General features: G+C 36.8%; 1 pseudogene; it reads right to left on the bottom strand.

Moving 5' to 3' along the window:
* Window positions 1–278, bottom strand: part of LOC149945284 (uncharacterized) — a 453-nt pseudogene extending 175 nt beyond the window's left edge.
* Window positions 279–72,089: the final 71,811 nt, after the last annotated feature.

The following is a 72,089-nucleotide window of genomic DNA, read 5'->3' as shown; positions in this document are numbered from 1 at the left end:
TTCTCAGTAGCTTTTAATTTGAGACGAACGTCGATCGTGTTTTTAAGGTAACGCAATACGCGCTTTACGGCCGTCCAGTCCTTTGCTCTTGGCACTGCTAATCTTCTGCATAGAAAACCGATGCTTGCAGCTATATCGGGTCTAGATACGGTAGCTATGTGAAGTAGTGGTCCGTTGGCTTTACGGTACTGATTGTTGTTAGGTAGAACATCTTCCTCCCCAAGTGATTTCAAGTAGCCGAGTTCCATTGGAGTTTTAGCTGATTTTGCTTCCTTCATGCCAAAGTCTTCCAGTATGAATTTTATCTTGGTCCCTTGATGAATATCGAAACCACCGTCTGATGATCGTTCGATTTAGATCCCGAGAAAATATGAAACATCACCAAGGTCTTTCAATTCGAAATGGTGGTTAAGTCTTTTGTAGATATTTTTAATGGTGGTCTCGTTTATTACCAGCATGTCATCCACGTAAAGCAGGAAGTTTCGTCCTTCTCTAGTTTACTGTAGAGTCCAGGATCTGCCTTACTTCGAGTAAATCCTTCAGCTTGTAGTATCTGGTTGGCTTTGATGTTCCATGCCCTGATTGTTGTTAGGTAGAACATCTTCCTCCCCAAGTGATTTCAAGTAGCCGAGTTCCATTGGAGTTTTAGCTGGTTTTGCTTCCTTCATGCCAAAGTCTTCCAGTATGAAATTTATCTTGGTCCCTTGATGAATGTCGAAACCACCGTCTGATGATCGTTCGATTTAGATCCCGAGAAAATATGAAACAACACCAAGGTCTTTCAATTCGAAATAGTGGTTAAGTCTTCTGTAGATATTATTTATGGTGGTCTCGTTTGTTTATTACCAGCATGTCATCCACGTAAAGCAAGAAGTTTCGTCCTTCTCTAGTTTACTGTAGAGTCCAGGAACTGCTTAACTTCGAGTGAATCCTTCAGCTTGTAGTATCTGGTTGGCTTTGATGTTCCATGCCCTTGCCGATTGCTTCAGTTCATAAAGGCGGCGCTTTAGTTTGCAGACTTTATCTTCCAGCCAGGTTCCAACAAATCCTGGAGGTTGCTTCATATTAAGGTCTTCAAGTATGTCCCTATGAAGAAAATCTGTTTTATCATCGTAGTGCTTGACTTTGAAGTTCTTGGCCGCTGCGATTGTAAAAAGAAGTCGTACGGTTTCGTACTTCGTGACAGGGGTGTAAGTTTCGTCAAAATCGTCTCCAAACATCTGGGAATAGCCTTTCGCAAGCAATCGTGCTTTATATTTGCTGATTTCCCCATGTAGGTCGGGCTTCATTTTAAAAATCCAACGACACTCAATAGCGTTTCGATTCGGTGGGAGATTAGTCAATTCCCAAGTTCCTCTGTCGTTTTAAGACGTAATTTCTTCATTTGCGGCGTCTATACATTTCTTCTTCTCTCTAGTATGTAAATCTTCTAGTTGCGCCCATGAACTGGAATCTAGAGGATATTCGACTGTGGCCTTGTACGTCAATCTTCGTGGTGGGACGCCTTTGATTTCTTTTTCAGACCGCCTGGGAACTGATTTTTCTACCTATACTTCTTCGATTGACGTCGTTTCGGACTTTTCAACTGCCGTCTCTGGAGTGATTAGGTTGGTCCTTATTTTGTTTATTTATTAACTGTTGCAGTCTTACCCTCTAAATTTGTTCCAATGTATAAAAGTATTATTCAAAAGAAAATTAGGATAAATTGAGCAAAATTCAGAGGTAGCTCAATAACCTTGGAAATTCCCTTTATCTTAGCATTAGGAAAAGTGGGACGTTTTTAATTTTTATCCATATTTTTCGAGTTAGTTACGGATTATGCCTACTCTATCTAAAAATCAACCACTCTGTGTTGCTTAATATGCCTTTAATTATCTGCCTAACTTTCTATAACCGAAAGTGTCAAGTTATTACAATACGTTAACAAAGCAGTTTGGAAATTCCCTTTATTTTGCAATCGAACAAACGTTAATTTTTAATACTCTCAGAGTTAGTTACGGGTTATGGCTACTTTATCTAACAATTGTAAAACTGAAATATTCCAAAAATGGGTAATATATAACCAATTGCTCTGGTTTCAAACTACTTGATTTACGCGTGGCACTAGATCTAATAGACTTGCCATCTTCAGTAATACTACACAAAGCAGTTGGAATCCAGATAATCTAATGAATTGTTCAACAAAAGAGTGGTTTATTTTGAGATAGGGTAGCCGTAATCCGTAACCAACTCGAACAATTTGGATAGAAATGAGAAATCACCGTTTTTTTAATGCTTAAGTATAGAGAATTTTAAAGCTCATTGAGCTACAGTACCTCTAAATTTTGTTCAATTTACCACAAATTTCTTATGAGTTATGTTTTCAAACATTGGAACAAATTTGAAGGGTAAGACTGAAAAATTTAAGAAATAAACGAAATAAGGACCACCCTACTGTCTGTGAACACCAATTGATCCTCCCCTTCTGGCTTTGATGATTCGCTGTCTTTGTAGATGTCATCGCCATTACCTTCACCCAACGTTACAGACTAACTGAAGTGAACCAGGCAAGTTTGGGGATTCAAAATCCTTTAGCCTTTCGTTGATAGTCCATATCCTTGGGAATGTAGGAATAGACCTTGCTTCCGAATACTTGGATGTGTCCAATACGAGGCTTTGACCAACTCCACAGTTGATAAGGCGTTTGGTCTATGGCTTCACTTGGCAGGCGGTTTTGGAGGTAATTAGTTGTCGTGACTGCTTCACCCCAGTAGCGGTTCTCCATCGTTGCGTCCAGCAGCATGCACTTCGCCATCTCTGCCAGAGATCAGTATTTGCGTTTTGCGACCCCACTTTGTTGAGGATGATATTTTACTTTTAGCTGATCCTCAATGCCAAGTGCCTTTAGATAGTCTTCTATAACATGAGTGATGTATTCTCCGCCATTATCGGATCAAAACTTTTTCGGGCGTCTCTCGAACATGTTGCTCGTGACTGCTATGAACTCGTGGAAAACTTTATTGACTGCGTCCTTTGTTTTCACCAGGTAGGTATGGGTGAACCTTGAATGATCATCGATCAACGTTACCCTATATCGATTTCCACTCGGCGTAGGTGTTGAAATGGGACCGCATACATCAGTGTGGATTAAATTCAAAGGACCTTTGCTCTTCGATGTTGAAGCCTGGTATGGTTTCGCTGCCATCTCTCCTTTGAAACAACACTCGCAAATTAGTTTCCACTTGCAGCTGGATAGCTTGATACCATCGGCGAGGTCTTTTGAGGAAAGAGTCTTGACGACGTCTACGTCCCTATGTACAAATCGTCTGTGCCACAAATGCAGGCAGTCTTCGGAATGGGCGTTGTAGTAGTCTGTTTTGTTTGTTATCGGTTGATAAACCCATTCATCTTAGCCATAGCCACAATCTGACGATCTTCCATGATCTTGCAATCATCGTTCTCGTTAAACGTTGTACTGATAGCAAGCTGCCTCCCAATTTTGATACGTAGAGAACGTTCTGGATGGGTATACGATGTACATCGCCTTCCACTCCAAAACATTCGAGGACAAATTTGATAATGCCTTCCGCCATCACGATTGAATCGTCTGCTAGGTAAATCTAATCTGATACTGGTCTTAAAGATGTGAAATGCTTCCGATCGTTGGTCATATGACTAGTCGCACCTGAATCCACATACCATGAGTCGGCTGATGTACCGCTTGAGGCCTTGAAGGTTGCATATTCTCTGAACGGCTTTTCTTTCACGGCGCCTCTGCTTCGCTGAGTCCTCTGTGTTTGGGACGTAGCGTGATTCTTTCCCAGATTCTCCTTGTAGAGTCTGCAGTCCTTCATTATATGTTGTTGAGGTTAACGGTAATAGTTAGTGTTCGGAGCTTTTGGCTCGATCGCGTGGCAGGCAGGGCTTGCCAACACCCTCCGGCGCATTGTGACCTGGCCACCTGAATTAAGGGCTTCAAAAGTTGCTTGATGACTTGGGCCTAATGTGGTCCCTTTAGTATTAGCCTAGCTTATGTCCAGGCTTGTGACAGTGAAAACAAACTGCTCTGTTCGGACGACGTCAGTGATTGCTTCGTTTCTGACCATTAGCTCGTTCCGAATTTGATAAAGCCGTGTCGGAAGTCTTAACTATCGCCGTATTTCTGCTATTCTCTTGACGGAGGTTGAACTCGTCGATTAATTTCACTTTTACGAATTCCATTGTCAGATCCACCTCTGGCCTCATTTCGAGGGCTGTAACCAAGTTATTGAATGACTTTTGTAAACTGCAGAAAATCATAGCAGAAACGTAATAATCCTTCATAGTTTCACCTTTTCCTCTCAGTTTCTCCACTCTCTCCGGCCTAGACGTAATGTGATCTTGAACCCAATCTGGTGGTTTCCTCTTAATAAGAAAAGCTTACTTGTAACATTGGGCTGCTCGAGTAGCTTAAGAAAGTTGTCCACATTGATCTGGCAGTGCTTTGATTCACGATATGTACCAACTGATCGTCTTGTAAAGATAACGAAATAGATTGAGCCTGCTTGTTTTTATCGTCCCAGTCCGCAGGAATGTTAGCAGTCGGTTTATCGTTATCCACAACTTCCCATAGGTGGTCCTTGGTAAGAAACATCTTCATTTTGAACTTCCATATATGATAGTTAGAGTTGTCGAGCCGGGCGATCAGGAACTTGAAGTCGCTTGAAGCCATCGTTGTTCGTTTGAAACGAGTTTACGATTAACTGATCCACTCTAAGCTAATCCCGAACTCCACTATTTAAAGATGCTGTTATACGTAACTGGACCCATAACCTGATAGAATCTTAAAACTTAGAGCATATTTGTGGATTAAATAAAAAATGCTTTAATCAAAGCAGTTGGAAGGTTAATTTAAGGGGTAGTAGTTGGGATCTATGAAAGCACAGCTATTGGAAATGTTTTAGAATTTAAGAGTTATTTTTTGGAATTATTTTAAAAAGCAAAATATATTTCTAAAATAATTTCCATCGATTTTCCTCACCTTTTATATATTTTAAAACCCTTTCCTTAAATTTTAGCCTTGAAACTGTAACAGTGAACTGAGAAAATTTTAAATTGTAAAGGAGTAAGCGTGTTTAGTTTATAATTATGTATGTTCTAATAGAAATATTTAAAATGAATCCAACAAAAACAACATATTTTCGATCTTGTAGATTCCGTTTTGTATAATGCTTGAGAACCACGATGAACGTCTTAAGCCGATTGGAGTTTTCTCAAACTTTCTAAAGTCTTTATTTCTCAAATTGAATGTCAGGTAAATATCTGGAATTTTATTTGAAAGAAATCCTTTGTTTACGTCATTTCCAGCAATTTCGAAATTTGTTCGAACTTTCAACTTACTTTAAAAACCTTTATTGGTGTTGTTAATAATTTTAATTGAACAATAAAGAATATTTTGGGAGTGTTGGGGTGGGAAGGAGGTAACACCCAATTAACCTATTTTACTACTTGAGGCTTTCAAGATATTTGACACAATATATATAAAACTAAATGCACTCGTCTTATACTCCATGTAAAGTAGATTTAAGAGGATCGGTAAAAAGCCTGGTTTTTAGCCCCCGTAAACCAATCACACTAAGGGGGTCGGCCAAGGTTATTTGGAAAAAAAAACAAGTATTGCTAAGAGTGGACTATACCGTTCGAAAAAGAAAAAAGATAAACACAAAGTACATTTCTACGCCAAAAGGGATTTTTTTCACGTTTTTAGAGATTAAATATGATATACTAAATATCAGTTGATAGATTTTATTGAATTAAAAAACCAAAATTATAAATAACTAAAATATAAAGCTCAAAAATTACGTAACAATATCAACCGCATTAGATTGCCATTTTGAAATTTTAGGATCACGTGGTACAAACGACCTTTCAATACTCCCTCGGAGTCTCTCGAGCTGATTGATACGCGGGGAGAAATAAAATGCACCTGTGGAAGGGTATCGAAAACCTGTCCTCATAATTTACTGTCCATGCATATTCTCATTTGCTCAAAAAAACTCCCGATTAAAATTTATCCTAGGGGCTGAAGTACGGTGTTTAGTAAAACTTAAATTCAGGAACGTTGTAAAGTGTAAAATGCATACACACCAGGTCAAGCAGATTTAGACTGATTTAAAATTAAAATTGATTTGAAAATCAAATTGATTTGAAAATAAAATATCAGAACTATTAAATATACATTTTATTTATTTAAGATTTCATTTAATTCAAGATAAGCTAACTAATGACAAAAAAATCCGTTCAATATACTGGAAAATAGCTTTTTATTATATAAAAATCAATTTATTCAATAAATTGGATTCGAATTAAAAATATTAAGAAAGTGCCAACACACTATTTTTCTATTCCTAAACGGTAACAAGTATTTTTAACAAAGGCGTGAATGTTCAAATTTTAAAATTGCGAGACATAGAAGATGGGAAACACATTTTTATCGCGTATTTTATTTCGATGACGTAGTCTGATCTAATTTGAAGATGAAAGCATAAACATTTGAAATAAATAAATATTAAGAAACTATCGCAATACTCCTTTGGTTTTAAATTTTAGCCTTTCGGTGGATATAATTCGAGAAACCAACCAAATGATCGATTTTTTAAAAATGACTGGACCCGGTGAAGGAAGCGGCACTATAGGATTCCTAGTCAGAAACGTTAAGTCCAAAAGTTTAAACCTTGTGAATAAACAATAATAAGAAGAATGCTAGTATCACTTTTGCTATCTAACGAAATATAAACGTTAATTTAAGTTATCCTAATATTAATATTAATGTTATACTATTTAATTAACTGTGTCCTTTTGTTAATCTTTACAAATACGATATGGTTAACTGTTTTTATTTCCTAACTAGTGATTTTTTTTTAAATGTCATCAAAATTTTACTTATTAATTTTTTATCTTTGGATAACCGTTTCCTGGCTTAGATTAATCTGAATTAAATTTGGTTTTAAGATAACCTACTATATTTCATTATAACCGCTATATTAACTGTATGAAACCAGATAATGAAAAGCAGATATTTTATTAACCTTGCATCAATTTTTTCTAAAGTTTTATTCCTTAAGGTCAAAATGCTTTTTTTGCAGGAATCGGATATCGCAATGGTTGCAAATTTCCCAGATTACAACTCTTTCAAGTACGTTGAGTATTCGTCGCCTTACATCAGACTGTTAACCAAAATCGCCTCAGTGAAACCTATCGACATAAAGTCCAATGCATTAGGTACTGTCAAAATTTTTCCAACCGAGGTACTTTTGCATTTCAAGCGTAAAAATGGCTTTGCTTATATTAGGATGATTAGATTGAGAAATAATTAAAAATCTAAAACAATCGATCCATAAGTGACCCACATCTTTGTTGTATGAATGCATGATTAGATTTTGAAGAGGCATGCAACCTTATTTTATTTATTAATTCAACAACGACTGCGAAACCAAAGTCTTATGTGCAGAAAGACAAATAATCAATATAACAAAATAATATAATAGTATTATTATTATATTAATGTAACACTCTTCATAAACAAAACCAGGAAGTCCATCTTACTAGGTTTAAGTGGTATCTGCAATCCCCCTATAAGGCCGAACGATAACATATTTTATCCAGGCATTCTATTATAATGGCAGTGGTGGTGAGCAGTGGCATAAAATAGTGTAGAGTTTTCGTGTTTAACATTTATTAGGTCCAAGAGTTGCTATAATTATAGCTCTTTTTCTGTTGAAGAAATTTCATTTTTGAGATTACCATAGGTTTGATTATGGTTTGCTAGCATACACTAAAGATACATTTTGACTTAAGCATGTTGATGAAGAAATTTAAAATTAAAATAATTGTTTTTTGGTGATATTTAGTTTCAGTAGAAAAATTTTTAAGTGGTTTTTCTGGACTTGAATTTTCAATTTATGTAAAAGGTGAATTAAGAAGTATAATAAAATCAATAAAAGTCATATTTTTAGATGTATAACTAATTTTTTTAAAGTGAAATCGAACGTTAGTTATCACATGGTAAGACAACTCATAACAAACAAAATGGGTTTCTAGTGTATTGCTAGCGCTCTTTCAGACAATCATGGTCAGAATTGAAATATGCAATGGCAATACAAAGTAGGCCTAAAGTATGACAAATTAATAACAACGTCCGCGATATGACTTCGATGCCAATTCGCGCAGATAAAACTGATCCACCTAGAGAGAGAGTAAACATTTTGGAAATGGAAATCAAAAAAGGGAAAAATCAAGGCACCTAGCGATAGATATCGTTTTTTTTTAAATTAATTTAATTTTTTCTCGATTTGTAAATCTACCAATACTTTTTTATATTTATTTCGAATCTATACTCGCGACAAAAAAAAAGAAAAAAAAACAATATTTAAAAATACTATCGTGAAGAGCGCCAGAGGAACTTTTTACCGTTCGCATCGAAAGTGACCTCGCTACTACTACTCACCGATTTTGGACCATACCGCTGACGGGTTTCACACGTAGTGCTTCGTAATCTGGCTCTAAAATTACTATTTTCATCTTTCAATAGGTTTGTTATTTGTATCTTTTATAAAATTTCTAATGTTAAACTAAGGCTACGGTGAATCACGTCAGTGCCACGCGTTACTACAATGGCGAAAACGCGAGCCAACTCAAATAATAACTCAAATGAAGAGCCTGCCGAACCTACCATCGCAGATATGTTCGCGGAACTAAAATCCATATCCAAAAAAATTGATACTGTTACCATGAGCCTTAGCGACACCAACAGTTCTGTAGTGGCTATCGAAGCTAGACAACTAAGTATGGAGAAATCAATTACAGATATTCAGGACGTATTAAAAGACTTAGGCCCTCTAGAAGATAGAGTTAAAAACGTCGAACAAGATATTGCCATGGTAGATTCCCCGGCTAAATAACGCAGTGAAGAAAACCGAATGAAAATTGATAATTTAGAAGTTATGTTAGCCATCAGGGGAATTGTAGATAGCGACACGGAAAACAGAGCCGGTCTGGTTAAAAAAATACAAGACTTATTTTCTCAAAAATTACAACTCAACATTCCCATAACTCAAACCCAGGTATACCGTAAAGGTCCCTATCTCCCGGGAAAAACTAGAGCAATAATTTTCAAGGCCGAAACATACGATTTAAAAATGTCCATTCTTACCAAACACACCATGTTAAAAGGCTCTAGCGTTTTCATTGAACATGATTACACCATAAATCAACAAATGGCCAGATATAAACTTAGACAATTTGCGAAAACTAAACTTCCTAACAAATATAAATGGGTCTCGGTAACGTTACATTTAGATATGACTTTGCAAAGGACACTATTTTGCAACTTTAATTACCTGGGATTTTTTTTCTTTTCTTTTTTAATATTCTTTGTTATGTAACGTATAAATAGATAAAAGAATGCTTAATCTCATTGTCAATAATATCCAGAGTGCTAGAGCTAATTTTACCCATCTTGTTAGCCTTTGTGCCTCCTCTAATAATACACCAGACATTTTCGCATTATCTGAAACGTGGTTCAAGGATTCTTTTGGAGAATCTATCCCGAACTTAATCTTTGTTGGTCAGGGCCGCTGCGATAAAGTAGGCGGCGGTGTTGGGTTCTATTTGAGAAAAGACTTACCCTTTGAGATAGTTCCAAACGCATGTGTATTAAACGATATCTGTGAAATCTTTACGATCAAAGTTGATAATATATATATAGCATCAGTATATCGAACTGGTAATAAGGTAAATGAGTTTTTTCCGATCTTCGAGAATATAATTGTAAAAATGGGCCAGCCTAGGAGTCGTAAACTAGTTTCGGTGATTTTAATATTAACCTTGACAATATAAACCCCAAATCGCAACGCCTAATTGTTCTAACGCAAAGCTATGGTTTGATACAACTAATTAATGAACCTACAAGAGTTAAGAATAATACTTCATCTCGTATAGACCATTGTTATACAAACTGTAATGTCACGGCCGAAGTTCTAAAGGATGTATCTGATCATTTCCCGTTAAAAATATGTCTAGAAACTCCAGCTATTTACAAACCTAAACTTCGAATGAGAAATATCTCTCAATATAATATTAATAAGCTTAGCGATATATTAAAAAGGAAAGATGGGGATTATATTATAAATATATCGGATCTAAATAATGCATTTAATGTGTTCCATGATTACTTTCTTGAAGTATATAATAAAACGCTACCCTACTATGAAGTGATAAAGGGTGATTCACATAAATGGATTAACGATGGTATTTTAAGAGCGATAAGACTTAAAAGAAAATTAAAAAATATTTATAATCGTGTTCCTACCGAAGAAAACATAAAAAAATACAAGGAGCAAAGAAACCGCTGTAATAACCTAACTAGGGACGCAAGAACTACTTTCTATAAAAACTCGATTGATCAGTGCCGCGGAGATAAAAAAAAATCATGGAAATTGATAAATGAATTGTTAGGGAAAACTAAAAATATAAAAAATGTAAAAATAGATAATACTCCAAAAAAATTTAATGACTTTTTTAATCCAACAATATCTACTCAAAAAGTGAATAACAACGGTCACATTCGAGGGATAAAAAAACTTAAACAACTCCATGGTACTTAACTCTATTGAGGAGCGAACCGTTCTTCAAGTAATAAAAAACCTAAAAGGAGAATCCGAGGCTGGCTTTGACGATATCTCTCCAAAAATATTAAAAAATGTCGCGCAGTATATTGTAAAACCTTTAACTAGCCTAATTAATTTATCCTTTCAAAGTGGAATCTATCCCGACCGATTAAAAAAATCAATTATAACTCCCATTTATAAAAAAGGGGGAAAAAATCTACCCACTAACTATAGGCCTATTTCTGTCCTGTCAATATTTGCAAAAAATTTTGATAAATGTTTTCACATTCAATTCGTTAACTTCGTAGAAAAATATAAATTAATTTCTAATAAGCAATTCGGCTTCAGAGAAAACCCTAACGTAGAACTTGCTAACCTAAGAGTATATCGAACAATAACTGACAACCTTGATAAAAGCCATAACGCATTAGCTATATTTCTCGATCTTAAAAAAGCGTTTGACTCCGTTAAGGGGCTGTTCAAAAATAACGTAACGTGGTAGGGGGGAGAGGGGGTTTTGGCAAGCGTTACGAAATGTTACGTGGGTGGGGGAGGGTTCACTGAAATGTAACGTAACACATCTTATTTTTAATATCGTAAAATAAAATTTTCTCCATTTTCAGAAACAGTCACAATTATTAAAAACATTTGTATTTTCATTGGTTTACTCACGTTTAAAAGAATTTCATACCCATGGGTATAAAGTGTTGCGTAAAAATACAGTTGTAATTTCAAATGTAAATTACAAACAATAAAATTTAGTACCTGATCTTATTGTACTTTATTACCAGCATATTAGTTGTTACGTACTATAATAATTTAAGGGGGGGTTCGATATTTGTTACGTAATTTAAGATGAGGGGTCTTTCCATTTGTTACTCTTTGTTACGAGGGGGAGGGGGGAGTCCAAAAAGTGGTTTTTCTGCGTTACGTAATTTGTGAACAGCCCCTAACCAAGAACGTCTCCTCCGCAAACTCTACCTAATGGGTATCAGAGGCTAAAGCTACGACTGGCTTAAGTCTTACCTATCGAATCCGCGTAGTAAAACCAAGATAAATGGAGAGTTATCTCCTCAGAATGTCGTCTATCGTGGTGTTCCCCAAGGCAGTATTCTTTCACCGATCTTATTTAACCTATTCATCAATGATATTGTAAACATTGACGATAATGACTCCCTAACCCTCTACGCTGACGATACTGTAAGCGTTCGTGGTGGTCCTGACCTAAATCAACTAATTACTCTATCTAACAAGATGCTTAATAAAATAAACGCTTGGCTGAAAGATAATCTTCTAGAATTAAACAAAGATAAAACAGTCTTTATGATATTTTCCAATTTTAATAAATCACGACTACGACTTTCTCATATCAGACTTGACGACACCGATCTATCTGAAGTAGACCATTATAAATATTTGGGTGTATGGTATGACCCTCACCTAAAATTCCATAAGCATGTAGATAAAATGGCAAGTAAAATAGCATATGGCATATATTTAATTAATCAAAAGCGAAAGATCTTCAAATATGAAACGCGTTTACAACTTTACTATTCGTTAATTTATTCACAATTAACATTTTGTATAGCAATTTGGGGCAATACCTCTGAACTTAACATGAATCGCTTGCTCTTACTCCAAAAACGCGCAGTTCGAATTATCGACAATAAGCCCTATTTAGCGCATACCGCGCAAATATTTTCTTCCCTAAACATTCTCACAATATATCAAATAGACGACTACTTCGGTCTGATATTGGTATTCAAATGTCTCAATTCTAGTTCCCGTCATAATCTAAGAATGGCTCAAATGTTGAAGTTGGAATTTGTCCGAACATCTCTTAAACTTAATTCAATTTTTTATAAAACAATTATTTTATTTAACAAAATTAGTCCTCCCCCAAATATTGGCTTAGTTATTTTTAAAAAGTAAGCGAGGAATTTTATCTGTAACTTTTTTTACAATTAATATCAATATGTTTATCTTTAATCTGTATCTATAGCCTTTTTTTTCTCATTGTTGTTGTCTGTTGTTTGTTTATTGCAATTCAATATCGTAAAGTTTACTGTTAACTTATCGCAGAAGGCCTAAAAGTCGCTTTTCGACTTGGCCTATCATTGATCCGATAGACCAACTCGAACAATATTTTCTTGGAAAGGTTGTTACCATAATAGATCAATACACCATGATAATGGGACTGCAAGTGTTCGATATGTCTGATAATTCCGGCACCATTCACATGTCGACCGAAAACGTGATTGAGAAACCCTACCATTTCATGATCAGAAGAGGAGTGCACCATCAGGTTAAATCGATATGGCATTCTTTGTGAGTTCAATTCATTCATTATGACTTCAATAACAGAAATAACTCAAAACAAATTTGGTTAAAATTTGCTTCCTTGGTTTTAAATCAAAATCAAATAATAACTAACAACTCCCTAAGATATTCTTAGTTAGACCATTGAATTGATTTGATACAGCTTGTTTAAAAATATTTACCTAAATTTCTCCTTATCAAAACACTATGGACTAATTTCAGGAAAGGTCTATTTTTCATTTATTTTGTTATGGATAAAATGTTGATCAACCTCACTTTTTATTATTCGTTTCACTTATACATTTTACGTGATATATTACTTTATAAGAGGAAATATTTTAATAGAAATATTAATATCGATTATAGTAATTTATAGTTATTTCAAATCAAAAAAATTCCTTGAAACTATTTTTGTGTCTTGTATTAAAAATATCTTTTTCCGTTGAATAGTAGAGATAGAAAAAATATCTTCATTGAATAATATTTTAAACAGATCTATCAGGCTTCAAATAAGGGGCACCATGGTTACCTTTCCACTGATATTTTTATTGCCGCAATTCATATATTGCACAAAGAAGAAGCCATTTATGTATTTAGACAATTTTTATCTCAAACATGGATAAGTGCTAACTTAATGCTGACTTCTCACACGTTTCTGAGAGAAGACATATTCAGTTAAATTAATTTAAATGTAAATAAATGTCGCTAGATGACTTGGGCCTAAGGTGGGGCCGTGGTTATTAGCCTAAAGCTGATAATTATTCGTATTTTGTATTTAGATTTTCAACAACTAGCATAAATATTTCACCAAATTTCACAATTTAATCTAAAGCGAGTATTATTCGATTTGATGGTGTGAAAATGTTCAGTGTAATAATATGGAATGGCAAAAACAGAAGGTTAGCGTTTCAAACGATAAACAATAGCAGTTTGAAGGAACTCAATACTCGAAAAACAATATTTACATATAGTCACGCGTATCTGCATTAATATGCGTAACACATTGTTCTGACATGCATAACCTCTAATTATTTTCCCGTGTTTATTTTAAATTTCATGATTATTGAGCTCTTTTTTCTTAAAGATCGGATCGATATTTCGCAGCTGGTTTGGGGTTTGCGGATTTAGAAAGAAGCATAGTCGAAAGTCCAAAATGCAGATCGAAGATTGCCTACACGGCCCCAGCCAAGCTCACTTCAACTTTAAACATGACGCCTTTTAACCTGCCGTTTTTAATATTGATCTCTGGGATTCTCACTTCAACGGCAAAATTAACTTTAGAAATTTTAATTTAAATAAGCGATTTACTGTAAATCCAATAACGCGAATCTTTACAAATGTTCAATCATTGGTTAGAATTACCTGATATCGCAGTTGTTTAGTTTTTTTATATTATTTCAACGCGTAAAAGAAGATTTCCGCTTTTTAAAAATTTCAGAAAATTAGATGTTACCTGCAAAAATGTTAAAAGTGTAATATAATTTGTAAACACAAAATATAAATTGAAACAAGCATTGGTAATATAGCTTAGTCGTGGCGTCAAATGTTTTTTACGCGGTTCAATAAAATAAATTGAAATATATGATACTTATCAACACAACTTTATCCTTTGGTATAGTTATTTTTATAAACTAACGTGGCCTTCTTGTCGAAATGTTGCTCTTGCGTCACAGTCTCTTACTTTCACAAGCCTACTAATACGCGCTACAGTCGCGAGGAATATAGCTTTTTTTAGCGCGTGTGAAAGTCGCTCGTGCGCAAAATATACTAATAAATTTTAACAAGTTGGGCAAGACCACTTTTTATTTTATAAAATCAACTATTCCACTTTTGTGTTGAATTAAAATTTTCAACTACTTATTTAAATTAAAAATGCATTTAAAAAATTTCCCAAATCTTTTACACAAGGCTTCTCAAAGACCTACATCATCGTAAACATCGTCATTTTTTCTTTGGACCACTGTATGTCAAAACATTTTGGCAAATTTAAAATTGTAACTTTAAACAGTCTCTAAATACTCTTATTTTTTAAATAAAAAGACTTTTAGCAAAGCCAATTAAAGTCTAAAATAAGGGGGGATTCGTTATTATCTACCAGGACTTACATATTTAATTTACTTTAGTTTTAAAGGTATATTTTGCAATAAATAAATCGTACATGTATGTGCATTTAACTATATAGCACATATGCTATAAAGGCATTGCTATAGAGTTTTTGCATTATCACAAACTGATGAAAATATTTATTTAAAATTATTGTGTAGGGAAAATGCAGGGTGTGTTTTGCGGTTATATATAAGGTCAATTCGCTCTACGACTTAAGAGAACGCTTATCGCGTTAATAAAAAAGATACTAAATTCAAATCCAGTTACTATATAGCGATGATGATTTTATATTAGGAAGTTGTCGCTTTTAGTGCTAAATATTCCAAACTTTAACCAAAATAAGACAATCCGCGCTCAAATCTAGTAGGTGTTAACCAAAAAAAAATCCCATTTGTAATATGTGGGTGTTTTTTAAGCTAGGTTTTTATTAAATAAAAATATTTATCTTTTGTACAATTAAGAAATGCTCATAAAACGTTTTCTGACATTGCCCGAAAAAACTTTTGCTCCTTTGTAAAACTTTTTATTTTTCATGACCTCAAATATTTCGGGTATGTATAAGGTTTTAAACTGAATGGTATCAAAATACTATTAATACAATCTAAAGCCTTTATTGTATGGTAGTTGAGCTTTTGTATAATTGTGTTCAATTCCAAAATCATGAATTTCCGATTTTGTAAAAAAGAGGTCCAAAACTAGGCAAGGTATTGAAAAATAAAGCAAATTATAAATATTAAACCACCATTAATAATTACCAGGCAGTGGACTAGCAACGTTGACAGTTTGGAAATACTTTACACGTACAAAGTGGTTATATCTTTGTGAATTATAAGATGCAAGAACCATTGAGAAGCAAAAACAGCTCGTGTAATGACGTCATTACCATTGGAAAAATTCTGATATCTTACGATCGAAGAAACTTGATAAATTCGTTTCACAACGTTTGATAAAATAATACTTGTGCGCTTTTTCTTAAAAGCGAATTGATAAAAATTATTTTTTTTTCCGGCTTGGTCTGGATTTGCTAATTTACAGGTTTATGGTCACCCAAGAACGCCTAAAAAATTAAACTTTCAAAGTACGGCCAACTGTGATTTGAAATCGGCCGTGAAAGTTGAGCTTCTACTACAGCACCCGTGGGTACTGATACACAAACTCTTTCATATTTATTTGTGAAGTAATTTTCCTCCTCCCTCATTTCATCCCATATTTTTATTAATTTGCGCTTATCGGAATGTTTGTATTTGTAACTGATTTTTATTCATTGCCATATATTTATATTTTGTTTAGTTTAGTGGTTTACACAAAATGATTTGCCGGTTTAGTTAAGTAGTTGTTATATTTTAAATCATCATCCCACTAAAAAGCCTACAATAACACTTCGTAAGTATCGATTTTTACTAATCCTTAGCTGTTATATTTCAAACATTAACATCAATATTATTTAAGTTGATGGGACAATCCTTACAAACCCCTCAACAATTGACTATGAGAAGTTTATTAACAATAAAAAAATTTTACCTGTAACAACTGAAAGTGTTTACTATTTAATGAAAACTAAAGTTTGTGTCTTGAACTTTCAATAAGAAGGGGGGGGGGGGTTTAGAAAGGAAGGGGTAAGCTCATTAGCCTGTCACCTGGACGACCGGCGTCCCGGTAGGTGGATGAGTTCGCGGAAGACAATTCGTAAACAGAGCCATAAATTTAGGATTGTAAGAAATGTTTTAAAAAAAATCATCTGACCTTCTAAAAAAGAATACTTAATAATTTTAGCGTTACAAATTTTCTTAATCGCTTCGTCGCGTAGTTGTAAATCCGCAAATTCCGCTAAGGTATACAGGGGTTCGTTACCAAATACAGCACTGGCAGTCTGGTGATCGGTATCAGTTTCAAGCTCATTGATAGGGTGGTTTGTCGTTCGTGACAGAGCATCAACGTTACCGTGTTTTAGGATCCATCTGGCGAATTTTCCTCTGGGTTCTTTCATGTTTCGAAGCCAGACGAGCGGATTGTGGTCACTGATGATTATAAAGTGTCTACCGAAGAGATAAGGGCGAAATTTTTCCACACCTTCGATTACGGCCAGCATTTCACGTTAGACTGTTGAAGTTTCTTTCACTTTTATGGAGAGTTCGACTGTCATAAGATATGACTGTTTCATTCCCATTTTGAATTTGCGACAAAATAAATCCAATGCTTGAACCGGAAGCATCCGTTTCAACTCTGAATTGCTCTTAAAAATTAGGGTATCCCAAAATAGGTGGCGATGTTAAACGAGTCTTCAAAGTTTGAAACGTTCGTCACAGGAGTCTGTCCATTGGAACTGAGTTTTGGGTTTCAATAGCGCGTAAAGTGGTGAGGCGAAACTAGCAAAGTTCTTAACCAATCTTCTATAGTATGACGCTAGCCCTAAAAACGACTGCACTTCACTAGTATAGCGCGGTACCGACCAGTCCAAAACTTTATGTATGTTCTTCTTGTTCGGTTTTATTCCTTCACCAGACACTACACGTGACCAAGATATTCCAGTTCTTCTTGGCAGAAGTTTCATTTTTGGGGATTTATTTTAATTCCAGCGTCCCGAAGATGAAAGAAACCCTTTTCGAGTCTCTCCAAATGCTCTGAAAAAGTCGAAGAAAACACAATAATGTCGTCCAAATAAATAAGACAAACTTCCCACTGAAGTCCTCGCAACACACAGTCCATGAGTCTTTGAAAAGTACTCGGGGCGTTGGTCAAGCCAAAAGCCATTTTGTTGAACTCATATAGTCCTTGTCGCGTAATAAAGCCGGTTTTCTCCCTATCTTCGGGAGGAACTTCAATTTGCCAGTAACCAGAGGCCAGATCTAAAGTAGTGAATAATTTAGCTCCAGACAAATAATCCACTGTATCGTTTATTCGCGGAAGAGGATACGCGTCCTTATTCGTTACGTCATTCAATGATCGATAATCAACGCAAAATCTCGAGGTGTTATCCTTTTTCTTGACTTATACAAACGGTGCAGCCCAGAGGCTAGAACTAGGAGAAATGACTTTATGTTCTAACATTTGTTTTATCTGGATATCCAATATTTCCTTTTGCGCCTTTGGAATACGGTATGATCGCTTTTTAATTGGGGGTGCATCACGCCACCGCGGAATAAAGTCGTTGTTGAATTTCCAGTGTTAAGCAATCTGACGTACGGAGCGCCTCCTTGCTAGAGTATTTGTTTGATGAAATCCTTCTAATGGTTCGATAGGGCCGATTGATGTTTTTTGGAATTATTTCACCCTGGAGTTTTCCACGAACGACCTGTTCGTGCGGAGCTGGTCTTTCAACATTTTCGTCCAGCGTAACGCGACACACAACTGGATCAGTCGAGTGTTGCGATCGAATCAAAGGCAATGTAGTGTCACCATTTTTTATAACTTTCTTATTGAACTTGAGAACAGCTCCTAAATTCTCTAGTAAATCACAACCTATAACGCAGTCGTTGACTAATCCATCCGCTATATATACTTCCCAACGTTTTTTAGATCCTCCAAATTCAAATTCCACTTCCGTGACTTTTCGTACTTGTATAGCTTCGCCGGTTATAGAGTATAATTTCGGTTGACTGGCCATTGTCCCCTTCCACTTTCCTTATCTATGTCGAGCCGCGGCACCGACTTTATTGGGCTTATAGTGTTCCCCCCTTCGTTAGCGTTAAATGGTGAAGACCCAGTGCTTCATATTTTCCCGTTGAGGTTTGCCTATATTGTTGTCAATATATTCCTTTTGCCATATTTTATATTTTGTGAGGGTTCGTGGAAATCCCACTACCCATTCGGCAGGGCGAAAATATAATTGGTATCGCCCTGTCAACTTATTTTCTTTTGGTGTTCTTAGTTCTGCTGAACTTCGTTAATTTATGATGGCCGCCACTCTGGCGCCATCTCGCGTCATAAATATTTTTGGAACGATGTGCGGGTCACCCCTTTGATGGTGCGCGACACCGTGGTCGCTCCCACGGTGTGTGATTGGGAAAAGTTCCAAGCGCGGGATTCTTGTGAACGGTGAGGATTGGTCCGAACGAAGAACGTTCAACAAGGACCACGTGACCTCCGACCTTAAAACCGGGACTTCAAAATTTTGTTGGAGAGAGAGTCAAAAAATGTAAACGTGTACTAAGGACCGCGATCGGAAAATTTATCGTGAGATTGGGGCTTCGCCGCGCTACACAAAGTTTCGACGCGCAATGTGCGACCATTAATCGGACCATCTCAGCAACCAACGCTAATGCGAAACTATCGTCACTAACAGCGAGTCTTCGGATCGCCGGACAATGCCGTAAAATCGTTCTGTTTATTTTTATTTTATAAATATTTATTATTTTACTCTTATCATGTGTTTATTGACCCGTACGATTTAAGTTACCCGTTAATGGGAACTTTTGTTTATCCGTCTATGACGAAGGTAGTCGACTACCCTAATAATTATTGTCTATAGTATTCTTGTAAATTGGCAATGCTTTTATTATCTGTTTTAGTGTTATTATTAAATGTTTTATTTCCATGGCAAACCTCAACCAGTTGTAATTTCTATTTTAAGCTTACCCCTAGACACCATAACTGACCTTAATTTATCAATAATAAATCCCCTAGACAACCTTAATAATTATATCGCTCACCCCAATAGAGAAAGTGACGCGGTTCCCCGGGCCAGAGTCTTTGTTCGACGAATGTAGTGTTAAGTTATTCCATATTTCGAATTATTATTATTGATTAGGTATAGGTAGGGATACCCTAGCGCTACAATTTGGGGGTCCGTCCGGGATCTAGTTTATTATATAAAAAAACTTAATTTAAAATAAACCTTTAGAAATGTTTTTTTTTTATTCCTTCTGTTAACGCCTCATAAATAACCTTCCGATACGAACTCATCGTGATAGGTCAAATAACCATTTAAGTCCTTAGAAGGAATGCCTAGAAAGAAACACATTTTTTTTTCATAGGTAATCCACCTACTGGTGTATTATTGCACTTTGTAAAGTCTCAGCACCTACTGGTGAATTTCTGCACTATTGTTGCAAGGTTTTTGTTAAGGCCTACTACACCTTTTGTTTGTTGTTGCTTGTTCTCACTATTGTGAGAGTAGATTTTGCCCTTCCAGGTGCGCTGTAATTAACTTATTGCATTACATTTTATTAGTAGTATTTTGTTTGTTAAAAACAGTGTTTCCTTATGTTTATTATTGTTGCAATTTCTCTTTAACTCATGGGAATTTCGGGGGGTGGCTATTGTCTACATACAACCCTAATTTTAGTGCTAGTTGATACTAAGTTACTTTAATTGGTCCCTTTATGAGTTACTCGCCTAACCCTGACTTGATTGCTGCTCAGAATAGGCAACGCCAAGATTAACCTAACTCAAAACCCCCTAAAAGGGCACCCGGGTCTGAATAGTCAGACGCCAGCCGATCCGTCCGCTTCGACTGGACCATCCGCCGTTAATCCGACCAATTCCGTTGTTCAGCCCGTAGTTAATCCGACCAATCCCGTTGGTCAACCCGTAGTTAATCCGACTGCTTCTGTTAGTCCACAACCAAATAATGTAGTGATTCCATCGGATGTCTTATCCGGTATTATGAACCAATTAGCGCAGCTAGCTAGTCAGCAAAAACAGTTGCAGGATGCTTTTTTTAAATTACAGGGGGCCTCGAATGTAACCAATTCCCAAAGTGCCCAAAATAATCAGAATTCCCTAAGCTCTCCAGTTCTACCATATTCCGGGACCAACAGTCCGTCTTCAACCGGATTGCCCAACGCAGGCTCTACTCCCACGCTCAGTGGTGCATCAAACGTGATTCCACCACCTGCCCCTATAAATACGGGTACGGGTATTACCCCTTTAGCCGCGACGTCATTTAGCAGCCCAGTTCCTTCTGCGCAGCCCGCTTTGGGAGCTTATGCAATGCCCATCGCCCCTTTTTATGGTGCGCCATTTTTGCAGGCCACTGCTAACCCCCCAAAACCTTATTCAGGGTTACCCACTGATCCTGGTCCAAAAGAATTCTTTCGTCGGGCTAAACAATACCGTATGTTGAGTAATCTACCAGACGATGCTTTCCTGAAATTTACCGTACCGTCGTTGTTAGATGGTACCGCGTTAGACTGGTTTACGGAGAAGCAGCCGTTTTTATCGTGGGCCGAATTCGAGGCAGAATTTAGGGCTCGCTTTGGGAGAAAATCTAGCGACGATCTTATGCGTGATAAGATCATGGACCGCGTACAAAAACCCCAAGAGAGTGTTAAGGAGTACGCAGACAATATCTACAAAATGTTTAACCAATTGAATACCCCATTAAACGAGGGTGAGCAGGTGAAGCTCCTTAAACGTAATTTAAGGGAAGAAATTAAAATTCCACTTTTAACAACGCGTTACAGTAACGTCCGTGACATGTTGGACGACGCGTTTGCTCTTGAAAATATGCTTAATAAGCAAAAGCGAAGTGCTTCCGCCTCCATTCCTAGTAATAATGTGATTTCTTCGGGAAACCGAAATAACAATATCTCATTTCCTCGACCGTCTAACGGCGCTAACAAAAATACATTTCAGACCCGCCATAACAATGGCAGTTTTCGTGGAAGTCCCATCGTACCTCCTTCGCAGTCAGGTATCCTAAATTTTCAATCCTCGCACAGTAATAGCCTTCCTCCGTACAATCCGAATTTTACCTGTCATGGCCGTGGAAAGGTCGGGCACACTCGCCCCTTTTGTCGAGCAGCTAGTAGACATCCCAACTCGGGAAACGGCGCAGCGGGCGGCCTGGAGGGGACGGGGAGCCAGCCCGCATTGCGACCATAAAAACTAGCAGCCCCCCCCCCAACACGGAGCCTTCTACTCCTATGTTCTTGAAGCGAGGTGCCCAAGATTATCTTTCTATTTTCATAGGCAATACTCCGTGTCTAGCCCTCGTGGATAGCGCTGCCACCAACACGCTTATACCTAAGGATTTAGAACCCATTTTAGCTTCTCTAGGTTATAAAACTCACAATAAAAATTTAGCATTAAGACAGCCGGACTCTACCTTATTGCACACTCATGGCACGGTAACAGTGCCATTTGGGTAACCTGCTAAGAAAGTGGACTTTGAGGCTGTCTATGTATCAGGTATTCCCTATCAATGCGTTATCGGGAGAGATTTAATTGGTCATGTCGGCATGATTGTTGATGTTGGTTGCGGGTCCTATTGTTACCCCGATGCCCGTGAAACTAAACTTCCACTTTCTAGTGGGTTTAGTCCTTTCACGTTTTGTAATATCTCTCGCGATGAGGACATTAATAAATCCCTCAATGCAGCCCCTTTAAATAATGAACAGCGATTCGTCTTAGAAACGTTAGTGTATAACAAAAAGTCAATATTTTCCAAAGTTCCCGGTCGTATTAGTACCGTCGAACACTATATAGATGTTGGTGACAGCCTACCTATCGCTAGCCCCCCTTATCGTTATTCCCCAAATAAGAGACAGGCCTAAGATGCCATTATAGACGAGATGTTGGCTCAGGATGTGGTCGAGTATGGGAATGGTCCGTGGGCTAGCCCTACTGTTTTAATTCGTAAAAAAGACGGCACCTGGCGTTTGTGCATTGATTATAGGAAACTTAATTCCATAACTCGTAGAGACGCGTACCCCCTTTCCCGAATCGATGACATCCTAGAGTCTATCCGTCATCCAAAATTCATAACCACGTTGGACATGCGCAGTGGATATTGGCAGGTCCCGTTACACGAAGCCCATCGCGACTATGCGGCCTTCGTCACGCATAGGGGTCTGTATAGACCGAAGGTACTTATGTTTGGTCTGACCTGCGCTCCAAGCACATTCCAACGTATGGTTAAAAACCTATTCTTAGATTTATCCGGGTCTGGCGTATTTGCCTATTTAGACGATCTGATTATCGCTTCTGCTGATTTCACAACGCATATACAGACCTTAGAAGAGGTGTTTAACCGCCTAATGAAAGCGGGCTTCACGATTAACTTTTCGAAAACTCAATTTTGTAGGCAAGAGTGCCGAGTCTTGGGGCATATTGTGTCGCACGACGGGGTCATGGTTGACCCCGACAAAACAGAAACCATGAGAAATTTTCCTACCCCCAAAAACGTAAAGCAGGTTCGCCGCTTTCTCGGGATGGCGTCTTATTATCAGCGTTTCGTAAAGGATTTCGCAAAAATCGCGACCCCCCTCACCGCTCTCACGAACAATGACACCCCGTGGATTTGGAGGGACGACCAAGAAGTCACCTCTAACACCTTGAAAGACAGACTATCGTCTGCGCCAATTTTAAGCAACCCCGATTACAACCATTCCTTCCAGATCTACACGGAGGCCTCATTGACGGGGATCGGTGCCGTACAACAACAGGTGATTTACGGCAAGAAACACGTTGTGCAATATGCGAGTCGCTCTTTAAGTTCCGCGGAACAAAAGTATTCTACCACGGAAAGAGAACTCTTAGGCGTAGTTTGGGAGGTGGAAAAATTCCGACCCTATGTCGAGGGGGTACCTTTCGAAGTTTATACCGACCATAGCGCCCTCCGTTGGCTTCATACTGCTCCCGATCCCACAGGAAAGTTCGCGCGTTGGAATCCGCGGTTACAGGCCTTTAATTTTTGGATTTCTCACGTGCCAGGTAAAGACAATCAGGTAGCTGATGCCCTCTCTCGGATTCCTGAATGTAATCCCCCTGGCGAGAAAGATGCGTCTAAGGCAGAGGCCCACTTTGCAGCGGTCTCTTCAGAGGACTCATATCTTAAGCCGGTTGTGCTTTTTACCAATGAGGAAATTTCAAAATTACAAAGGGATGACCCTATATTAGGCCCCGTTATTGACTTCTTGTTAAGTGATAAAATGCCCAAGGATAGAGCCCTACACGATTATGTCGAAAGGCTAGCCCCCGATTGTGAAATTCGGGATGGTATTTTGGTTAGAGACGTTCGCAAAATAAGTAGTTACGGGTGGGACAGTTATAGGATTTTTGTACCTGAGGCCCTAAAAACCCGAATTATTTAAATTAGTCATAGTCTCCCTTCCTCTGGTCATCTGGGCGCGAAAAAGACATTGAAACGCATCCAATGCCAATTTACGTGGGACGGGTTATCCGGAGACGTCCTGAAATTCTGTAAGTCTTGTGCAGTTTGCCAGAAACATAAAATCCCTCCGGTTATGCCGGCGGGTCTAATGTAAAGTAGTTCTGTTCAGGAGCCCTTGGAGGTAATTTCGGCCGATCTAAAGGGACCATACCCTCGTAGTAGGCGGGGCTTCAAATATATCTTGGTGGTATGCGATTACCTAACTAAATGGGTAGAGATTTTTCCTCTACGGAACGCTACCACCAAACCCATTATTAATCATTTAATTAACGACGTCTTCAGTCGCTTAAGGTTACCATCTTGCGTGGTCAGTGACAATGGCAAAATCTTCGTGTCAAAAATTATTACCCAAGTTTACCAAACACTCGGCGTAAAACAACGTTTCACGTCCTATTATCACCCCCAAAATAATTTGACGGAGCGTTTTAATCGTACTATCGGCACGATGATTTCATCCTTTGTCACTGACAATCATCAAGACTGGGATATATTTCTGCAACAACATGCCATGGCAATACGTAGTCGTGTGCAAGAATCGAGCGGGTTTAGTCCATCTTATCTGATGTTCGGCAGAGAGATTCGTTCCTTGCCTACTTTGATGTCGTCTAAGGACCCTCACGAATATTTATCCGACGATACTATGAAATCCTACGGTCAGTCGGTAGCCCCGAAAGTTCAGAATTAATATTATTAATTATTATTATTAATATTACGCAGGCCCAGGAAAAACAAAAGATTCATTTCGATAAGCATCATAGAGATGTCGAGTTTAGTGAAGGTGATTTGGTATTGCGGCGTACGCCTTTTCAGTCCAGCGCCGGCGAGTTTTACTCTGCCAAACTGGCGCCGAAGTTTGACGGCCCATTTACGGTAGCTGTCAAGTTGAGTAAGCATATATATAGGCTGGGGGTTGTAGGTTCGAAAAAGTTGCTACCTGGAACTTACCATGTTTCCCAATTAAAGCCATACCATGAAGACTCCCAATTTTCTCTTCAAGATCATGATTTCTATCGTGATACTAATGATAGTGACAATGCTAGTGTGTTAGAGCCTCCCAAACCGTTTGGAGGGCGCGTATTGCGTCCTAGGAATCCCATAACTGGAAGGGTATAATCCTACTGTGATTATTTATTTTTCTTTTGGTGTGTGTGTGTTTCGGATGAGTTAAAATTCACCGTGTACTCTAGCTTCAAGTATTTGCTGAGACTCATGATCCCAGTTTTGTTTTAGTGTGGCTTCTGCCCCGTTTTCTTATTTTGTTAGACCGATATTATTTTATCAGTCTGCTATGACCTAGTTCAGATTAATCGGTACGGTGTAGATAGTTTTTTGTGTGTTTTTTTCTTACCTTTGCGCTTTATTGTAGTTACCGTTTTGAACGGTCTCACGGGACGTTCGACGATGAATGTAACGCTAAAATTATTAAGTATTCTTTTTTAGAAGGTCAGATGATTTTTTTTAAAACATTTCTTACAATCCTAAATTTATGGCTCTGTTTACGAATTGTCTTCCGCGAATTCATCTACCTACCGGGACGCCGGTCGTCCAGGTGACAGGCTAATGAGCTTACCCCTTCCTTTCTAAACCCCCCCTTCTTATTGAAAGTCGTTCGGGGACTACTGGCCATTGTCCCCTTCCACTTTCCTTATCTATGTCGAGCCGCGGCACCGACTTTATTGGGCTTATAGTGTTCCCCCCTTCGTTACAACCCCTAAATCGAACTATCATATTAAAGGATCCTTTTCCTGTATAACATCCAACCTCGTTTACTCTTTGTCTTGTAAAGTTTGCGACAAAGTTTACGTCGGCGAGACTGGTCGACGCCTCGCTGATCGTTTCCGCGAACACTTACTTGATATCAGAAGCAACCGCGACAAAAATCATGTAACTAGACACTTCAACGACGTCCACACCATATCTGCCGTTTCTATCCGCGTTCTCAAGGTTCTTAACGGTGACCGACCTTTTAGAGTTACTGAAGAAAACCGACTGATTTTCAAATTCGGAACGGAATTCCCAGCCGGACTGAACGAAAAGCTTTCGTTCCGTTAAATTTTCTATTTCTGTAATATTTTTCCCCCTTTAGTTTTTCTGTGTAGTTATTTCTAGCTCTCTTTTTACGGCTCGCGTTCATTAGGCATTCCACCGCGCGTGCTTTTAATTTTTCAAATCTTAGTCTTCTTTCAAATCTTGTACCGCCTTGAAGGCATATTTTGCCGAAGTACTGCGATTTATTTTTATTAAATATACGGTCTTTTTTACCAGTTTTGTCGTTTAATTCTTATATATTGACCGTTGGTGGCCTCCTACTTTTGATATCATCACTTTCTCTCCACCACCATGCCCTGCATTAGTACGCTTTCTTATTCTCTACGCAATCGCCTCATTCGGAAGCTATCGGATTACTGTCTTCACCATCTTGGACCACCACCGGGAATTCCACCAGTTCCACCGAATGTCTTTCGTTCAGCACTTGAAATATACCGTCTAACTACTACCTCTACCAAGACATCGAGTCATATTTCGTTTTTACGTAATTGCCTAATGAAAAACGTTGTTCCCAACGGTTTCCGTTTACGTTGTCACGGTACGAACCTCAATCAGTTTAAACGACGTTCTTCTCAAGTTCTTCATGCTACATCGAAACGACTTGTACGATCTTTCCTTGGTGATCTTGACAGAAAGAAACTTCAACTTCGACGGGATCTTGTCGCTGAGAAAATTAACTTAAAAACGTTTTGTGGCTTTAACGAGGCTCTTTACCACACAGTGATTGTTTTTGTCCGATCTTTCAATCGGGTTATTTACAATTATCTGCGTGAAATCAAGATGAGTAAGACCGCCAGACTAGTTCCAGACTTCGCAACCGAGCATATCGATCCTGGCCAGTTGAATAGACTCGTGGTAACTATACCAAGTGATCTCGTTCTACAAGAAAGTGAGCGACTCGTCCTTTCGAAAGGCCTCTCTTTCGTACCAGAAAAACGTCAACCTGATGAGTTCCAGATACTTCATGACCTTGAAGCTTTTTACAGACGTCTACGTCTTCGTTCACATTTTCACGATCACCATCCTCCTCCGCCAGCGCCTCCTAATGTTTTTCAGAAGATTAAGCCTGTAAGATCAGTGTTCAATCCTGTAACAACGAAACATAAATCCTTGGACCTGTACATCGCTTCTTGCAAAAATGAAATCAAGAATTTAGACCTTTCCGGTTCGAATCGCCAGAACGTGACAAGAGAAGAGCAAGCTGCTATCCGTTCTCTTCGTACTAGATCGGACATTGTAATCAAACCAGCTGACAAGGGTGGCGCTGTCGTCGTTTGGAATAAAGATTTATACATCGCTGAAGCCATTCATCAACTTTCCGATGAGAATTTCTATCTGGAAGTACCGACGGATCCTACTCCCGATTTTCAAAATCAGGTTACAAGTCATATTAACGAGTGTATAGAGAGTTATGAGTTACCTACCGGTGCTAAGAAACTTATTGTGGAAAACTACCGAACGTCACGGTTTTACCTCCTTCCAAAAATTCACAAACCAGGGAACCCCGGACGTCCAATTGTATCGGCCTGCTCTTGCCCGACAGAGCTAATTTCGAGTTTCCTGGACGAGATTATGCAGCCAATTGTCGCTGCCTTGCCAAGTTACGTGAAGGATACCAGTGACACTCTTCGTAAGTTATCGGAATTTTCATTCATCGGGGCTCACCGGTGGCTCATTACCTTGGACATAAAATCTTTATATACCGTTATTCCGCACAACGATGGTTTACTAGCGCTTCAACATTTCCTCGACCGTCGTCCCGACCGTTACCCTCCTACAGAAACGTTGGTACGATTGGCTGAGCTTGTCTTGACTCTTAACGCTTTCACTTTCAATGGAAAGTTCTACAAGCAGGTCAGAGGTGTCGCGATGGGTACGAAAATGGGCCCAAGTTACGCAAACTTGTTTGTCGGTTGGGCGGAAGAACTTTTCTTCTCTAGTTACTTGGAACCTATTCCTGAATTTCACGCCCGCTTCATCGATGATATCGCCCAGCTCGCCTCATGTAGCCGCCAGGAGCTTGATCTTTTTCTAGACGCCTTTTGCCACATGCACCCCTCTTTGGAATTCGCTATCAGCGTATCAGACGTCTCAATATCTTTTTTGGACATGACTATCTCTGTCGATGGGGACGGCGTTTCCACGAGCATTTATCGCAAACCATCGGATAGTCGCTCTTACCTCTTACCATCTTCTTGTCACCCACGACACTCGACTAGGTCCATACCGTACTCCCAGTTTTTACGTCTTCGACGTATTTGCTCCTCCAACGACGATTTTCAACGCCAAGCTTTGGAAATGCGCGATAGTTTTATGAGAAGAGGCTACAACGAGAATGTGTTAACATCGGCTCTCAATCGTGCATCCAAGACAACTAGAAACGAAGCTCTCGCAAACAAAATTCGTCCTGAACCAACAAATCGTCCCGCGGTGGTTCTAACTTACCATCCACAAGTTCGGCAGGTCGAAAACATCCTTCGTAAGAACTTTCACCTACTACAGATCGACCAAGACACGAGGGATGTTTTCACTGAACCGCCCAGGTTCTGTTACCGTCGCGACCAGAATCTTCGGTCGATTCTCGTTTCTAGTTCGTTACCCGAAGATGATCCATCCGGCACTCATTCCGGCACCACGAGATGCAATCGCCCTCGTTGCAACACATGCGCTTATGTTAGTTCCGACTTGGTGGTTACAACCCCTAAATCGAACTATCATATTAAAGGATCCTTTTCCTGTATAACATCCAACCTCGTTTACTCTTTGTCTTGTAAAGTTTGCGACAAAGTTTACGTCGGCGAGACTGGTCGACGCCTCGCTGATCGTTTCCGCGAACACTTACTTGATATCAGAAGCAACCGCGACAAAAATCATGTAACTAGACACTTCAACGACGTCCACACCATATCTGCCGTTTCTATCCGCGTTCTCAAGGTTCTTAACGGTGACCGACCTTTTAGAGTTACTGAAGAAAACCGACTGATTTTCAAATTCGGAACGGAATTCCCAGCCGGACTGAACGAAAAGCTTCCGTTCCGTTAAATTTTCTATTTCTGTAATATTTTTCCCCCTTTAGTTTTTCTGTGTAGTTATTTCTAGCTCTCTTTTTACGGCTCGCGTTCATTAGGCATTCCACCGCGCGTGCTTTTAATTTTTCAAATCTTAGTCTTCTTTCAAATCTTGTACCGCCTTGAAGGCATATTTTGCCGAAGTACTGCGATTTATTTTTATTAAATATACGGTCTTTTTTACCAGTTTTGTCGTTTAAACGGTGAAGACCCAGTGCTTCATATTTTCCCGTTGAGGTTTGCCTATATTGTTGTCAATATATTCCTTTTGCCATATTTTATATTTTGTGAGGGTTCGTGGAAATCCCACTACCCATTCGGCAGGGCGAAAATATAATTGGTATCGCCCTGTCAACTTATTTTCTTTTGGTGTTCTTAGTTCTGCTGAACTTCGTTAATTTATGATGGCCGCCACTCTGGCGCCATCTCGCGTCATAAATATTTTTGGAACGATGTGCGGGTCACCCCTTTGATGGTGCGCGACACCGTGGTCGCTCCCACGGTGTGTGATTGGGAAAAGTTCCAAGCGCGGGATTCTTGTGAACGGTGAGGATTGGTCCGAACGAAGAACGTTCAACAAGGACCACGTGACCTCCGACCTTAAAACCGGGACTTCAAAATTTTGTTGGAGAGAGAGTCAAAAAATATAAACGTGTACTAAGGACCGCGATCGGAAAATGTATCGTGAGATTGGGGCTTCCCCGCGCTACACAAAGTTTCGACGCGCAATGTGCGACCATTAATCGGACCATCTCAGCAACCAACGCTAATGCGAAACTATCGTCACTAACAGCGAGTCTTCGGATCGCCGGACAATGCCGTAAAATCGTTCTGTTTATTTTTATTTTATAAATATTTATTATTTTACTCTTATCATGTGTTTATTGACCCGTACGATTTAAGTTACCCGTTAATGGGAACTTTTGTTTATCCGTCTATGACGAAGGTAGTCGACTACCCTAATAATTATTGTCTATAGTATTCTTGTAAATTGGCAATGCTTTTATTATCTGTTTTAGTGTTATTATTAAATGTTTTATTTCCATGGCAAACCTCAACCAGTTGTAATTTCTATTTTAAGCTTACCCCTAGACACCATAACTGACCTTAATTTATCAATAATAAATCCCCTAGACAACCTTAATAATTATATCGCTCACCCCAATAGAGAAAGTGACGCGGTTCCCCGGGCCAGAGTCTTTGTTCGACGAATGTAGTGTTAAGTTATTCCAAATTTCGAATTATTATTATTGATTAGGTATAGGTAGGGATACCTAGCGCTACAAATTATACAAGTCTTGTGAACCCAAAATAAAACCAGTTCGCTAGAATTAAACGGAGAGGTGAATCGAAGATATTTGTCACTGTGTAAAAATGCCAAAATTATCTATATCCGAAATGGCGTATTATACCGTAAGAAAACGAATGCCGCCAACCCCCTAGTTGTAGTACCTACTTTCATGATTACACCATTATCACGATGAACCAACGTCCGGACATCGTGGCATTGAGAAGACTTTAAAGGCGGTGCAACAAACGTATTGGTGGCCTTTAATGGCCGAAGATGTAACAACCTGGTGTAGAGAATGCGTTCCTTGCGCCAAAACGAAACCACCCCATCACTACGAAGTCGCTCCTTTAATGACCGTTCCCATCAGTCGCCCGTTTGAAAAAGTTTTAGTGGACGTCATTGGACCATTGGTCACTACTGATCGTGGGCACAAATATATTCTAACTATTACGGACTACTTCACTAAATGGCCAGAAGCGATTGCTTTACCCGATCAAAAACTGAGACTATTTTAATGGCACTGTTAAGTTACGTAGCTACCTGGGGAATTCCACATTTCATCGTAACTGATCATGTACGAAATTTCGATTCTGAAACCTTTCAAGAGGTTTGCAAAAAATTGGAAATAAAACGACAACGAACATCACCCTACCATCCCCAGAGCGATGGATTAAGCGAACGCCAGAATCGTACTCTTGAAGAAAAGCTGACCATTTAGGTTTCGGAAAATCAAAACGATTGGGACGATTGGTTACCGTATATGCTAATGTCAATCAGAGGTAGCGTCCACAGTTCAATCGGATTCACGCCTTACAAACTAGCGACGGGTAGAGACGTTACACTACCACCAAACACAATTTTAGATTTGAGAGAAAACAAATTTATTTCGGCTCAAGAATATCTCAGACAGATGGAGAATGAAATGAACGAAATAAACACCAGAGTAGCCAGTAACATTCTCAAAAAACAGTCGTATCAGAAAGAGCAATACGATAAAAACGTTAAATTCAAGCCATATAATGTGCAAGACCGCGTCTGGTTATTTAACCACTATTGTCCACCTGGTACGAGTCGGAAATTTTTGCAACCTTGGACAGGACCATTCGCAATAGTCGAACGAATTGGACAAGTGAATTATAAAATAACTCGTGAAGAAGATTCTAAAGATTTCGTTGTCCATCATAACCGTCTTAAGAAATGTTTCGCACCAGCTCTGCCAAAGAGATTGATTGGAAATGAGTTCAAGGAAGAAAAAGCGGTGAAAGATACCCCGGAAACGAAAATGGAAGTTAGACACCCCAAAATCACCCATTCCACCATCGAAATACCTGTAGAAGAGAATGCCAAAGAAGCTTTAACTCATCGTCCACAAACAGCACGTAGACCTAGCACATCGCTTAATGATTATGCATTATATTAGTTTTTTAAACACGAGGACGTGTTTTGTCGTTAGGGGGGAGATGCGTAAAATATTGTTGTTATTGATGTATTGGTTTGTGGTCAAAATTGTAATTACGAGAAGTTTGTTTCTATAGAGACATCGGCGCGTGCATATTTTGAATTTAAAAGGGATAAGGTTGTTGGAATGTTTAGCAATCTCGATTAAACGTTTTGGAAAAAAGAAACGGTTTAAACTTATTTATAACCGCACCAGAGCAATTAATCTTACAGTAGGATTGTTTCTCTAAATATTCATTTATATAGGGGTGGTTGAGAATAAATTCAAACTATAACACTCAGCAGATTCTTGAATATTAAATTAACTTTACGGTTTTACTTGTTAGTTATTTGGAAATAATATTAAGTAATTCTTGTATTTTAACTTGATGTTCTGGAAGTTTGTTTAAAATATAACCGTTTAGTTTTATCTCTTTTAGCAAATGACCAAAATCAAAACACTCCTGAGGAATCTAAGCCTTTTTCTTTAAAATATGAAAAAAGGTTAATCATCCTGCTGCAATCAAATACATGAAAACAGTTGTTAGTTAAGCATTTGGTTTCTAAAAATTTATAATACCTTCTATTATAAATAAGTCTTTATATTATAAAATGTTTTTCAAGTTTTTATTAAAAGATTTGACATAAATCATTTTTGTTGTAATGATTCCTCAGAAAAGCCTTTGTTTTTAACTTTTAAATAACACAATTATCAACCATTCTATTCTAGTTTATTAATTTGTGATTTGCAAATTTGAATTTTTAAAAAATTATATTAATTAATATCTTAGTAATGATATGATGTCATTTCTTATTAATATTTCCTATTTAACTAAACAGCTCATCTTATAATGAGCCCGCCGATATTTAAAAAATTATCCAACTACAGCCAAAAACATAAGAGCTTGGTGTTAATTTTGGAACCCTTAAATATTTGGTTTTATAAAACCAAAATCTGCAAATATTTTGGTAAATATAAACAAACAGTCATTTAAAATATCTTTGTAATAAAAACTACCTGGTATATTTATTTAAATAACGTATATAATTTGCGCAATAGACGCTTCAATAAATCATCCACCCAGGAAAACACCCAGCGAGGACCTGCAAGTCACTGTTTATCTAGGAGCAACAAACACAAGGAGAACGCAGCTAGCCTTTAAACACGCGTACGAATTTCATTGGACAAGCGTCACGAGCCTTTACGCTGAACGTTTTACGGGCGGGGGGAGAAGACAGTTTCCGAATTTTCCCCTTCCGACGGCAGCAGGCGCTAAAGCGTCTAACCAATGAATAACGTACACAAGGAAATGCACGACTTTTGACGGGTTGCGTTCTCCTTGTGTGATGTGTTGTGTTTGTTGCTCCTAGCTGTTTATATAGTGCTAATGACGATTATGTAAATTGAAGATTTCGTCCTCCTGAAACCACTGACAAAATTTGACTGGCCGTGTATAATCTGCCTCATTTAAAGATTAAAACATTTGTTAATAAAATGGGTGGTTCTGGTGTCCTCGAAGGATACGCTATAGACAAGTACATGGTTGACTCGCAATTGACGCCCAACGTGCCTCGTAGTTGTCCTAGGATCATCCTCGAAGGTAGTAAGTACTTGTTCTTCCTCGTCTTACGGATTATCTCCTTTAGCCGTATCAGGTCCTGTGTGTTGTATTTTTTCAGTTACTCATAAGCATCTGCCAACCGCCGTGAAAGTTTGTCGATTTGGAAGCTGTCTTTGAGGAAATTCCTCCGGATACCAGTGCAGTGCTTCCCCCGTTTTTCCCCGAGCGAGTCCATACATACGATATATGTAGGCATATTCTGCATTCGTGAAGTACGTCATAGCACAAAGGGTTTCAGATACGAAATATGAATTAAATTATGGAGGCCCCTTAATTTATTGCAAATTTCAGCCTCTTCCTCGTTAAAAACAACTATTAGATCATGTGTCGTAGACTAAACCTGTAGACTTAAAACGTTTTTCTGCGTGACTTTTTAATGAGACTATAAATTACACAAGTCAACTACATTCAGTGTACTAGCATTCGGAAATAAAACACGGTGATGAGCTAGATACGTTTAAAAACGCGTCACAAGGTGTTAAATTTGTACTAACTTATGGCATTAGAAGATTAAAAAGAACTCAATAATTCCCTTTTTACCTCTCCGAGGGGACTTTTTACCCTATGAGGGGTTATACAACCACCGTGTCTGTCTGTGGGTCTGTCTGTCAGGCCTGCGAACGCGTTCGCATTTTCGGGGCAAAGGGTAATCACTGCGTACGCAGTTTCTTAGAATCAGGGAAAAGGTTTTTCCAAAAGCACCCGCTTTTGTCATTGGGTGTAGTATAATTTTTTAATCGGCCGGGATTCGAACCCGAGCCCTCTTGCACTGCAGAACCACTGAAAATTAAAAACTCTTCCGGGGAGAGGTATATTTTGGCTTGCCAACTTGTTTAATAGGCGTAGTTACTTAGAAACACATGGTTATTGTTAAAACGTATTTCTACATGTAGCATACTTCTTTCCTTTTAATAATGCACTTTTGATAATAGTTTTTTTTCTATCGAAAAGCATAAGAAACGAATGTAAGTGAAAGGAAACACAAGGGTCTTAGGAATAACAAAAACTGCACTATTTCGCGTTCTTCTACGGCCAATAATTACCCAGATACGGTTCATTTAAGGAAACTTTTCTTACAACCTTTTTCACTCCTTGTTACCTAAAGAACACGCCTCTCAATTTGTGTCAGACTTCTGTGAAACATCCTGTTTTACAAGATCTGGTTATAGTTGCGCTTGTAATTTCATACTGTCTGAAAAAATTAATTTCGAAAAAATGTAATACAATGAAATATTAATTCTTCCACAAATTCCCTTTATTTATAGTTAGAAATCTTAAGACCACTCTTTAAAGTAAAATCATATTTTTCTTTAAAATTCCATTCATTTTTCTTACGTTTTCCACGGACCAAATTTCCCAAAATTTCCATTTGATTTTCTTCGAAAATCTTAAGATATATTTTCCCAATATATTCCAAAGCAATTTCTCTAACTTTCCAAAGAGCCGGGAGTAGTGGCTCCCTCCTGTAATCCCAGGCGTCCGGGAGGCCTAGTTTGTGGATGGCCGTGTGAGGACGATCACCAATCCCCCTACGGGTGGTCGGAATACTTCCGCCACGGGTGTCCCCACGTATCTCCCCGTTGGCGTGGCCGTCAGACATATCTCGCCCTGATTAATCAGATGGTGTCTTCGCCCGGCTCGCGGTCTTCTCAGACTTAAATCAGCCCTTTCTTCTTTGAATAAAGAGTTCGTAATATTATATTTCCAAACGTTCAATCGCCCATATACCTCCGTAGGATCTTCTTATGATTTCGAGAGACCTTTTTGTAAGGGCATTGTGGTAAAGCCTTAGATCTGATCACCTGCGTGTTAAAATCAAGGAAGATAGAGCGAAGACCAACGTCTTCTACCGAGAAGTGTACCAATTATCTTCGTATTTTTAACAGTGAGAGGAACAGCCATAACGAAATGGCCCCTAACTTTCGTAATCGATATAACTAGAGTGCCAAAATCATTAAAGAGAGATTTGACATACCATATCGTTTAATTAATCTTTCTTTTTTCAATTTATAAATCAGGTTAGCAATTCCAAAACGAAAAGCGGGAGACTAGTCCAGGGAGAATAAAATAAAAAAAAACCCTGAACCTTGAATAAATTAGGAGGCAGCTGAATTTTGGTAGGGTGTTAGTATATGACTAGTTAAGCAAAACCTGAAAAGTCCCCATGATTCCGAGCGCCGCTCCCCCTTTTACGCCCCCCTCAAGTTGGGAAATTATCATTTTTTATGTATACACTAATTTCGGAACGGCACTAGATAGAGAGCTAAATGAGCATTCGTTTTAAAGGTCATAACCAATACTACTTTTGTCATATTTACGCTAAAAACGTTTCTCTAGACACCGTGCTCTTCGCTCTTGACTAATGGATCTTTAACATGGATATTTACAGTCACTGTGGAGCGATTTATTAATATTAAATATAACTTTAAAAAGATTTTGGTAATAAATGTTAGCGGAAAAGATTTAATTGACCACACCTGACGAGAAGATCTGCGCACGCTTATGAAATAGAGACCCCGGGAGGGCAAAGAGCGGTTAAAATGTCTTGAAGCTGACCGTTGTTTCCCTTTCGTTTCAAAACAAAATCCTTTATTTTTTACCTCTCCGAGGGGACATAGGAGGGGTATAACAATCACCGTGTCTGAGAGGGTGTGTGTCTGTCTGGGCTGCGAACGCGTTCGCATTTTCGGAGAAAAGTGTAATCGCTGCGTAAGCAGTTTCTTAGAATTAGGGAAAAGGTTTTTCCAAAAACGCTCTCTTTTTGTCATTGGGTGTGTTAAATGTAATAATAAATACCACCAAAGGTGAATTCAAACATATAAAAGGTTTATTAAATTAATCATTGTTGTGTTAACTATATATACATCTATATACATCTTATTAATCATTCAAACATAGTTACCAGTTTGGGAGCTACACCTCAACTAACTCCAATATCCTCCGTACACTACCTATGTTAGTTAAGAACACTAGATGGCGTCCCCGATACAACATCGTCTGCTCTAACTTTGATGACATAGCACTACATACATCCACATTCTCCCCCTTGCTATGATAATCAAAACTGTTACATTATGTTATACACTCAAACATCTGTAAGTTATTTTAGTTTCATTACTTGACAAAAATGGTTAAATTGTTTACTTGGTAATAGCTTCGTAAATATATCAGCAATATTGACTTTGGTATTAACATATTTTAGTTGGAATAAACCAGCATTATAACACTCGCGTACATAGTGGAATCTAAGTTGTATATGTTTCGAGCGACTATTCTCTATATTATTTTTCACAAATGTTATTGCTGATTCGTTATCGCAATTAATGACCGGGGGAAATAATGTCACTGAGTTCTAGAATGGTCTGATTTGATCCATGATCCTCGTTCGCTGCCTCAGAAAGGGCAATGTACTCTGACTCCATTGACGATAGTGCCACACAGTCTTGTTTTATTGATCTCCATATGATTGGGTTGTCTCCGATTCTCACAAGATAACCACTAACCGATGTACGATCATCGAGGTCTGATGCCCATGATGCATCGGAATATACATCAATTCCCATCTTGCTTGGTTTATTATAGACTAATCCCATATGTTCTGTCTTACAAACATATTGGAGTACTCTTTCTAGATACTCTTGGTGCTTCTTCCCGGGATTGCTACAAAATCTTGATAATCGTGTCACTGCATATAGAATATTGGGACGCGACCTCTGGGCCAAATATGACAGCATCCCGATTATATGCCGATAAGTACTTGAATATTCTTCCCCTTTATCAGGACAATCTTTCATAGTCAGGGCTATTCCTACCGGTAATGGTATATCAATTTTCTTGATGTTGTCAGTCAGATGATTAAATTGTGCGGCCATTCTTCTTATATAAGTTTGTTGATTTATAAGTAGCTTATCTCGTGTAAAATGAAACTCCACACCCAGAAAATATTTGACTTCTCCAAGATCTGTCAGGTCAAATTTGTTATTCAGCATCTCAGCCATGGTCTTCATCACCTGTTCGTTCTTTGCTAGTAATATAATATCATCTACGTATACCACGATCAACCCTTGATAGCCAAACCGATATACGCAATTGCAGCTCATTATACGCTCAAACCCTAGGGTCAACAGGGTGGAGTGCTACTCGGTAAACCATTGTCGGCCGGATTGTTTTAATCCATACAGTGCCTTCTTTAAATGTAGCACATGATTCTCCTTCCCTGGTATCAGAAAACCCTTGGGTTGTTCCATATAAACATCATCATCTAGCTTTCCATAGAGGTAGGCACACTTGACGTTTAAATGCTTATGACACCATCCCAAAGCAATGACGAATATCAGCAGGAACATCCGTACCAATGAAAATGTGATTACTGGAGCATAGGTATGTTCATAGTCGACCTTATATCTCTACTTAAATCCCTGTGCCACCAGTCTGGCTTTATACGTGACGATTTCAACAGTGGTTTTCCTTTTAATGTCATAAACCCATTTTGATCCAATGATTCGTCTTCCTTCGGGTTTTGGGGTTACCTCCCAGATTTCGCGGTCTTTAATTGTTGCCATTTCCATTTCCATGGCTTGTTACCGCTTCCTGAAAGGTTGTTGGAATCTCGACACAATTCGATTCCATAATACGTCCTCTTAATCGTCTGGTGGTCTCAATATTCTGTTTCCTGGCTTCTATCACTCTATTAACTTCTTTCAATGATCGATATTGGACATTGCGATCATCATAGTAGTAATAATCTACCTTGCCCCCGGATGTTCTGGTTTTCTCTTCATATCTCCATCCTGGTGGTAAAACTTGTCTTGTTATATGAACTGTTTGCTTAATCTCCGAATTTGTTGGGTCAGCTACTGATACCTCATCTGTGTTCCCTTTCTCCTGACCGTCATCCGTCTCAGCTTCCTCACTGCTATCCAAACCAGCACCATTCCTAGGTCCAAGTTCGTCAGTCTCTTCTCCATTAGTGCCATAGTCCTTCTCATCCCATCCTGGCCAGAGGTCATTATATACCTCAACCGTGGCTTCTTGACTATAGCCATTAATATGCTTCAGGCCCAATTTATCTTCACTAAATTGAACGTGTTTTGTTTCAATGGTTCTCTGTTCGGACGGTAGATAAATTCGGTAACCTCTGGTATGGAAGGCATAGCCAACCATTATCCCGGGTTTGGCCCTCCTTGACAACTTATTTCGATGCTGAGAAGGTATATGCACAAACAACAGACATCCAAATTGTTTCAAATGTCGTACCGAGGGTTTATACCCAGTAAAGCTCTCCTGAGGGACTTTATCGTGTAATTTAGCATGTGGTAGCTTGTTATATAAATATGTCACGGAGTATACTGCTTCACCCCAAAATGCTTGAGGTAAGTTTGAATCCAGTAAAATACTTCTTACGCCGTTCATAACCGTTCTATTGTAGCGTTCTGCGACTCCATTCATTTGGGGGGAATAGACATTTGTCCTCTCGGTATGGATCCCTTCTCGCCTACAGGATTCTTCAAATTTCCTTGAGCAATACTCCAGTCCGTTATCTGTCCTGAGCCGTTTTAACTTCTTGCCTGTTTGGCGCTCCGCCCATGCTTTAAACATTAGGTACTTCTCATATGCTTCTGATTTCGATACCATTGTATAAACTCTGGCATACCGCGAATAATCGTCAATAAACGTGCTATAATACCTGGAACCACCCAGGGATGCCACCGGCGATGGGCCCCAAACGTCTGAATGGACCAGCTGTAGTACTTGGGTTGACTTAATTTCTATTATCTCGCGTCAGGAATATTTCGTGGCCTTTGCTAGTTTACATGGTGTGCAAGATTCCATTTCCGTGATTTTGATATCCGCAATGCCATGCACCATGTGTTTACTAGTTTCCCCATGCTTGGATGTCCGAGTCGCTTATGCCATAGCATTTCTGAGGACAGTGCCTTATATCTCTCATGTCCCCTAGGAGGGGTTATACAATCACCGTGTCTGTCTGTCTGCCCTGCGAACGCGTTCACATTTTCCGTGCAAAGGTTAATCATTGCGTACGCAGTTTCTCGAAATCTCTGCGTTCGCAGTTTCTCGAAGGGTTGGCAAAACCACCGTGTGACGGTGAGCGTTAACGGATTCATTTGCGTTTTGGTTTGGATGGGGTTTTTTCGCTCACCGTCGTGACGGTTTGGTGTATTACGTTTTTGTAATGTTTATGCGTAGGTTGTGAATGTTGAGTTCGTTGTGTTTGTGTTTTGATGGTTGTGTATGTGTTATGTCTGTGTTATGATGGTTGTGGATGTTGAGTCTGTTGTGTTTGTACGGGCTTTTCATCTCCAACTTCTTCTTAATGACTTTGGGATGGACCGAGTGCTATGCTACCTCTCAACGTCCAATGGCAGGGTTTCCACCAATAATTGTACACGGTATTCGTCTGAGTATCAATTTGCGATTTATTAGCGCCGGCCGGGAATCGAACCCGGGTCTGCCTTAAGCAAGAGATTTACTCTAACCACTCAGCCACCAATGCTTTTTAAGTTACGGTGCTTTTCTAAAAAAAGCTTTCGCGAATGTCATTTACAAAGTTATAACGGTAGGTACTATAATTTATTCTACATCATTTTAAATATTTATAAATTATATTAATCTTATATTTAATGAAATATCTGAGTATTTTACTTTATTTGATCGTGTTCAGGAATTGAACTCGGGTCGCATCGTTACAATGCAGATAATTTACCGCCGGGCCATTGACTTCCTTTAGGAATATAAAAAGTAAAGAAACCATTATGATAAGGCGGTTTTTTTCCTTTTAATAACGCTTAGAAAAAGGATAATTATTCAAAACTCCCGCAGAATTTATATAAAAGTAATAATATAGCGCCACCGTGTGAAGAACTATCAATCAAACCGGGTAAAAAATATAATCTATTCAATTTTTCGAACTTTAGTCAAATCTTGACGGGACTAAAAAACATCAAAAAACGTATATAAAGCCGTTGCCGTCAATATGGAAGATTAGTCTTTCTTAGTTCTTGGCGGTCAGACGAACTACTACAGGACGGGGTTCTGGTGTCGGTCAAAGGTTATTAGGTAACTTTGCGGTTTTAATTAGTATGTTCGGTCTTCGGTCAAGGAAAGAGTTAAATTGTGTTTCGCGTTTGGAACGTGAGTGAATGGACTTAAGAGTATGAACAGTGCGTGTTTAAGACTGAAAGTGTTAAAGTAATTGTGAACTAACTCAAGTCAGCTGTAAGATAAAATTTATTGTTTTTTTAATTGGAATAACCTAATTATACCCTTGAAATTATCAACTCAACCTGTGAGGCTAATTAAGTAGATTGGATGATATTAGTAGCGAACAGCTCTCAGCTGTTAATTGAGACAGGAGTTTATAGTAAGGTAGTTTGAATTTAGTAAAAATTACTCAGTACAATTTATGATATTTACTTAAGTGTAAGTGTAAGTGTGTTTTGGTTTATTTTTCAATCACGATGAACTAAGACAAATCTAGTCTTGGACATTTGAGTACCAGTTCTGCACAATTACGTAAGAGGGATATACAGGGTCTTTTTTTTGCTCGGAAAAGTGTTTTTTTTTTTTCAAAAACTATTTATAGTACCGATTTCAAATTTGGAAGGTCAATTCTCTATACCGGGGGACATCAGTTTAAGAAATTTGAGCGTTTTCGGTAATGTTTTTCACCAATTTTGAAAAATTATTTTTCGACCACTAGGTGCGAGATAAAAAAAATTCTATTATAAAGTTGTAGGCCGTCATCGAAAACCCTTAAAAATTGTTCACTCGACGAAAAACAATTTATTTATCAGTGAAAATTCGAGCTTGAAAAATTTACAAGTTGGTGAAGCCAAATTACGATTGTTTGAAACGATAATTGAAACCGAATTACCTAATCCAGTTGAAACTTTGGTTAAAAAAACGACCGGATTTAAAAAACACGAGGCTATAGGTCAATCCTAAACATGCATTGGGTATTTAAAGGAAAACTTTGGGAGATTATTATCAGTGTTTGATAATATTTCGAACAATGCCTCGTTATTCAGTAGCTGAGCGTACCGAGATAGTTGCCATTTACTATGGAGAAGCAGCGCAAAACCTTAGAAGAGTGACTGAAATCTTCGCAGAAAGACATCCAAATGGAGCACCATCTGTAAATACAGTAAGACGAGCAATTCACGATTTCAATCAATTTGGTAACTTGCAACCTAGGTTTCGCGGATTGGGTCAACCGGATTTAGACTTCGAGAACAATGTACTCGCGTACTTTGTGGCATATCCTCGTCACAGTTGCGCTAACGCCGCTGCTGATTTGGGTTGTTCTGCAAATCGTGTGTGGAAAATTCTTCGTAAGAATCGCTATCACCCATACAGAGCTACGCTCCACCAAGGACTAATTGACGGAGACCATCAAAGACGTTATGAATTTAGCAACTGGTTACTAAATGCTGTCCAAGAAGATAGACAATTTTTGCGCCATGTTTTGTTCTCTGACGAAGCGTCATTTTCTAGAGATGGGCCCTTTAATCATCAAAACAGCCATCTTTGGTCTGACATAAACCCACATTGGGGTTTTGAATATCATCACCAGGTTCAATTTGAACGGGTCAATGTTTGGGTTGGACTTGTTGGAAACCGTTTGATTGGTCCCTTTTTCCTGCCGACGAACCTCAACGGCCAAAGGTATTTACATTTTCTACAGAACGAACTGAGTGACGCAATCGACGACCTTCCATTGGCTGAAAGACGTCAGTTGTGGTTTCAGCAAGATGGCGCCCCTCCGCATTTTTCCCGGCAAGTAACTGAGCACCTCAACAACGAGTTTCCTGAAAGGTGGATAGGGAGAAATGGTCCAGTGCATTGGCCAGCAAGGTCACCTGACCTAACACCGCTGGATTATTTTCTCTGGGGATTCGTTAAAGCAAAGGTATACGCCACGCCCATTGAAACTAGGGAGGAACTCATTAGACGAATAATCAGTGCTTGCCGAGACGTCACACCAGAAATGGTAGAGAAAGCGTTTGAGAACTTAATTGTCCGCGCACAAAACTGTGTTGCAGCCAATGGTGATATTATTGAAAATGTTTTGTAAAAATTTATGTGAATAAAATATCTGCATTTAAAAACCAAACGTGTACATTTTTTCAAGTGTGAAAACTCTACTACGTTTGTATTAGACTTGTTCCCTTTTCAATTATCGTTTCAAACAATCGTAATTTGGCTTCACCAACTTGTAAATTTTTCGAGCTCGAATTTTCACTGATAAATAAGTTGTTTTTCGTCGAGTGAACAATTTTTAAGGGTTTTCGATGACGGCCTACAACTTTATAATAGAAATTTTTTATCTCGCACCTAGTGGTCGAAAAATAATTTTTCAAAATTGGTGAAAAACATTACCGAAAACGCTCAAATTTCTCAAACTGATGTCCCCCGGTATAGAGAATTGACCTTCCAAATTTGAAATCGGTACTATAAATAGTTTTTGAAAAAAAAACACTTTTCCGAGCAAAAAAAAAGACCCTGTATATTGTTGGGTTATTGATGAAAGTTAAATCTAGAACGTTCCATAGACTGTTCTGAATAAAAATAAACATTTATAATTTTGAATAATTCTGGTTGCCATTTTATTTCTAATCACTCGCCCACAACATTAAAGTTCTGGCAATCCCGAATCAACTAAATTTGCGATATAACGGCGACGGGAAATTATTATCGTAAATTTATCGCGCGGCCTTAGGGAATATTCTTTTAACAAAATTTCGATAAACTATCGTTTAATTAAAATCGGCCCTATTCCGTTAAAATTATAAACCAAAAAGCGAACGGTCGTTATAATACCCTCTGTAGCTATTTCTTTCATTAAAATTTGCTTTGTATTATATTCAACTGACAAACTTGTACTATAAAAAGGGTGTAATTCAATTGTGCATTGTTATAGTACGTCTAACTCACTGTTGTAACTACTTAACTTATGATATTCTGAATAAATTAAAATTGGTCGTTTCGTCTCAATTATTCTAATTATAATTAAATTTTATACCGGGCGGGATGGAACTGGGATAACATTTTTAACAAATAACTCTAAATTGCGGAGATATATCTTTAAGGGTTATCTCGAGAAATTAATACCACAAGGGACAATTCTTCCGAGGAGAGGTATATTTTGGCTTGCCAACTTGTTGTAATTTATTTCGTTTTTTTAGTCGTATATTTTTATCTATTGTGTGTTTAGCGTATTTAGTTTTGAAGCGTAATCGTTCACTTATGAAGAAAATTTCGAGCTGTATACATCGTGCTCTTACATTTATGTTGGTCTGGTTTTTAACTGGGTAGTCATTACCACGGATTAAGATGTTTAATGCCGTTGGGTTTATTTGTTTTTATTTTTAAATAGCCCTTACTATTCCGGATACGGTCATTTATTGTACGTTGTAAGTCGTGTATTGCTAACGGTAAGGTGTTTTGCGTTTTTCCTTTCACATAATTTTTTCAACTTTCAGTGTTTGGGTTTATTTATTCTTGATTTCGAAGTATTTGGATTAACTTGTTTCTTGGTTGAATATTCTTTTATATTTTTCTATTGGTAATTTTTGTTGTTGTTTAGTACGTCTAACTCACTGTTGTAACTACTTAATTTATAATATTCTGAATAAATTAAACTCGGTTGTTTCGTCTCAATTATTTTAATTAAAATTAAAATTTTATACCAGGGGGGATTGAACCGCGATTACATTTTTAGTAACTAACTATATTGCAGATATATCTTTTAAGGGCCATCTCGAGAAATTAATACCACTAGGGACAATTCTTCCGAGGTGAGGTATATTTTGGCTTGCCAACTTGTTTAATTTTTATCGCGTCCAAATTCCCGTCTACGGTGTACCATTTTTGTTTCGCAGTTGTGGTGTACAATTAGATCGGCTCAGCGGCGTTTAAAGTTGGTGAAAGAATTGAGGGGACGAAGAAGCATTTTCTTCTACGAGGTAAGTAATTTACGAGTAATTACCTACAAATCAAATTTTTTTAAATCAACGGCACTATAGCCTAAACAAGCAGAAACTATAGTTGGTCTTGAACTGATTTTAATAATGTGCGAAATAAAGAACCTTCGATTTTCAAACTTTTAATAGGGACTTGGCAAGTTGGCAGCATGACGTCACACCTTTTGCTATGTCCGCCATGCTGGTATCCCTTTTTTCTTCAATTGAAAAAAGCATAGGTGACCTACGTCATGCTGCCAAGTCCCTATTAGTAATTTATGCACAAATAGCCGCAACCAATTTTATTTAGTAGTTTCTTAATTATCGTGTCAGTATAAGATTATACGTAATTAGGGCATTAAACGTACAATTTTTAAGTAGCCCATTTAAAATTTTGCCAAATAATTGTGTAATAAAAAACGCTCTCTTTATTTCGGAGGGAATTTGTTATCAATGATGGATGACTCAACATCTTTGATAAAAAAATTCTTAGTTCATACCAAACATCTGATCTTTTTCTTTTAGGCTGAACCGAAGCACGTCACACCAACGCTATTGTTTCGTACTTTGTTTTCCAGCTACAATACAACAAAATATTTTGTAAAATGTTGGAGTACTTCCCAAAGGTAATTTTTGGAATATACCCCACAAAAATGTCAATTGCTGTCTGCAACCTTGTTGGCAAATTAGGTACATGAAAGAAACATAAATACTATTATTTTCACTTACAAGAAATTTTTTTTCATGATTTATCCTGCTAATTGGAATAAAACTCCTAAAGAAAGTAGGCTGACAAAGCTAAGGTATATAATTTAAAGCAAACCCAATACAATCTTATAGGAGTTGAAGGGCGTACTTCTGAAGGTGCTAAATAGAACTATAGAGTGTTGAAATAGAATCCCTGCAGATGCTGGCTTTTCAAAATTAATACGTTGAGGTGGTACTTAGAACTGTGGAGGGCTTAGAAATGAACCTCTCCTCTTAAGCGGAAAAGTAGAATCATGACGGGTTTAAACATTAACCCCTAGAGGCGCTTGCCAGAACTGCATATGCTTAATAAAAGATCTATACGGTGTTGGGTAGAACCGTGGTGTGTTTGAAGAATAGCCCTTGGACGTGCTAGATTAAACCGTAAGCGGCTTAAGCTGGAACCCCTTTCGACGCTAGATGGAACCGTGAAGGGCTTAAAATTGAACCCCTGATGGTGTTAGGTGGAACCGTAAGCGGTTTAAGCTGGAACCCCCTTCGGCGCTAGATGGAACTGTGATGGCGGTCAAATCGAACCCGAGGCGGCGTCAGGTAGAACCGTAGGGGTGTGAAGAGGGACCCCTGACGGCTCTTGATGAAACCATGAAGGGCTTAAAATTAAACCCCTGATGGTGATAGGCGGAACCGTAAGCGGTTTAAGCTGAAATTCCCTTCGGCGCTAGATGGAACTGTGGTGGCGGTCAAATCGAACCCGAGGCGGCCTCCGGTAGGACCCCTGACAGTGCTAAATAAAACCATAAGGGCGTTAGATAAAAACCCTTGGTGATGCTAAATGGAACCTTTCAAATAGGTTCTAACTAGACCAAAAAAGGGTTCGAAATAAGGGACATTTTTGGAAACCCTTTTTCCGACCTACATGGAGCCTTTTTTTCTAAGAGTGTAGCAACAAATCCGTATGGCTATCTCTGTACTGTACACCAACGCTTATACATTAATATTCATTGTAGTACTTCCAGACAATAATTGTTGACAGTAAGAATAATCCCGCTAGGCATCCACAATACTGAATCTTGGGCATGAAAATCGCTTAAAATAAAGTCTTAAAATTTTTAGCGACCCGACTATTGATTCTCCTGCGTTTGGCTGTATTAATTTTAGCCATAGGAAATCGCGCTGACCCCTTAAATAAGCATTAGCGCTAGTAGGAGTGTCCACAATCTTTGCCAGTTTTCAATGTACAGGTAGAAAGGGGGTCGGCACCGGAAGTCCCCGCTTCCTTCCCCCTTCCGGCAGGTGGCGCGGGGGGGTCGACATTTTCCTCGGGGATCGAGGTCATTGACCTCTGCAGAGTGGCGCGCGCTGATTGGCGCGGTAACTACGCGACGCGGGGAGCACGTGGTTACTACGCGGATACTGTGCGCTGATTGGCTGGCGCGGCGCGTGTACTGCGCGCTAATTGGCTGTCGCGAAATTATTCAAAATGGCGCTGATTGGTTGGCGTTTTGGCGCGAAAAGGGGTCAGTACTCCTTTAAAGGAATTCCCAGGCTCGCTATACTCGGTCCCCGTTTTCCATTGTTAAAGTGGTGACAGGTTTGATTGATTACGAGCAGGTGTTATTCGGCGTAGAAATAACTGAGCGGCGCAAATACCTTTAGTGACAATACCGAGAGAATCACCTATTAATTATGTCATCGAATTATTACGTCGAAAATTTACGTGATTTGGCCGCCATCTTTAATGTCGCATATTCAAACGGGTTCTGTAGGGTGGCAATATTTGTTATTTTTTTAGGAAATTTACCATATTTACGTCCATTTTTTAACGCTTTTTAAACAAGTTGTTCCTAACGGATTTCTATATCGTTACGTACCTAGATGGCTTGAACTTGATTAATATGACATATGTATCATATATTACCGTCACTTAACTTTTAATAACGACGCGCGGGAAGAAATAAGGGAGTGGATATTTCAAGTTTTTTTAAACATAGTCAGTACGCGAATAACGGGGTAAAGATTGTATATCCTGCCATCCGTTGGGGTCATCTCGCGTAAACATGTGTTAAAAAGGGGAATTACATATCTAGGCATTACAAGAACTCGCGTTTCGGCGTGTGTAACACGTTTTCCCTAGATGGTTCGATAAAAAAGCCGGGTCACGTGATCATCTGATTTACGATTATGGAAAGGGGTCTTCCATAAAGATTACATTATAACATTTGTCAATCATGCATTTTTTAGGTCGCTATCAAGTTTCAATATTTTGTTCGCGTATTGAATATACATAATAGTATTAAGAACTTTTTAATTTATATTGAATACATTGCCACTATACGAAATATTTACATAAATCAAAAAAGGTCGGTTCGCGCTCATGAAATTTAAATAAACGTTAATAATGCGGTAAAAAGCTAAGCCTAACAAATTTAAGAAATACTTTGTCGTCAAAACTACTGTTACACTTTTTGTTATAATCTCCCGCGTATTGACTTAATAATAATGGTATTTTATAGCGTTATATGAAATAACGGGCGGAAATAACTTACGAGTTTAAGGTGAATCCTACGAAGCAAGAATTACATTTGTATAATAACCAACAAAACATTTACTAATAAAAAAATTATAAACTGAAAATGTTTTTGAAATATATTACGTCATTTAAACAATGACCAATCAAATCCCTTACGTCAAATGGACAATGTAATAGTATTATGTAAATTTATAACGCTACCAAGTAAAAACGGTTTTAAATGTGCGGTAGATGGCCAAGTCAAACAGCGATTTATAGTCCTCCTGTATTAATCAATATTATAAATATAACTCTTAAAATATAACTTAACATTTTTAAATACAAAAGTAAATTAATTAAAAAAACGAAGCCGATACATTTAAGCGATCATACAAAATAGTAAGAAATCAATTTCATTACACGAAACATTTGTTTGATTTATAATACATTTTTAACGGTCTGCTACGTTTTACATTCTGTGATGTTAATATGTTTGGGTTTTAGTTCTTTAACAATTAAACTACTTTACATCTAAAAAACCAATGTGTTGCTTATTTGAATAAAATTGATAATAAAACTTTTTTACAAAACTCAAAAATGAATAATACAATGTTATAAAATAATTTTCAACTCTGAACCTGAAATTAAATATGTTTGTCAAATTGTTATCACTTTTTTTAAATTATCTTACATCCTTCTATGTTTAAAATAAAAAACCCTGATTTAAATTTAAGACTTTATTTTACAACATTTGTTGTTGACACAAAGGAACTATCCTTAATAACATTTAACACGCTATCAATAAAAACCACTAACTTGTCTATCGCCTTTAAGAATCCAGTTGTTGCGGCTCGTTCCAAAAGAATTTCGTGAGAATTATGCTCTTTTTGAAAATATCTCATTCTTTGTGCATTCAAATCCATTTCAAGTTGACGATTCATTTTTTTCAATTCTTTATTTATATGTTTAATCAGTTCATAGTCCTTGTTTTCTTTATAAGTCATTATTCCACAACAAAAACAAAGCGAAACTAGTTTGTATAAAACGCGATGTGGTTAGTTCAGTACAGGTCGAACACAAAGGAATCTGATTACCGCTAACTATCTCTCCACGCCGTTAGCGCTCCTCTGATTACCGCGAACTATATCTCTCTCCACCGCGTTAGCTTTCCTTTAAAGGAATGCTTTTCTCCGCGTTTATCTCCATTTTTAACGCTGTGATTTATTTAGAACAGGTGTTGAGCGGAGAATCCCCCGTTGCTATGGTGACCTCGGCGCGACGTTTATTTGAGTATCAACAAACTTAGCAAATACCTTTAGATTGTTTCAATGTTCAATTCGTTAACCTCGCATGGTTTAAAAGTTCTCCACTTAAATATACGAAGTTTGAGAAAAAAACTTTGACCAATTTTGTGTTTATTTAGAATCAATTAACATATCAAATTATGGAAAATAATGAGTTCAAAACAAATGGTTATAATTACTGTTTTACAAAAATGTGTTAAAACCGAAACGGTGGCATAGTTATTTCCGTAATAAATGATTTAAGTTTAGTTGAGAGTGTATTTACGATAGCCGAAGCAACTATCAAAAGTATCGACGTCAAATTACCTAATAATAAAATTTACAGGATTATAGGATGTTACCGAGTAACAGTGCTCTAGAATTTATTAGTGATATGAATTCCAAATTGCCTTATTATACGAATATTGAAAATGTAATTTGGGCTGGAGATATAGATATAGATCTTTTATTGCCACGCGAGAAAATAGTTACTGAGTACCTAAACGTACTACACGAAAACGGCTTTTTTCCATGTATAAATAACCCTACTCGAGTAACTTCCACTACTAAAACGAGTATTGACCACTTTTCATTAAGCAAAACGTAAAAAATGAAGAGTTATCCACTACTCATATAGTTAATATTACAGACGACTACCCAATTTATATTAGTGTCCCTAACATACGCGAAACAAATAAACTGAATAATTCAAAAGAAGTTATCGAAATTGATTATGAAATTTTTACCAAAAATATCGGAAAAGAAACGTGGAACTCAGTTTTTGAAGAAAACGACCCTAATGAAGCCTCGAAACTATTTGTTGATGTATTAAAAAACCTATTGATCTAACGTCATATTTCTTTCTCTCATAAAAATAAATAAAACCTTGGATAACAAATTCAATAATTGTATCGATAAGGAAAAGAGATGCATTAGCTAAGCGTATTAAAAAAGAACCATTTAACGTTGCATTAAAAAATTATTATATAATTGCCCTTCTTAGTAACATTTCTAAAATATTTGAAAAAGTTATAAAAAATCAGTTAATTAACTTCCTGGAGAGCTCAAAATATTTATCGAAAAATCAATACGGTTTTAGAAAAGGTCTATTTTTGAGCTAACAGAAATGCTATATAAAACTATTGATCAAAATGTAAAATCTATTGGCGTGTTTTTGGACTTAAAAAAGACATTCGATACTGTCTCCCACCCTATATTAATACAGAAATTAGAAAAATCTGGTATACGTGGAATTGTATTAGATTGGTTTAGAAGTTATTTACTCGAGAGATATACAATAGTTAAAATAAATAATACCATAAGTAACTCACTATTAATTAAATTTGGTATACCTCAAGGTACAATGATTGGCCCGATATTGTTTTTAATATACATAAATAATTTATGTAACATTGAAATTGATGAGAAACTCGCATCGTTTGCGGATGATACTGCAGTTGGGCAAAAGTTTTTTCCAAGACACAAAGGGCTCTAAATATAGTTTATATGAAACTTAAGGAAAATTTATTAACATTCAACATAAATAAAACTAATTACATTTGTTTCTCCTCGAGAACGACTATAGATTTGTTACATGAATTTAAAATTCACGAAAATAATAATTGTAGAGAAAATGTTTAAAGTTAGAAAGAGTAAATAAACTAAAATATCTGGGGGTAATAATAGACAGTAATCTAAAGTGGAATGTACATGTGACCTATATCACTAATAAAATTCGACTATGTATAAATTCCGTGAAATTAAAAACTTTCTAGAAATACCGTGGTTAAAAACAGTATATTACGCCCTAATTCAATCAATTATATCATGCGGAATAATCGGCTGGGGTGGTACTTATGATACTACAATCGTACCATTAGAAATATTACAAAGAAAAATTCTACGCATATGTACGAAATTATTATTACCCAAATCAATTACTATATGATGAATTGAAAGTTTTTCTGCTAAAGAAACTTTATTATACCCTTTCAAACACAAACAACTTATCGACTTGACTAAAACTTACGACAACAGATATGTAGAAGTAGCCAAGATCCTATAAAACGATCGGTCAAAAACATGCTCGCTATCTAGGCCCTAAAATATATAAGGCAAAAAGTTTTGATAAAGTGTAACAAAAGATGATAAATTTGACTATTGAATAAACGGGCTGTATTCAATTGATTGCTATTCCAACATTTTTAAATTTTCATGGTTACCTTCTCTGGTTTTATTTAAGAAAATAAGATGTTAAATGGTTGCAGATTGTTAAAATGTTAAGGTGTTGGTTGCACGAAAAATCTTTAGCGATAAAAACGAATGAATGCCCTGGACGTTCTCTTTAAAAAAATGTCATTGTCGAAACAAATTTCAAGTCTAAGTGTACTAGTAAATGTCACACTTATTTGTTATTTCAGGTCATACGTTGTAAGCATCGCGTATTACTCCGATAAGGTGTAAAGTTAATCTAACAATGCCTCACGTACATAAATCGGTTACGTATACATTAAACTATTATAACGGAAATGTAATGTTTTACCCTTTGGGGATTTTCATGTACACTGTTTGAAAATGTATACCCTCTGAGAAGGTGTACGACTACCACATTATTGCGATTGCAGTAACGTTACCTAAACTATTTTAATAGCACAATGATAAGTAAATCTGAAAGACCCGTATCAAACGTCAGTCCAACATTTCGACATGTGACTTTCATTAGATCTGAAAGACTCAAAGGTCGACACATTCCGGGTATAAAAGTCACAAAGAACCTTCAAAGAAAATGATTAAAACCCCAGACGCGAACTATAAAATCTATTTGCGACTTCACGAACGGTGGTGCAACACAACTAAAAATGCGAGTATGGTTAAGCTAATATAAATTAAATGTGTTTATATCTTGGTGTTTGTTTTCAGGGAAGGGATGAAAGTTTTCCTAATTTCCCCACTATCGGAATTTGAACTTAAACAAGTGTGGATGGATCGAGAGCGAATTACAACATTTTTCGAAAGCGAATCCACACCACCGTCCTCGTGGTTTTTAGAGGGGTCGAATACAAGGAAAATTGACTTAAGTATTTATCAAGGTCGAAGAATATTGAACATCCGAGAAATGGTACGCGGGGTGGGGGTGAATAACGGAACGTTTTTCCCCACCAAGGTTGGGTTCGCCATCTCCGTTTATACATGGAAAGCGTTTGTCAACAAGTACGATGAGGTTATAGCGTGCCTCAATGAGGTTAAACGTGTTTACGGTGAAATAAAACTTGCCGCAATTAGTCAAATTGAGGGCTATATACGAAAAAAGTGTAACGGTTGCGAAATTGATCATCCATCCCAAATCCAACACGATTGTTTAATGTTAACGTGGGATGAACGAGTGGAACTTAATTTCCTAAATGCAGCTAATAATTTAAGTTATTCCGATATCACTTCTACAATCATTAATAACACATTTTTAGGTGTTGATTTCTGTGAAAAAATATTATCCCATGTGATGTGTAATGGCAAGAAAATGTTATTACATGAAAATAAAAAAAATTAATAACAATTATTTGATATGCAATTTGTAATAGGGATATAAAATTGTTTAAAATATTACCAAGATTTATTCAAACTAATAAATGTAATGACATGAAAAAACCCCAAGATTTATTCAAAAACTAATAAATGTTTTTTAATACATTTTCAAACAGTGTACATGAAAATCCCCAAAGGGCAAAACATTACATTTCCGTTATAATAGTTTAATGTATACGTAACCGATTTATGTACGTGAGGCATTGTTAGATTAACTTTACACCTTATCGGAGTAATACGCGATGCTTACAACGTATGACCTGAAATAACAAATAAGTGTGACATTTACTAGTACACTTAGACTTGAAATTTGTTTCGACAATGACATTTTTTTAAAGAGAACGTCCAGGGCATTCATTCGTTTTTATCGCTAAAGATTTTTCGTGCAACCAACACCTTAACATTTTAACAATCTGCAACCATTTAACATCTTATTTTCTTAAATAAAACCAGAGAAGGTAACCATGAAAATTTAAAAATGTTGGAATAGCAATCAATTGAATACAGCCCGTTTATTCAATAGTCAAATTTATCATCTTTTGTTACACTTTATCAAAACTTTTTGCCTTATATATTTTAGGGCCTAGATAGCGAGCATGTTTTTGACCGATCGTTTTATAGGATCTTGGCTACTTCTACATATCTGTTGTCGTAAGTTTTAGTCAAGTCGATAAGTTGTTTGTGTTTGAAAGGGTATAATAAAGTTTCTTTAGCAGAAAAACTTTCAATTCATCATATAGTAATTGATTTGGGTAATAATAATTTCGTACATATGCGTAGAATTTTTCTTTGTAATATTTCTAATGGTACGATTGTAGTATCATAAGTACCACCCCAGCCGATTATTCCGCATGATATAATTGATTGAATTAGGGCGTAATATACTGTTTTTAACCACGGTATTTCTAGAAAGTTTTTAATTTCACGGAATTTATACATAGTCGAATTTTATTAGTGATATAGGTCACATGTACATTCCACTTTAGATTACTGTCTATTATTACCCCCAGATATTTTAGTTTATTTACTCTTTCTAACTTTAAACATTTTCTCTACAATTATTATTTTCGTGAATTTTAAATTCATGTAACAAATCTATAGTCGTTCTCGAGGAGAAACAAATGTAATTAGTTTTATTTATGTTGAATGTTAATAAATTTTCCTTAAGTTTCATATAAACTATATTTAGAGCCCTTTGTGTCTTGGAAAAAACTTTTGCCCAACTGCAGTATCATCCGCAAACGATGCGAGTTTCTCATCAATTTCAATGTTACATAAATTATTTATGTATATTAAAAACAATATCGGGCCAATCATTGTACCTTGAGGTATACCAAATTTAATTAATAGTGAGTTACTTATGGTATTATTTATTTTAACTATTGTATATCTCTCGAGTAAATAACTTCTAAACCAATCTAATACAATTCCACGTATACCAGATTTTTCTAATTTCTGTATTAATATAGGGTGGGAGACAGTATCGAATGTCTTTTTTAAGTCCAAAAACACGCCAATAGATTTTACATTTTGATCAATAGTTTTATATAGCATTTCTGTTAGCTCAAAAATAGACCTTTTCTAAAACCGTATTGATTTTTGGATAAATATTTTGAGCTCTCCAGGAAGTTAATTAACTGATTTTTTATAACTTTTTCAAATATTTTAGAAATGTTACTAAGAAGGGCAATTATATAATAATTTTTTAATGCAACGTTAAATGGTTCTTTTTTAATACGCTTAGCTAATGCATCTCTTTTCCTTATCGATACAATTATTGAATTTGTTATCCAAGGTTTTATTTATTTTTATGAGAGAAAGAAATATGACGTTAGATCAATAGGTTTTTTAATACATCAACAAATAGTTTCGAGGCTTCATTAGGGTCGTTTTCTTCAAAAACTGAGTTCCACGTTTCTTTTCCGATATTTTTGGTAAAAATTTCATAATCAATTTCGATAACTTCTTTTGAATTATTCAGTTTATTTGTTTCGCGTATGTTAGGGACACTAATATAAATTGGGTAGTCGTCTGTAATATTAACTATATGAGTAGTGGATAACTCTTCATTTTTTACGTTTTGCTTAATGAAAAGTGGTCAATACTCGTTTTAGTAGTGGAAGTTACTCGAGTAGGGTTATTTATACATGGAAAAAAGCCGTTTTCGTGTAGTACGTTTAGGTACTCAGTAACTATTTTCTCGCGTGGCAATAAAAGATCTATATCTATATCTCCAGCCCAAATTACATTTTCAATATTCGTATAATAAGGCAATTTGGAATTCATATCACTAATAAATTCTAGAGCACTGTTACTCGGTAACATCCTATAATCCTGTAAATTTTATTATTAGGTAATTTGACGTCGATACTTTTGATAGTTGCTTCGGCTATCGTAAATACACTCTCAACTAAACTTAAATCATTTATTACGGAAATAACTATGCCACCGTTTCGGTTTTAACACATTTTTGTAAAACAGTAATTATAACCATTTGTTTTGAACTCATTATTTTCCATAATTTGATATGTTAATTGATTCTAAATAAACACAAAATTGGTCAAAGTTTTTTTCTCAAACTTCGTATATTTAAGTGGAGAACTTTTAAACCATGCGAGGTTAACGAATTGAACATTGAAACAATCTAAAGGTATTTGCTAAGTTTGTTGATACTCAAATAAACGTCGCGCCGAGGTCACCATAGCAACGGGGGATTCTCCGCTCAACACCTGTTCTAAATAAATCACAGCGTTAAAAATGGAGATAAACGCGGAGAAAAGCATTCCTTTAAAGGAAAGCTAACGCGGTGGAGAGAGATATAGTTCGCGGTAATCAGAGGAGCGCTAACGGCGTGGAGAGATAGTTAGCGGTAATCAGATTCCTTTGTGTTCGACCTGTACTGAACTAACCACATCGCGTTTTATACAAACTAGTTTCGCTTTGTTTTTGTTGTGGAATAATGACTTATAAAGAAAACAAGGACTATGAACTGATTAAACATATAAATAAAGAATTGAAAAAAATGAATCGTCAACTTGAAATGGATTTGAATGCACAAAGAATGAGATATTTTCAAAAAGAGCATAATTCTCACGAAATTCTTTTGGAACGAGCCGCAACAACTGGATTCTTAAAGGCGATAGACGAGTTAGTGGTTTTTATTGATAGCGTGTTAAATGTTATTAAGGATAGTTCCTTTGTGTCAACAACAAATGTTGTAAAATAAAGTCTTAAATTTAAATCAGAGTTTTTTATTTTAAACATAGAAGGATGTAAGATAATTTAAAAAAAGTGATAACAATTTGACAAACATATTTAATTTCAGGTTCAGAGTTGAAAATTATTTTATAACATTGTATTATTCATTTTTGAGTTTTGTAAAAAAAGTTTTATTATCAATTTTATTCAAATAAGCAACACATTGGTTTTTTAGATGTAAAGTAGTTTAATTGTTAAAGAACTAAAACCCAAACATATTAACATCACAGAATGTAAAACGTAGCAGACCGTTAAAAATGTATTATAAATCAAACAAATGTTTCGTGTAATGAAATTGATTTCTTACTATTTTGTATGATCGCTTAAATGTATCGGCTTCGTTTTTTTAATTAATTTACTTTTGTATTTAAAAATGTTAAGTTATATTTTAAGAGTTATATTTATAATATTGATTAATACAGGAGAACTATAAATCGCTGTTTGACTTGGCCATCTACCGCACATTTAAAACCGTTTTTACTTGGTAGCGTTATAAATTTACATAATACTATTACATTGTCCATTTGACGTAAGGGATTTGATTGGTCATTGTTTAAATGACGTAATATATTTCAAAAACATTTTCAGTTTATAATTTTTTTATTAGTAAATGTTTTGTTGGTTATTATACAAATGTAATTCTTGCTTCGTAGGATTCACCTTAAACTCGTAAGTTATTTCCGCCCGTTATTTCATATAACGCTATAAAATACCATTATTATTAAGTCAATACGCGGGAGATTATAACAAAAAGTGTAACAGTAGTTTTGACGACAAAGTATTTCTTAAATTTGTTAGGCTTAGCTTTTTACCGCATTATTAACGTTTATTTAAATTTCATGAGCGCGAACCGACCTTTTTTGATTTATGTAAATATTTCGTATAGTGGCAATGTATTCAATATAAATTAAAAAGTTCTTAATACTATTATGTATATTCAATACGCGAACAAAATATTGAAACTTGATAGCGACCTAAAAAATGCATGATTGACAAATGTTATAATGTAATCTTTATGGAAGACCCCTTTCCATAATCGTAAATCAGATGATCACGTGACCCGGCTTTTTTATCGAACCATCTAGGGAAAACGTGTTACACACGCCGAAACGCGAGTTCTTGTAATGCCTAGATATGTAATTCCCCTTTTTAACACATGTTTACGCGAGATGACCCCAACGGATGGCAGGATATACAATCTTTACCCCGTTATTCGCGTACTGACTATGTTTAAAAAAACTTGAAATATCCACTCCCTTATTTCTTCCCGCGCGTCGTTATTAAAAGTTAAGTGACGGTAATATATGATACATATGTCATAATAATCAAGTTCAAGCCATCTAGGTACGTAACGATATAGAAATCCGTTAGGAACAACTTGTTTAAAAAGCGTTAAAAAATGGACGTAAATATGGTAAATTTCCTAAAAAAATAACAAATATGGCCACCCTACAGAACCCGTTTGAATATGCGACATTAAAGATGGCGGCCAAATCACGTAAATTTTCGACGTAATAATTCGATGACATAATTAATAGGTGATTCTCTCGGTATTGTCACTAAAGGTATTTGCGCCGCTCAGTTATTTCTACGCCGAATAACACCTGCTCGTAATCAATCAAACCTGTCACCACTTTAACAATGGAAAACGGGGACCGAGTATAGCGAGCCTGGGAATTCCTTTAAAGGAGTACTGACCCCTTTTCGCGCCAAAACGCCAACCAATCAGCGCCATTTTGAATAATTTCGCGACAGCCAATTAGCGCGCAGTACACGCGCCGCGCCAGCCAATCAGCGCACAGTATCCGCGTAGTAACCACGTGCTCCCCGCGTCGCGTAGTTACCGCGCCAATCAGCGCGCGCCACTCTGCAGAGGTCAATGACCTCGATCCCCGAGGAAAATGTCGACCCCCCCGCGCCACCTGCCGGAAGGGGGAAGGAAGCGGGGACTTCCGGTGCCGACCCCCTTTCTACCTGTACATTGAAAACTGGCAAAGATTGTGGACACTCCTACTAGCGCTGCATTTTAAGTTAAATGTTATTTAGACATTGATATCTCGTACAAAAAAGCAATTTCAAAATATCTAGCTTTTGTCACTCAAATCCTATTATGCTGATCGTCTATATTTCGTTGTAAATGAGAACGGAAACCGTTTAAAATAACTGTTATCGCTGTCACAGTAGGGTTATTTTTCGTACTCTCCGGGCTGTTCACTCTGGCGCAAGGCATTTTAATATTGCTGGGCGCTTCTATTTTTACAAGTTGCGTCATTTCATAATTTCTGACTCAATAAGTACCTTTGTTACGAAAAACCCACAAATTGAAACAGTCTTTTTTTTTAAACCGTGCACCCCATTTGCACCTGAAAACTATTGGCAGTTGCTTGTCATACATTTTCGGGCTCGGTCGAAATATAATTATACTTATAAAGTCAGTGTATCAAACGTGACCTACTTAAACAATGTTTACGTAATTAACAATAACAGTAAGTTTCTAAATAGTTCAAGGAAAATAACGCTCGTTAACAGTTTATTTCCATACACGCAAGTCAAGTCACGGATATTTTTTTAATACGTGATGATGTGCTTATTTGGTTACAAATGTAACGTACAATTTTCGTCAACAAATACATTAAAATTAGCTAAGGATATGTTGAAATTACAAAGCCGCTTTATTATTTTATGTATAAATATATCAATAAACTTTAGTTCGTTTTATTTACGAAGGATTTATTTTGGAAGTCGGTCGAATATTGTTATTTTACATTTAATAATCGGTTTTCGCAGTGCTAAAATATGCCTTAAATATCTTGGATTTAGATATTCAAAAGAATTTCAAATGATTCGTTTTTGTGTCACTCAGGTAATTTTTTTTCCTTATTACTTTTCTTTTTGCGAAAAAATAATTATTAAATTAGTAATTAATGCTAATATAACCGCTCTCAAAGTGGATGGACGATTTGCATTCAGGGTCTTTTAGCACAACCAAAATGGTTTTGGGGAGGTATCTTTTTAAAAACTTTTAAAAAGTGCAATAATTCTTCATAACTTAAAAACCATCTTTACTCTTATCAAACTTATTTTCTTTATGAAAGATACGGTTTTGTTTCCTACATTAATTTAGATGCATTGGAATGTCTTAGGCTTTAATTTTGGTAAACATAAAGAAACCTTTTTTTTAAAACAGTGTACTTTATACTGCCAAGTTTATCAATTCATAAAGATGGTATTAATTGTATGATATTTATTTAAAGTGGTTTTAAAATTTTAAAAGACTGTTGTGGTTGATGATATTGTCTGTATAAGTTTTTAAAAAGAAGTGCATACGATGTGAAGATACTAATTGAATGGTTCTAAGTTTGTGTCTTAGGCATGGGTGATATCTATAAAGAAACTAGACTTAATTTGTTTCTTTATTCTGGCCCAGGGTTAATCAATGCTATTCATTTGATTAAGTGAATAAGCTGTTTTACTAATTAGACTTGTTTCTCTATTTTAAAGCCTTATTTGGTGAACATTTACTCAGGATCCGTGTAGTAGGGGGTGTTATAAGTTATGTCATTCTCTCAAATATTTTGGATTTTAGTGTTTTAAATACGACCTAGCTTATCATAATTCAAATGAAATAAGAAAAGTTTTAAGCCAACGTTTCATTTCGCTGGGCGAGTTCCTGTATTTCCATTTTGCTTTAATAGTTCTGTTTGATAAGTTCGACATTGTAACGTTTTGTCTCTTTCGATCGGCATTGGTTTTGGTCGCTGGTTTGGAGTTTTGTTTGCAAGCAGTTGATGTTTTTTTTGCTTCCCCCTTTTGGTATTTGCCTTCCCTCTTCAGTTGTACCCCGTTCCCCATTTTTTTACATAAAACCTATTGTGAATATCCTCCTTTTTGACGGTCCTTTTTTGTAGGTTTTTTGTGTGTTGCGTGGTCATTTTCGCATTTTCATGTCACGTGTTTCAAAACATTCCGTTAGTTAGTCTTAATTTGTACTTTCGCCTTCAACGCCTATCGACCGAAGTACCGCGTATCAGTTTAATTTCCGAAATAAATAAATTTGAGTTTCCCCAAACATTGTTGATCTTTTTTACCTCTTCAAACGTGTTCACTGTTAGATAAGTAACGACTTCAGTGAAAATTGACCTGAAAAAAGCTACAAGCGTTATTCCTCATTTATAATTCGTAGATAGATTAACTTCTATCTGGCTTTGAAGCAATAAATTTATAATGTTCTCCACTTGCGACATAAGGTTTTGGAAACTAGGATCTCATTCGAAATTTCCCTTGCTTGAATAATTATCCGTACTACAATGGACATAGATGTATCTCAAGCTTAAAGCCATATAATTAAAAGAATAATAATCAACTTTGTTAATACTCAAGCCACCACCTTTAGACCTCATCATCTAGCGACTTTTAAAGCTTTTCAATCAGGTGAATGGATTACAATTCGTAGGAGGGTGGAGGCAAGCCCTTTATGCCACACTAAACAACAGCTCCTTTTATTAAATATTACCATAAATCTCAACAAGTTTCTAGTCCCTTATAACATGTACTAAATCTATTTAACTTAGAGCATAGTTGTAGATAAAGGAAGACGAGCGATATAAATACGTGAATAGTTTATTCAGATCGAATGACGGTGAATGGCTAATTTACAATGTTAAACAAAACTATAGTGTAAAATAAAAAAAGCAAACAATATAGTCTTCACAAAGCAGTTGAAGGTCATGGCTGCAGTGGGTTAATAGAGTAAACGTAAACAGAGGAGATTAGCTTCGCATTACTCCAACACTCCTTCTCGATGATTATCGGATATACCAGCTTTGTCCATCAGATAGGAGAGTCTCTGTCTTGCTAAGGGATTGGTAAGAAAATCAACAGTCATGTCTTCCGTGGGGCAGTAGTTCAAATTCAAATTAATTTTTTTTTAAATAAACATTATTATGTTCATATTTGGTTAGAGGGCCAAATTAACATGCGAATTATAGCCCTCTTGCAATACAATTTTTTCTGATTGTAAGATAACAAAGGAAAAATAAGCAAAAAAAATGATATAAAGGTAAAAAACAAGAAAGTTTCTAAAATTCTAAAAGTTTGAATGACATCATTAAGAGTCTTACTATAGCAAATTTATCTAAAAGCTTTCGAAAATAATTTTTTTAAATATTTTTTTAATTCTCGATACGGTATTTAAGTGTTCAATTTTATGTTAGTATTGGTTAAATAGATTAACTCCTGCGTAAAATAGTGAAGTTATTTTTTTGTTGTGTTAAATAATGGAGTTTCTAATATATTATTTGACCTTGTGACGCGTTTTTTTAACTCGTAGTTTAAAGAGGTTTACCAGCTTAGACGTTATAATTTGGTAAATTAAATTTAACAGACATACTTAAAAAATTGCAAATATTCCGTAATTTGTTCTTTTGGAATAGTGGTTTGGTATAAGCGAGCCATTCCTTTTTATATATGCTTCTCAAAGTACGTATTTGTAGGATCTCCATTCGTTTGATATTGTTATTACAAGTGTTTCCTCAGACAACAATTCCATATAAGACACGAGAGAAAAACAAGTTATAGAAATAGAACTGAGCTAGGGAAAGATTGTTTACATTTTCGAATTAAATACGCAGCACTAGACAATTTTTTACAGACTTAGTTTGTATGATCGTTCCAGCTTAGATAGTCAAATATTATCCCAAAGTATTTGTATTCGAGAACTCTTTTAATTTCACTTCCTTTGATAAATATTTTACATAACTCATCTCTTACTAATTTGCCTTGGTTAACGAATATTATATACTCAGTTTTCGTTTTGTTTAACTTAAGGCCGGTATCTTCGAGCCATTTGTTAATAGAGTAAAGATACTCATTGGTTGTTTTAATTAGTGTTTCGAGATGTTGATAGTGCCGTTCTCCCTCAAGTCTCGTAATAGATGGTAGTGGACATCAATGTGTTTTGTCCTGGAACTGGTTCTCTCCAAAAGACTTATCTTGATACAACCCTGGTTGTCTTCAAACAGTTTGGTAGTGTAGTGACTGGTAGTCCGACGTCGTTAAGGAGTTGCCTTAACCAAATCGCTTCGTGCGCTGCATGAGATGATGCAATATACTCGGCCTTTGTTGATGATAAAGCGGCCTTCGATTATTTTGACTAGACCACGATACTGTCCATTGTCCAAATTGAAACAGGTACCCGCTTGTAGATTTTTGGTCTTGGTGGTCACCAGCCCAGTCTGCATCAACGTATCCGACTAGCTCTGGTTTCTCAGTAGCTTTTATTTGAGACGAACTTCAATCATGTTTTTAAGGTAACGCAATACGCGCTTTACGGCCGTCCAGTCCTTTGCTCTTGGCACTGCTAATCTTCTGCATAGAAAACCGATGCTTGCAGCTATATCGGGTCTAGATACGGTAGCTATGTGAAGTAGTGATCCGATGGCTTTACGGTACTGATTGTTGTTAGGTAGAACATATTCCTCCCCAAGTGATTTAGAGTAGCCGAGTTCCATTGGAGTTTTAGCTGGTATTGCTTCCTTCATGCCAAAGTCTTCCAGTATGAAATTTATCTTGGTCCCTTGATGAATGTCGAAACCACCGTCTGATGATAGTTCGATTTAGATCCCGAGAAAATATGAAACATCACCAAGGTCTTTCAATTCGAAATGGTGGTTAAGTCTTCTGTAGATACTATTTATGGTGGTCTCGTTTGTTTATTACCAGCATGTCATCCACGTAAAGCAGGAAGTTTCGTCCTTCTCTAGTTTACTGTAGAGTCCAGGAACTGCTTAACTTCGAGTGAATCCTTCAGCTTGTAGTATCTGGTTGGCTTTGATGTTCCATGCCCTTGCCGATTGCTTCAGTTCATAAAGGCGGCGCTTTAGTTTGCAGACTTTATCTTCCAGCCAGGTTCCAACAAATCGTGGAGGTTGCTTCATATTAAGGTCTTCAAGTATGTCCCTATGATTAAAATCGGTTTTAACATAGTAGTGCTTCACTTTGAAGTTCTTGGCCGTTGCGATTGTAAGAAGAGGTCGTACGGTTTCGTACTTCACGACAGGGGCGTAAGTTTCGTCAAAATCGTCTCCAAACTTCTCTGAATAGCCTTTCGAAACCAATCGTGCTTCATATTTGCTGATTTCCCCATGTTGGTCGTGCTTCATTTTAAAAATCCAACGACACCCAATAGCGTTTCGATTCGGTGGGAGATCAGTCAATTCCCAAGTTCCTCTTTCGTTTTAAGACGTAATTTCTTCATTTGCGGCGTCTATACATATCTTCTTTTATCTAGTGTGTAAATCTTCTAATTGCACCCATGAACTGAAATCTAGAGGATATTCGACTGTGGCCTTGTACGTTAATCTTGGTGGCGGGACGCCTTTGTTTTCTCTCTCAGACCACCTGGGAACTGATTTTGCTAGCTCAACTTCTTCGATTGACGTCGTCTTGGATTTTTCAATTGCCGTCTCTGGATTTATTAGGCTGTCTGTTAGGGTGGTCCTTATTTTGTTTATTTATTAACTGTTAAATTTGTCATAAATTGAGCAAAATTCAATAACCTCGAAAATTCCCTATATCTTAGCATTAGAATAAATGGGACGTTTTTAATTTTTATCCATATTTTTCTATTTAATTACGGATTATGCCTACTCTATCTAAAAATCAACCACTCTGTCTTGCTTAATATGCCTTTAATTATCTGGTTTCCAACTGCCCAACGTTTTATTACCGAAAGTGGCAAGTTATTACCATACGTAAACAAAGCAGTTTGGAAATTCCCTTTATTTAGTAATCGAACAAACGTTAATTTTCAATATTTTCAGAGTTAGTTAGGGGATATGGCTACTTTATCAAACAATTGTAAAACTGAAATATTCCAAAATCAGTAACATATAACCAATTGCTCTGGTTTCAAACTACTTGAATTATTCAACAACAGAGTTTTTTATTTTGAGATAGCGTAGCCGTAATCCGTAACCAACTTAAAAAATTTGGATAAAAATGAGAAATCACCTATTTTTCTAAAGCTTAAGTATAGAGAATTTTCAAGCTCATTAAGCTACATGTATGTCTAAATTTTGTTCAATTTACCCCAAATTTCTTATGAATTATGTTTTCAAACATTGGAAAAAAGGGTTAGACTGAAACAAGAAATAAACGAAATAAGGACCACCCTACTGTTTGTCTACACCAATTGATCCTCCCCTTCTGGCTTTGATGATTCGCTGTCTTTGTAGATGTCATCGCAATTACCTTCATCCAACGTTACAGACTGACTGAAGTGAACCAGGCAAGTTTTGGGATTCAAAATCCTATAGCCTTTCGTTGCTAGTCCATATCCGACTAGGATTCCCTCTACGGCCTTGTCATCCCACTTCACCCGTTTCTCCTTGGGCATACTCGGATGTGTCCAATACGAGGCTTTGACCCAGTCCACAGTTGATAAGGCGTTTGGTCTATGGCTTCACTTGACAGGTGGTTTTGGAGGTAAGTAGCTGTCGTGACTGCTTCACCCCAGTAGCGATTCTCCATCTTTGCGTCCAGCAGCATGCACTTCGCCATCTCTGCCAGAGATCAGTTTTTGCGTTCTGCGACCCCATTTTGTTGAGGATGAAATGGTACTGTTAGATGATCCTCAATGCCAAGTCCCTTTAGATAGTCTTCTATAACATGATTGATGTATTCTCCGACATTATCGGATCGAAACTTCTTCATGCGTCTCTCGAACATGTTGCTCGTGACTGCTATGAACTTAATTGACTGTGTCCTCTGTTTTCTTCAGGTAGGTATAGGTGAACCTTGAATGATCATCGATCAACGTTACCATATATCGATTTCCGGTCGGCGTAGGTGTTGGCATGGGACCGCATACATCAGTGTGGATTAAATCCAAAGGCCGTTTGCTCTTCGATGTTGAAGCCTGGTATGGTTTCACTGCCATCTTGCCTTTGAGACAACACTCGCAAATTAGTTTCCGCTTGCAGCCGGATAGCTTGATACCATCAGCGAGGTCTTTTGTAAAGTGTCTTGACGACTTCTACGTCCCTATGTACAAATCGTCTGTGCCACAAATGCAGGCAGTCTTCGGAATGGGCGTTGCTGGCGGCTCTAGTAGACTGTTTTGTTTGTAATCGGTAGAAAAACAAATCCATCTTAGCCATAGCCACAATCTGACGATCTTCCATGATCTTGCAATCATCGTTCTCGTTAAACGTTGTACTGATAGCAAGCTGCCTCCCAATTTAGATACGTAGAGAACGTTCTGGATGGGTATACGATGTACATCGCCTTCCACTCCAAGACATTCGAGGACACTTTTGCCAATGCCTTCCGCCATCACGATTGAATCGTCTGCTAGGTAAATCTAATCTGATACTGGTCTTAAAGATGTAAAATGCTTCCGATCATTGGTCATATGACTAGTCGCTCCTAAATCCACATACCATGAGTCAGCTGATGTACCGCTTGAGGCCTTGAAGGTTGCATATTCTCTGGACGGCTTTTCTTTCACGGCGCCTCTGCTTCGCTGAGTCCTCTGTGTTTGAGACGTAGAGTGATTCTTTCCCAGATTCTCCTTGTAGAGTCTGCAGTCCTTCATTATAAGTTGTTGAGGTTAACGGTAATAGTAAGTGTAGTGAGCTGTTGGCTCGATCGCGTGGCATGTAGGGCTTGCCACCACCCTCCTGCGCATTGTGACCCGGCCACCTGAATTAAGGGCTTCAAAAGTCGCTGGATGACTTGGGCCTAAGGTGGTCCCTTTGGTATTAGCCTAGCTGATGTCGAGGTTTGTGACAGTGAAAACAAACTGCTCTGTTCGGACGACGTCAGTGATTGCTTCGTTTCTGACCATTTGCTCGATCCGAAGTTGATAATGCCGTGTTGGAAGTCTTAACTACCGCCGTATTTCTGCTTTTCTCTTGACGGCGGTTGAACTCGTCGATTACTTAGGCTTTTACGAATTTCAATGTCAGATCCGCCTCTGGCCTTAGTTCGAGGGCTTTAACCAAGTTATTGAATGACTCTGGTAAACTGCAGAGAATCATAGCAGAAACGAAAGAATCCTTGATAGTTTCGCCTTTTCCTCTCAATTTCTCCACTCTCTCCAGCATAGACGTAATGCGATCTTGTATGCTTTACTGACCCTCTTTGAATCCAATCTGGTGGTTTCATCTTAATAAGAAAAGCTTACTGGTAACATTGGGCTGCTCGAGTAGCTTTAGGAAGATGTCCACATTGATCTGGCAGTGCTTCGATTCACGATATGTACCAACTGATCGTCTTGTAAAGATAACGCAATAGCTGTTTGAGACTGCTTGTCTTTATCGTCCCAGTCCACAGGAATGTTAGCAGTCGGTTTATCATTATCCACATCTTCCCATAGGTGGTCCTTGGTAAGAAACATCTTCATTTAGAACTTCCATATATGATAGTTAGAGTTGTCGAGCCGGGTGATCAGGAACTTGAAGTCGCTTGAAGCCATCGTTGTTCGTTTGAAAGGAGTTGACGATTAACTGATTCACTATAAGCTAATTTGAAACTCCACTATTTAAAGATGCTGTTATACGAAACTTGGTCCATAACCTGATAGAAACTTAAACTGAGAACATATTTGTAGATTAAATAGAAAATGCTTTAATCAAAGCAGTTGGAAGGTTGATTTGAGGGGGAGTAGTTGGGATCTATGAACGCACAGCTATTGGAAATGTTTTAGAATTTAAGAGTTATTTTTTGGAATTATTTTAAAAAGCAAAATATATTTCTAAAATAATTTCCATCAATTTTCCTCACCTTTTATATATTTTAAAACCCTTTCCTTAAATTTTAGCCTTGAAACTGTAACAGTAAACTGAGAAAATTTTAAATTGTAAAGGAGTACGCGTGTTTAGTTCAGAATTATGTATGTTCTAATGGAAATATTTAAAGTTAATTTTAAATGGGACTTTCTATGTCAAAAACCTGAAAAACGGGATTTTTCATTTAATGAAATTATCGCGAGAGGGAAATTTTAGATATTATGTGTGGAAGCCCTGTATAGACGTCTCCTATGCTGTCGTAACTGGATCCTGCAATTTTTGTGTTCCAAACTACTACTCGCAAAATGTAATTAATATGCTGTTAAAATAAAATTTTGTATAAATACATAAGAAATTAAACGATTAAAGGAGTTTACAATGTAAGCTAGTTCACTTAATGAATTTATAAAACAGACATTTAATAAATTATATCTATCCAAGTCTGCATAATACATCAGTATTTAAATTTGGCATGCATCATGAAAAAACTGAAGCTCCTCACAAGTCAAGTACACGCTGTTAGTAAAAAAGATTTACATTAGAGTGACAATAAATTAATGGCCACAATTCTTTCTAGCCTGCTTGAATTGTTAAAGGGACTTTCAATAAAGACCTAGTGGAATTGAAATAAGTCACTCAGTCGTAACTTTGGCTTCACAATGAACGGCAACTTTATTTCGTATTTTAAATTGACTAGAGTAGAGGGTCTCTTGAAAGTCTCTTTAATAAAAATAATTCGTGACTTATCTTTTCTAAGCTAAAGGACAAGACACATGGCTCTCCTTGCACTCGCAGGCTCAGGTAGAGAATATCATAGAGGGCATAGCTGCACCCAAATTTTCTGTTAACTTAAATAACATTCTTGATTAAATTGATTACAAATCTCTTTTATTGTTGCCTTTTTAACTACAGTACCAACAGAATCGAACCGGTTTTGGCACTCGGCTCGGCACAGGACCCGGCGGGGTGCGCGGGTCGAGGGGAACCTTTCCGAGTCCGAGAAACCGACTAGACTCGGCACGAACGATTTTTGCCGGGTGCAGCAATCTTAATGCTGTAATTTTACACGTAATCCTTTGCAATTTAAAATTTTCTCAGTTTACTGTTACAGTTTCAAGGCTCAAATTTAAGGAAATGGTTTTAAAATATATAAAAGGTGAGGAAAATCGATGGAAATTATTTTAGAAATACATTTTGCTTTTTAAAATAATTCCAAAAAATAACTCTTTAATTTTAAAACATTTCCAATATATGTGCCTTCATAGATCCCTTACTACTCCCCCTTTAATCAACCTTCCAACTGCTTTGATTAAAGCATTTTTTATTTAATAGCTGTCCCTTTGCTCTGCCTCACAGGGCATATTTTGCCTAAAATTTGTAATTGAAAATTAAAGCCATAAGTTACATAATAAATTGGTTTTATTTTTAATTATTTTTTGAACAGACATTTTAATATTATTTAATGTAATTTAATATATTGAATATTATTTTAAATATTTTACTTAACAGTGGGAAATAATGATGATAATTGGTTATTTCAAACTGAGTTTTAATTTCCCATTAGGATTTAGATAACAAGATATAGGTGCATATCTGGTTCTAGTGAGCAAGTGAAATATATGCTTAGTTTGGTAAAACTTTCAATCAAAGTCCGACCTTTGATGAGATAGTGTATTATGTTGCTGTTTTTCATTGATTTAAAGATAGTGTTTATGGGTAGCATAGCATGATTTGTGAAGAGCTTTTAATCGTTTACTTTTATCTCAATCATGTATCAAGAGGTTTCCAACTCTGCTGAGCTTTCAAATCAAAAACCAAGGGAACGTGTAAGTGATATTCACCAAGGCGGCAACGTGTAATTTATATTCACCAATGCAATCTGTAATTTATAGCAGCAAATGCAACGTGTAATTAAAAGCCCAAATGCCAAGTGTAATTTATAGCCCCAAGACTATATAAATATAATGGGGTACAGTACACAGACATTGTAAATGAAAATTGCCACTAAGGCAATTAATATGAGTATATATTATATAATAAAAAAATTCTAACGAACTTGATGTAAGTAAGCACATAAACAGTACTTGAATGGTGGGTCTCCAGCCCTGTTCTGGCTGTACTACCTTACAACGGTTTGGCTCGTACATACTGATCCTCAAATAACAATAATTTCAGTCTACTCACAAAATAATTCAAATATTTACCATACTTAATTACTGTAATTCAAATTCTTAAAATTATTTACACAATGTTAGATGGATATCCCTAAATCAAAATTCAATAATTAATTTTTTTTAATTATGTAAAAAATCAGCTGGGTAAAAAAACTTATGGAAGAGATAAAACAAAATTAACTTTTCACTAAATTTCACTTTCCACAAAATTCTTTCTCGTACTAATATAAATACGTTATTTTTAACTTTGAAAATACGAAGCAAAGGGTTAACGGTTAAATGTTAATAACTATTAACTGCAGTTAAATTATGATAACGATATTTTTTACTTAAAAAATACTTTATTACGTATAAATAATGAGATTTAAATAAAGTTCCCATAAGAAATGGTTTATTATTTCTTGTGTAAAGTGCGAAAAACCACGTTAACTCGAAGACGAACAAAATTTGATTTTTGCATTTTTCTGGGAAACTGTCTACGAGCTGATCAGTTGGCCTTCCATGCCAAAAATGGTACACTAACTCCTTACAGTACAAAGCTTCTGATCTACAGTTGACTAACCTTCGTTAAATGACGGGATTCTAATACGTTTCTCCTGAAGTTGACAGTAGCAACAAAACCGTATGGCTATCTATGTACTGTACACCAACGCTGATATTAATAATATATTGTGATACTGCCAGACAATTATTGTTAGACAGTAAGAATAATCCCGCTCGACAATACTGAATCTTTGGCATGAAAAGTACTTAGTGGAAAATAAAGTCTTAATTTTTTAGCTACCCGACTATAGATTCGCCTTCTCTTGGCTTCATTAAATTTAGTAATAGGAAAGTGGGCTGAGGTCTTAATAAATGTGCTACATCGAGCAAGTTAATAGAGGAAGACGAGCGATATAAATACGAGAATAGTTTATTAAGATCGAATGACGGTGAATGGGTAATTTACAATGCCAAACAAAACTATATATAGTGTAAAATTAAACACAAGCAAACAATATATTATTTACAAAGCAGTTGAAGGTCATGGTCGCAGTGGGCTAGTAGGAGATAAGCATCGTATTACACCAACAAAAGTAACATATTTTCGATCTTGTAGATTCCGTTTTGGATAATGCTTGAGAATCACGATGGACGTCTTAAGCCAATTGGAGTTTTCTCAAACTTTCTAAAGTCTTTATTTCTCAAATTGAATGTCAGGTAAATATATGGAATTTTATTTCAAAGAACCCCTTTGTTTGCGTCATTTCCAGCAATTTCGAAATTTGTTCGAACATTCAACTTACTTTAAAAACTTTTTTGGGTTTTGTTAATAAGTTTAATTGAACAAGAAATTTTTTTTTTGAGTGTTGGGGTGGGAAGGAGGTAACACCCAATTGACCTATTTTACTACTTGAGGCTTTCACGAGATCTAACACAATATATATAAAACTAAATGCATTTGTCCCATACTCTCATTTGCTAAAAAAACCTCCCGATTAAAATTTATCCTAGGGGCTGAAGTACGGTGTTTAGTAAAACTTAAATTCAAGAACGTTGTAGAATGTAAAATGCATACACACCATACACACCAGGTCATGCAGATTTAGACTGATTAAAAATAAAAATTGATTTGAAAATCAAATTGGTTTGAAAATCAAATTGATTTGAAAATAAAATAGATTTGAAAATAAAATATCAGAACTATTAAATAGACATTTTACTTATTTAAGATTTCATTTAATTCAAGATAAGCTAACCAATGACAAAAATATCCGTTCAATATACTGGAAAATAACTTTTTATTGTATAAAAATCAATTTATTCAATAAATTGAAAAAAACGATTGATTGGATTTTAATTAAAAATATTAAGAAAGTGCCAACACACTATTTTTGTATTCCTAAACGGTAACAAGTATATTAACAAAGGCGTGAATGTTCAAATTTTGAAATTACGAGACATGGATGATGGGAAACACATTTTTATCGCTTATATTATTTCGATGACGTAGTCTGATCTAATTTGAATATGAAAGCATAAACATTTAAAATAAATAAATATTAAGAAACTATCGCAAAACTCCTTTGGTTTTAAATTTTAGCCTTTCGGTGGATATCGTTCGAGAAACCAACCAAATGATCGATTTTGGAAAAGTGACTGGACCCGGTGAAGGAAGCGGCACTATAGGATTCCTAGTCAGAAACGTTAAGTCCAAACCTTGTGAATAAACAATAATAAGAAGAATGCTAGTATCACTTTTGCTATCTAACGAAATATAAACGTAAATTTAAGTTATCCTTGTATTAATATTAATGTTATACTATTTAATTAACTGTGTCCTTTTGTTAATCCTTACAAATACGATATGGTTAACTGTTTTTATTTCCTAACTAGTGATTTTTTTAAATGCCATCAAAATATAACTTACCAATTTTTTATCTGTGGATAACCGTTTTCTGGCTTAGAGTAATCTGAATTAAAACATAAAAATTTAAATTTGGTTTTAAGATCAGCCTACTATATTTCATTATAACTGCTATGTTAACTAGGGTGGTCCAAAAAAATTTAAGTTAATAAATTGTTTTTACTCAAGGCGGATTTTGTTACTTACATAAATTGGATAAGCCCTGCCAAATTTCAGATAATTTGGATTATATTTAGGGGTCGCAACTATATTTAACTTTATGAATGCGTTTGAAAAAAAAAGCAAATATACGAAAAATCATGTTTATTGTTTATATAACGAAAGTTACTTCACAAATTGGAACAAAGACAATGATCATCGTCAATAACGTTTTATTTATTATATTTTTGAAGGGTTAGGGTACGCCTTCCTATTTAGCTCCACCAGGCGCAGAAGGTACTGCTTTTGGGTCTCATCTTTTGTCAAACTTTGATTATATTGCTGAATCAGAGCGACTCCCCTCTCGGCGCAGTCGTTTACCACCTTCATTTGCGCAGCTTTCTCCTGGAACAGCTTGTAGGTTGCATCTTCTGGCCACTGACTGGGTTCACTGAGCAAGAAACTCTCTGCGGACATGTTCTTGCCGTTGTCAAAGAGAACATCAAAGATGTTGGCCGTTTTCTCTGTGACATAGGAATCTAGGGTGTTTGCAGGAACAAACAACTTCCCGTCCCGTCGTTTGAGTCCCTTGGATTTGGACGGCAGGAGCAAATTTTTCTGCATTC

This window comes from Leiobunum rupestre, chromosome 5, assembly GCF_980474605.1.
Source record: "Leiobunum rupestre chromosome 5, qqLeiRupe1.1.hap1, whole genome shotgun sequence".
NCBI classification, from domain to species: Eukaryota; Metazoa; Arthropoda; class Arachnida; order Opiliones; family Sclerosomatidae; genus Leiobunum; species Leiobunum rupestre.
This window is presented reverse-complemented; position numbering and strand designations above follow the sequence as displayed.